The sequence below is a fragment of the Dermacentor variabilis genome, chromosome 3 (genome assembly GCF_050947875.1).
Source record: "Dermacentor variabilis isolate Ectoservices chromosome 3, ASM5094787v1, whole genome shotgun sequence".
Taxonomy (NCBI): Eukaryota; Metazoa; Arthropoda; class Arachnida; order Ixodida; family Ixodidae; genus Dermacentor; species Dermacentor variabilis.
In genome coordinates this window covers 13,269,016-13,341,104 of record NC_134570.1, presented here as the reverse complement: position 1 = coordinate 13,341,104, position 72,089 = coordinate 13,269,016, and the positions used below count along the sequence as shown (strand labels likewise).

Here is a 72,089-nt window from a genome sequence, read left to right as displayed (position 1 = left end):
TGGTGGCAACTGCCATCGCCCCGTTTCAAAGGGGACGCTCCTACCTTCCATCCATCCATCCACGTCGGCAGCGACGGCGGCTAGCAGCCGCAGTGCAGGGGCCCTGCGCGGAATGCGATCATCCGCGCGCGGTCAGGAATGCAATAACAAATAAGAGAGCTTCACACTACGTATATGCTCGCTCGTTCATGGCTGCAAATTGCTATATAGTAGCATAGCTCCTTACGAATCACAGGGCGCCAAGGTAACAATCCGATTGAGCGCACATCGATGGTAGAATGCACCTTGTTTTATCTGGTTATCGAACGCAAAGCAAGAAAATTCCCAGTGGTAACTCGGAAGCAAGCATTTTATTTTCAACACATTGCTTGCACAAACAACTCATATTTTGAAGAATTGCTTAGAATCTGTAGAAAGCAAACCATTCTCAGTCATCGACGATATTTTGATACGCAACACGCCAGAGCTGGTGCTCTTTTTTTTTCACGAGAACAACAACAAAAAAAAACATTTTGTTTAAATAGTTTACAAGCAGTTCAAACAGAACGTTGTCAGCCTCTGCTAAGTGACGCGCCTGAGCTTCTGGTGCTTCTTTTCACAGGAAAACGCGCTCTCTTTGTTGAGTGTCTTCGTGTAGAAATGTGCAAACGGGTGACCAAAATAAATTTCGTAACCTGGTCGGTGAATTTGGGGCCATGCTGTGCACAGCCTAGCATGGCGTCATTATTATTTTTTTTTTCTTTGCAGGCAGAAGACAAGCTTTTCCAAGAAGTCACTGTGCAGCTCGTTGTAACTGAACCACACCGAAAAAAGTAGTTTCAAGGGCGTCTACATATGAGAAGAGCTTCTCAGAAGGGTATATGAGGCCCCGCAGAACTTGATGAACATCGCCAGCTATTCTTTGGCTTCGTCGGCAAAAACAAGGAGCTCGTCAAAGCATTCCTTGCACGCAGTCTTCAGGATTGTCTCGTGTACAACATATACCCTGCCATGTAGAAGACTAGCCGCGGATCGCTCATCTTTTCAAGGTACTCATGGTATGGAAGCATTGCGAACTTCTTTATCACGTGAGAAGCTTCTTCTACCTTCCCGCTTTGGCTTGCATCCTAACCACTGAGGAGAAAGGTCAGATCGCTCCCTTCACAGTTGCCACTCCTGGGCGCTTTGACCAATTCGTAAAAACTTAAACAGTTCACAGAGAGCAAGAATTGGGCAGAAGAGGGATTGTCATTGCAACCAGAAAATCATCTAATGATACCAAACAATTTCTCTAGGCAGTCTTGCCTCAGCCGGCACGTCAGCAGCTACTTAAAGCCAAGTTTCTCACGAAGGTACTTCATTAAATCAAGCGTGGCCTGAAGGGTGACCCTTAGTCCCTTGGCAGTGCTTGCTGAAAGAAATCCTGCTGGTGACGTTCCCGCGTGAGCCTCCTATCGGTTTAAGCAGTCTCATACATCCTTGACGTGCCTTTCATGTTCAGAGTCAGGTTTCAATCCCTCAGGTGGAATCCGTGCTGTCATTGCTTTTACTAGCTTCCACATTAGCAGAACAAAGGCTTGACTTGGTGCGGGGACACTCCAGTGCTCCTTTAATTGCTTCTTGTAGAAAAACAGGCCCCGAAGCACCTGGGGAATGAAAAGGTGCAATGCCAGGTTTACCTTCATCTTTTCAAAGTTGTTAGGTCTCACGTCAGCAAGAGTGATCTTCGGCATCACTTTAAGGGTAAGTGGACACTTATCCTCTATGTGTGCTGCTCTGATGTGCTCAGTATAAACAGACCCTTCAGGCCTTTTGCACCTTGCTTTAAGAAGGCCATTTCGAACACATTTTATCACGCTCGGAAAATCCGAAATGAAGAGGCGTCTTGCGGTGTCAACAGGATATGGTGCAGATGATTTTATGGACGTCGAGGAGCCAGAAATCACAAAAAGCCACGACATTGAACGGTTCCATGAAGCTCCGTCCGCCGTGATATAATCTACCTTCAGCCCAGCCTTTTCTACGAGCTACACGGCTTCTGTTAATATCTTGCACAAAAGCAGCCTTCACATCTCCCCTGGAAGCGAAAACGCCGAATATCTGGTGCCAGCTAGGAACCACTGAAAGGTTGAAACATGATCACAAGACCGTGATTGCAGGGAAGATGTTTGTCATTTTCCAATGTGAATTTTCCCCAAGTCCACCACTCCTTCTACTTTCCCTCCTGCGCCAACATTCAAGAACTCTGACAGCTTCATTTCGTCCACAATCAGGCCACCATGGCACTTGAATTCCTCCATAGATTTGGTTTTTCTTTCAATGCCCGTGATAATAGCAGGGTTGAGGCCAAACCCATCCTTGTATTTCCGCATGTGCACCTTCAAACAGCTTCCGCTTGGGAGGATGAGTATGCCTTCCCGCCCGCATGCTCGTCGAGCCTCGAGTTTTTCATTAGCATTATCACGCAATCCAGCAACCAGTCCGGATTGTACTACATACCTTTCGTTGATTTTTGGCGAGCAGCTTGAAAGCATTGCATAACAGCAAGTCTTTGTTTCGGTGGAAGGGCGTGTAACCGGTCTGCGAGAACGCCCTTTTCAAGTTCTGCATTTTTGTCTCTTCAGTTTCTCAATAATTTCAGTGTAAAGTGACAGCTAGGCTTTGAGCCGGCAAGTGGCTTGTGCATGCGCTCTTCTACGTTTTTAAATTGCTGCAGCAGAAAAAGAAACGAGCACTACTTCCCAGAGGTCAGGGCGCGTGGCGTTGCTGAAGCAGCAGAGCCGGCGCAACTCGCACCGGGCGACGTGGATGGATGGATGGAAGGTAGGAGCGTCCCCTTTGAAACGAGGCGATGGCAGTTGCCACCATGCTCAGATTTTTATTTTGCCTTTTATTTTTATCTGTGTTGTGTGTTATTGAATTTCTCGATTTTCTTTAAATACGTCTTCCTACCCTTTTAACCTTATGTCACCTCTCCGCTTTTGAGCAATCGCCTTTTGCTAATTTCCACGGCATATTTATTTACATGACTATCATCTCTGAACCCTAGGGCCTCAGGAAGGGTGACTGTGGCCGCATCGACATCGGGATTGATACCATCACATTCTAGTATGAGGTGTTCCATCGTTTCTACATATTTACCACACACAGTACATGTGTCTTCTTCTTCGTTAAATTTCTTTTTATAGCTCCGCGTTCTAAGACATCCTGATCTAGCTTCAAAGAGTAGGGCACTGCCTCTTGAGTTATCATAAAACGCTTCCTTCCTGATCTGCTGTTTCCAGTATCGATATAGTTCCACACTATGCTTCTTTTCCATTGAATTTATCCAATTTTTACCTTCCGCATTTTTAACCTGTCGTTTAATCCTCTGTCCTTTTTCGTCCTCGTGTCTGGCATACTTACTGGTTAGCTTCCTAGTTCTTTTCCGCCATTGTGAGTCAACGCTCTTTCTGTATAGGTATTTAAACCCCTTAGCTGCCCACCTGTTATCATCCAATTTCCTCAAACGTTTTTCGTATAGGATTTTACTCTGAGCTTCCCGTGCTTCGAATGATGCCCAGCCCATATCTCCCTGTACTGCTTCGTTTGTGGTTTTCCCGTGGGCACCTAGTGCTAACCTTCCCACAGCTCTCTGATTTACTTCTAGTCTCGACTGAACCTCTGCCCTTAAACACAGGACCGCATTCCCGAAAGTAAGCCCCGGCACCATTACTCCCTTCCAAATGCCTCTCAGTACATCATACCTGTTGTAACCCCACAATGCCTGATGTTTCATTATCCCGGCATCTCTTCGCCCTTTTGCTATTAGAGACTGTTGGTGCTTTTCCGTGTACATCTGCCCTTTGTTTATCCATAGCCCGAGATACTTGTATTCGGCCACTCGGGGTATTTCGTGGCCTTGTATTGTAAGCTCCTGATCAGTTGTATCGTTGAAAAACATCCCACCGGACTTAGCTGCACTAAAACTGAAACCTAAACTGTCTCCTTCCTCCCCACAGTAATTAACCAGAGTTTGCAAATCTTCCTGGCTATCTGCTAACAGTACAATATCGTCCGCATACATTAAACCCGGTAGTCGTTGCTCAACAACCTTTTCGTCTAATCTGTACGACAGATTATACCCTAGATTGCTTCGTTGTAACCTTCTTTCCATGCTTATCATATAAAGCATGAACAGCAGCGGTGATAGAGGACAACCTTGCCTTAATCCTTTGTGAACCTCGACAGTTGTCATACTCTTGATTCCTTCCCATGTTATTTCAACATTATTTTCTCGATATAGTTCCTGTAGAAAATCAATTACCTCATTCCCGATACCTTCAGCTTTTAATATGTTCCACAGGAGTTCCCTGTTCACATTGTCGTATGCACCACTTATGTCCAGGAAGGCTAAATACAGAGGTCTATTTTCCGCCTTAGCTATTTCTATGCACTGGGTAAGCACGAACAGGCTATCATCTAAGCGCCTACCACTTCTGAACCCGTTCTGAAGTTCTCCAAGTATTCTATTACTTTCTACCCATGACTGCATTTTTAATTTCACCGCCTGCATCGCCAGCCTATATATAACTGATGTTATCGTAATTGGTCGGAAAGATTTTATGTTCTTCTTATCACCTTTCCCTTTATAAATCAAATTCATTTTACTCTGTTTCCAGCTGTGCGGAATTTGCTTATTTGTTATGACTGCCTCCAATGCTTTTATCAGCGTTTCCTTGCTTCTTGGGCCAAGTTCATTAATTAACTTGATTGGAATTTCGTCTATCCTCGCGGACGTGCATTTTGGAACATTTGCTTCCGCCTTTTTCCAGTTAAGATTGGTCAATTCTAAGCTGTTTTCTATTATGCTATTCTGTGTTGCTCCCTCACTTGGGGCGATTACCCTATCGTCTTTCCTAAATGACTCTGCTATAACTGAACCAATGTAGTTCACAGCGTCATCTCCCTCTAAACAATTTCCTTCGGCATCGTGAATCTGCTCCTCTTTTCTGTGATTAGCTTTACCCAGCCAGCTTATATGGTTCCAGAATTTTCTTGACCCCCCTTTAGTTGCATCGCGAACTTCAGCCAGCCAGCGGTCAGAGGACTGCTTTATTTTAGCATGGACGAGGACCTGCACTTGTTGTTTCTTTTGTCGATAATATTCCCATTTTTGGCCTATTTCCTCTTCAGATAACTGCGCCGTCTTTGCTTCTCTGTGTTCCCGAGATGCCCACCGTCGTTGTTCGATGGCCTCTCTAATTTCCTTATTCCACCAACTTCGTGGCTTCCCCTTTCCTCTCCAGCGGTTTACTCCTTTTACCTCTTTTATTTTTGTACTAATGAGTAGTTCTAACTGATTATAATCCCACCTTTCCATGGGATGTTTCTTTATTGCTTCCTCTATGCCAGCCGCTATTTGCGCTATTTGCGCGTCATTTAATTTTGCGTACTCTTTTTGGCTTCCCTGCATTTCTCTTTTGAGTAGGGCTCCCAACTGTAGACTAATCCGCTTATGATCACTTCCGAGGCTATGCTTCCCCTCTTCGCCTATTTCCATTTTTGCTAGCTTGCTATACAATCCCTGCGACATTAAGCAGTAGTCAATGGTCGTTTGTCTGTTACGGGACTCCCACGTGATTTGTCCCTCACACTTTGTTTCTCTATTTACTATAACAAGGTTGTGTCGTTCACAGAAGTCTAGCATCAACTTCCCATTACAATCTGTGTATCCATCCAGATCCTCGATGTGGCCATTCATGTCACCCAGCAGACAAATATCGGCACCTTCTCCAAACTGGTTTATATCGTCATCGAGACACTTCACTAGATCTTTGTTCTCTTGCCTGTATTTGTCCCCTGTCCCTAAATAAACTACTCCTAGCCATGCCTTTTTACCGGCAATTGTACCTGATACCCAGACATGTTCTTTGCAAGTTAACTTTATTCTTTGCCAATTTGTTCCTTGGTGTATGAGCATACCTACTCCTCCTCCCTTTCTCTCCGTTGTTGTTCTATTGCTCCCTTCCCAGACGTAGCCTTCTATAAGCGGTGGGTCTTCTAGATCCCTGAGGTGTGTTTTGCATAGCGCGTATACACCTACTTCTTCGTCCTTTAACTGCTGTCCTATTTCTAACCACCTCGCTCTCTTTCTACCGCCTTGCATGTTTATGTACCTGATCCTAGTGTTAAACTTATTTGTAGTTTTCTTCCTGGACCTCCTAGTGGCCATTTTATTGGCGTCAGCCTCAATTGTTGCACTTTCTACACTGTTTCTACCTACCCCTACGCCCTGAGGCGCAGTGGACCCCCTAGAAAAGCTACTGCCCGACCTGCCAGGCGCCAGCCGATCTCGGCTCCTAGCCTTCCATAGAAGTGGATGCCATCTCGTGTAAAGCCTCCGCCAAAGCCTGCTCTATGCACTTCTCTGTTTATGTCTGCCACTTCAAATCCTTTCTCCTGGCTTCGCTTTCTTATTTCACAATTTACAGCCACAACGTCCTTGGCAATTGCTCCGTTCCTTCCTTGCACCTCCGGCATTGTGCATACCACGATCTGGACTTGCTGTGCTATCGCCCTTAAATCGTCAACTCCCTCCGCTAATCTTTCCACTACTTTTGCAGCTTCACCATTCAACACATCATTTAGCCCCGCCGCTACCACTACCATATCGCGCTCTGCAACATTCTCAGAAAGCTCGCTTTTTGTTTCTCTCAGTACTGCGTCCATTGTCCTGCCTGGGAACGTCCCGACTGCTACCCGCTTATCACCCTTTGCACGCTCCATTATAGCTCTTTTGCACCTCCTCATATTTGAATCACCACCGATAAGTACTACGGCATTCTTTCCCTCCCTCCTAACTTCCAGGTTGTGCTTATCATTGACTATGAGCTCATTCCTTGGGGTTAGCTTGTTCCCCTCCTCTCCTCGCGCTCGCTGGCGCCCCTGTGGCTGCAGCGTCGCCTGCCGCGGGGCGTGTTGCGCTGCTTCGCTATCACTACGCCGATTCACCGGCGGCGAGCTGACTACCGCTTGCTCTGCCACCCTGCCCCCGACTTCGCATGTAGGGTCTACCCTACTTTCTGTGCTTTTGCCACCGGCTTGGTGTCCCGATCCATCATTCTCCGCTGCGCTCGTCTCAAGCGCATCGAGGCGCCTGTGCAGTTCTGCTCTCCTTTCCCTCTCTTCTCCAAGCTCGGCCACGGTTCTTACTAATTGCGCGGCCTGCACCGCTTCCACCTTGACCAACTCGGCGACTTTCGCCTGCAAAGCTAACCGCCTCTCCCGCTCCTCCCTCAGGTCTGCTTTCAGCTCCTCGAACTTGGCTGTCCAATTTCCTTCCAGTTTTTGGACTGCTTCCCTGACCCCTTCGCACAGCCTGCACGTAGAGCTAGACTCCTCCGCGTCTGCTAAGCTCTGGAAACTGGTCTCGTCGAGGGAGCACCAGCGCAGGCACTCGTCGCACTGCACTTGCTCCGCGTCCCCCGCGGCCTTCCCTTTCTTTGGTTTCATCGCTAGGCCTACGTCCTTAGGCTCAACGAGCACGTCCGCCAAATCACTTCGAAGAGCTAGCTGAGATAGTTAAATAGGCCTATCAAATAGGTCCCGCCTAGCACCTAGGCCTAACGAGGGAAACCGCCAGACCTAGGGCCGAATCTTATAACGGTTCGGTTGGGGAACCGTTCTTTTGGCCTCACCTGATTGGCCAAAATTTTGATTGCGTCACAGGTCGTCAGAGGCAGCGGGGCGGTATCGCAATTTTCGAATACGTCACGCATCTGTCAATCATCTTCAAAGCGAACCGGTCGTAGGAACCGGAGAAGGGGTAGTCCGCGTTGGGTTCTGTTGCTGTGGCTTGGCTGTTGGCTTGTGACCCTGGCCGCGCGCGCCGGTCGCGCGCCCCCGGAGACGCGCGGGCTTCGCGCGCGCGTGCGTTGGTTGCTTCAGAGGCTATTACTTGCCTTCGTCGTCTGCTTGGCGTTGCTCTTTCGGTGTCGACCACGGCTGGAAATGCGATACGCTTTCGAAGAAGTGACGGATAATGAGTTACGCCGCCTTTGCTGGCTTTCTAAGTAGACCTTTTGCAAGCTACGCTATCAAATGGAGGAGACTCGGGTGCAAGCGTACGAGTGGCCATTCGACGCAGAGGAAGGGATATTGCGCGCTGCGGTTCATCGCTGCAGGCCTGCAGCTCCAAGAGCTCAGTCGGACGCGAAGCATTAATCGGAATTGCCTAGATCTCTGCTGCCGGCATTGTCCACAAAGTTGCTCTCGCAATTACTGTGTTGGCCGGTTGAAGGGCTGGGTCAGCTTTGCCGTGATGATGATGATGATGTGTGGAGTTTTATGGCGCAAGGGCCAGGTGTGGCCAAAGAGCGCCATGTCTGTGGTAATGAGTTTGCGGTGTAATTATGATTGCTATGAAGTTGGTGTGAGGTAGCTGTAAAGAGGCCTTAAAATATACGCTCTAAAGTGCGTAAAATCTGTATGATAAAATTATGGCGATGACGTATGACTTGTACTATGAAAATTTAGATGCATATAAAAAGAATGATACGATAGGTAAAATATATCACGATTATAAGAAATGCCAGAGCACTACTGCCTCCTTAGAGCCCTTGAAGCACAAGGGCCTGGAGGCATGTGCTACGCAAAACAATTATCGCAGTGGCATCCTCTCGAGAGAGGAGGCGCTACGAATTCATGGGACTAATAACATGTAAGACGACATCTCTGAGGAAACCTAGGACACTGTTTGTATAAAAAAGCGGTTCTGGACCGAGAAACATTAGAGGATGAAGAGGGATGTGCCGGCGGTATGCTAAGGAAAAATATCTCTTTCTCTCAGATTCGGCTTCCCGACACTCCAGGAGGACGTGGAGTACGGTCAGCCTCTCCCCGCATCTACCACAGGTTGGAGGCTCACTTCCGGTGAGTAGAAAATTATGGGTGCCAAACGTGTGTCCTATTCTGAGACGACAGAATAGGACATCTGTTCGGCGCGATTTTGTAGTAGAGGGCCAGAATCCTAACTGTGGTTTTATCAGGTGGAGCTTATTATCCGTTTCCGCATCCCACATGTGTTGCCAGTGATCTCGCAGCCTCCTTCGCAAGAAAGGCCTCAGATCTGTGACAGGCACCGCAGCGGTAGGGTTAACAGCTTGCAATGTGATTGACGTGGCCATCTCGTCCGCCAGAACGTTATGTTCGATTCCCCTATGGCCAGGGACCCAGCATATGATATTCTGGTTAGATGAGTACGCTTTGCACAAGACCGAATATAGTTCATTAAATACGGGATTTTTATGTTTGCTGAGTGACATTAAGGCCTTCACGACGCTGAGAGAGTCTGTATAGATCGCTGCTTTTGGAAGTTTCGATTTTCTTATGTGCTTTACAGCAGAGAGTAATGCGTAGGCCTCGGCCGTAAAAATACTTGTTTCCGGATGCAGTACATCGGATTCCGAAAACGATGGGCCGACGGCTGCATAGGATACCCCGGCATTTGACTTCGAAGCGTCTGTGTAGAACTCTGCGCAGGAGTGCTTGTGCTGGAGTTCTAGGAAATGCATTCGGATTTCAGCCTCAGGAGCGTGCTTTGTAACTTTTATAAAGGATATGTCACATTGTATCACCTGACACTCCCAAGGAGGTAAGAGCTTGGTTAGGTGCATTAAGCGATGCTCGAGGAGTGGGACATGCATTTCATCGCTAAGCTCCTTCACACGCAGCGAGAAAGGCTGTCTTATGGAGGGACGATTGCTGAAAAGTGTAGCGCACGTCATATCAGTAACGGTATCAAAACATGGATGTTCAGGATTAGAGCGTACTTTAAGGAAATATGTAAAGCTAATGTATGATCTCTGTAGGTGGAGAGACCATTCATTTGATTCTACATATAGACTTTGTATGGGACTCGTTCTGAAAGCGCCAGTGGCCAGTCGGATTCCTATATGGTGGACAGGATCTAGGATCTTTAGTGCGCTCGGGGCGGCAGAGTTATATACTACAGCACCATAATCCAATCGAGACCGAATTAGGCTCTTGTATATGTTCATTAAACACTTCCTATCACTACCCCATGTAGTCTGGGATAGAAGTTTCATTAAGTTCATTGTTTTTAGACATTTTTCTTTCAGATATTTAATGTGTGGAATGAAAGTGAGTCTGTAGTCAAGTATGATTCCTAGGAATTTGTGCTGTTTGCTGATAGGTATTCGTTGTCCACACAGTTCTAAGGAAGGATTCGGAACCAGGCCTCTCTTTCTTGTAAAAAGAACACAAGAGCTTTTGTTAGGATTGATCTTAAATCCATTCTTGTCTGCCCACATTGAGACTTTGTTCAGGCCGTGCTGTACCTGTCTCTCGCACACTGCGAGGTTACAGGATTTGAAAGCTATTTGTATGTCGTCCACGTAGACAGAATAAAAGATTGCCGGTGGTAATGAAGCGCGAAGCGTGTTTATCTTCACGATGAAGAGTGTGCAGCTGAGCACGCCTCCTTGCGGTACACCCGTTTCTTGCGTAAAAGGACGCGAAAGTACATTTCCTACTTTTACCCGGAAGGTACGACTGGACAGATAACTTTCTATTAGGTTTAGCATATTACCATGGATGCCCATTTCTGACAAATCTCTTAAGATTCCGTAACGCCACGTCGTATCGTACGCCTTCTCCATATCGAGGAATATGGATAAGAAGAATTGTTTGTGTACAAATGCGTCCCGGATATTTGCTTCTACACGTACAAGATGGTCAGTTGTGGAGCGCCCTTCTCGGAAGCCGCACTGATAGGGATCAAGGATTTTGCTCAGTTCAAGGAAATGGATGAGTCGCCGATTAATCATTTTTTCAAACACCTTACAAATGCAACTTGTGAGGGCTATCGGGCGGCAACTTGCCACTGAGGAAGGGTCCTTGCCTTGTTTCAAAACAGGGACCACAATGGCTTCCTTCCATGCGGTTGGAAGGTACCCTGCATCCCAAATGGTGTTGAAAAGTGTGAGTAGTGTAACCTCCGTGTCATTGTGTAAGTTTTTGAGCATTTCATACATGATTCTATCAGATCCTGGTGCGGAGCTGTTGCATACGCTCAAGGCAGCTCTCAATTCAGCAATACAAAAAGGACGGTTGTAAGGCTCATTCTCTCGACCTTTTCTTGTTAATGGCTTACGTTCTTCTGTTTCTTTGTATTTGAGAAAGGACTGTGTGTAATTTGTTGGACTTAACACGCTCTCAAAATATTCCCCAAGTGAGTCTGCCTGGTCTTGCAGTGTATCGCCCTTTGTGTTTACCAGGGGGAGTGAATGTGTTTGCCGCCCTCTAATCCTATTTACTCTGTTCCAGGCTTTGGCCTCATCCCTAAACGAGTTAATACTCGATAGATACTTTTGCCAGCTTTCTCTTCTGGCCTGTCGGCGGGTTCTCCTACCTTGGGATTTTACTTTTTTAAAGTTGACAAGATTTTCTGCAGTGGGCGAAGCGCGTAGCAACCCCCACGCTTTGTTTTGATTCCTACGTGCGATTCTGCATTCATTGTTCCACCACGGGACATGCCGTTTGCATGCCGAGCCACTTAATTCACGTATGCATTTAGATGCGGCATCTATTACGAAGGCTGTGAAGTACTCCACAGCAGCATCGATTTCTAAAGAAGACATGTCATCCCATGATATACTAGTTAAGTTTCGGAACCTCTCCCAGTCTGCTGTGTCAATCTTCCACCTGGGAGCCTGTGGCGGATATTCGTTTTCTTTAAGTGTTCTTAATAGTATGGGGAAGTGGTCGCTTCCGTAAGGATTGTTCATAACTTCCCATTCGAGTTCAGGCAGAATGGACGAGGAAACTATGCTCAGGTCAATAGAAGAAAAGGTACTGTTTGCTAGGGAGTAATACGTGGGTTCCTTCTTATTCAGCAAGCACGCACCTGAAGAAAAAGGAACTGTTCAGCAAGACGACCTCGTGCGTCTGTACGAGAGTCGCCCCACAGGGAGCTGTGCGCATTGAAATCGCCAAGAACAACATAAGGTTCTGGCAATTCGTCTATAAATGACTGAAATTCATGTTTGTTTAATTTGAAGTGTGGGGGTACATAAAGCGAGCAAATGGTGACGAGTTTATTTAAAAGAACAGCTCGAACCGCCACTGCTTCAAGGGGCGTTTGTAGCTGTAAACGCTGACAGGAAATATTTTTATGAACCAAAATGGCAACACCGCCTGATGATACGACTGCATCATCGCGATCTTTGCGAAACTTGACACACGGTCGGAGAAAGTTTGTATGTTGTAGTTTTAGGTGTGTTTCCTGCAGACAAAGCACTGTTGGATTGTGTTTTTGGATAAGCTCTTGCATATCATCAAGGTTCCTTAGAAGACCTCTGATGTTCCACTGAATTATTTGTGTATCCATATTGGAGGTCAGTAGGTGCTGTGTGTACAGAAACAGAAGTAGTGATTATGAAAATAAGAGATTAAATTACAGAGCCCTTTCGAGGCCCTGTAACGGGAGTTTTGCCCTTTCTGGAGCGTTCGAGGGAGCATCGCCGCTCCTTAGGCGCTTGGTGCGCCTTGAGGATAGGTGTTGTGTCCATTGCCTCTAGTGAGGCTCCGGACACGTGCTCTTGCGAGCGAGACGTTTTCAGAGGGAGTCCCGCCTTGGAGGGCAAGACCCCTGCGCCCACCAGCCCGGAGGTCGATGGGGCTCCCTGAGGGATTTGACTGCGCCGGCTGTGGCCAGCGCTGGAAGGGGCCGGGGAGGTTGTGGCAGCCTCGGCTGCACCCAACTTCGGGGTCGATGGTCCCTTCTGCTCAGTTGGCGGAGCAGCGCTAGCTGCAACCACCGTGGGGGCAGATGGCGTAACCGCCGACTCACTGCGTGTGGGTCGGACAGCCACCGGAGGCCGTTGTGACGCTGCCCCCTGACGTGCCACTTCGGCAAAGCTTTTCTTTGGCAGGTATGCTACCCGCCTGCGTGCCTCTTTGAACGATATATTTTCCTTGACTTTGATTGTGACTATTTCTTTTTCTTTTTTCCATGATGGACAGGACCGCGAGTACGCGGCGTGTTCCCCATCACAGTTCACGCAGTGTGGAGCATTCTCGCAATTGTCAGATGGGTGTTCTTGGGCACTACATTTTGCGCAAGTCTGGCGGCCTCGGCAGTTCTGTGAACTGTGGCCAAATCTTTGACACTTAAAGCATCGGAGAGGATTGGGGATGTACGGTCTGACTCGGATCTTTATGTAGCCAGCCTCAATGGTCTCAGGTAGCATACTTGATGCAAAAGTTAAAATTAAGTGCTTTGTCTCAATCTCCTTGCCATCGCGCCTGATTTTTATTCTCTTGACATTGGTCACATTTTGATCGCTCCAGCCCCCCAGTAGTTCGGCTTCAGTCAGTTCCATGAGATCGGCATCGGAAACGACTCCGCGGGTGGTGTTCATTGTGCGGTGCGGTGTGACCGTCACTGGAAGATTCCCAAAGGATACTAGATTAGAGAGTTTCTCGTACTGTGTCTTATCACGCAGTTCTAAGAGGAGGTCGCCACTTGCCAACTTAGAGACTTTATAGCCTGGGCCAAAAGCTTCACTAAGTGTCTTCGCAACAAGAAAGGGTGAGATCATTCTCGCTGCCTTTTCTTTTTTCTCTGAATGTACTACATGAAATCTTGGAAAATTGTCATTATTTCGGCCAAAAAACTTGAAAACTTCTTCGGTGCGCCCTCGTTTATGAGGGCGATCAGGAAGGGTTGGAAAAGAACTTGCCATAGATATGTGTAAAAATTCGGCAGCGCCGCCAGCCACCCACCATGGAGCCCAACAAGGGGACGCTGCAGGACCGTGAAAAGACGGCCTGCACGCGCCAGCTGTACAACCAAATCTGTTATAACCAAGGTTGGCTATCCCACACAAGGTTAACCCTTGCCGCCGAGGAGAATGAAGTAAATGGAAGAGAGGAGAGGACAGGAAAGGTCAAAAAGTAAGAGATAAAGACGAAGATTCGAGAGGAAGAGACAGGAAAAGGCGACTGCCGATTTCCCCCGGGTGGGTCAGTCTGGGGGTGCCGTCTATGTGAAGCAGAGGCCAAAGGGGTGTGTTGCCTCAGCCGGGGGGCCTTAAAGGTCCAAACACCCAGCATCGGCTCAACCCCCAGGATCCCCTTTTCCCCAGACACGGCTAAGCCGCGCACGGCTACACGCGGGAGGGTCCAACCCTCGTGTGCTCGGGTACGTGGTGTCGCAACACACCAAACGCCTGCTTGCGCAGACGCCCCTGCGGGGAGCTTTGCCGTGACTTCAGCTTCAAAGTCAATGCCAAGGAGATATTTGCATGGTGAGATCGAATTCCCAGTGCTATCGCCAGTGTGAATAGCTCGCAGATCGCCGTTCAGCAGTCAGAAGGGTTCAACCTAGGCTGGTTCAGCGCTTCCTTCGTTCGGCTGATAAAACTATACAGTCAGGACGGGAAGGTATTGTGGAGCTCTCTTATTTGGCTTGCCTTTTTTCTCTAGTTCGGGAGTGCCATACTTTGTTTCTCAATTTCACGGCACAGCGCGCACTGTCAGCACCGCACTCTTCGATTTGACTTCGCGCAGGCAATGCAGGGCCCGTATACCGTAATGTTCGATTTAAGTTCCACTGCTTCTATCACGCGACGCGCCGTGGGGCAGATCGCAGGGATAGCGGCAGCGCGGCGGCGAGCGAGTCATGTCCGAGCCGATGACGAAGGGCGAAAAAAGAAGGAAAATTGATATAGTCGGCTAGTAAAGGTGTCCCTAAGAACCAGTTCACGGTTTTGTCGTGCTAGCTACTTGAGAAGTGCGTTCCTATTGCATGCATCGTGCGAGCTCCTGGTAGCAGACGACGTAGCCCTGCGCTCTGCCAACTCCGTGGCCAACTCATTTACGCTTACGATACCACCTGTGGGCTGAGAATGAAAAAGAATGACATTAATAAATTACTTCTGCATTGCGTAAACGCCTGACACCACAAGTTTATATTTCAAAACTTGGCGTATAATATTTAATTTATATTTTACCTTCATTTAGCAAGCAGAAACATTCTGCAATTCCTCGATTAGCTCGTCATATAATGACGTACACTTCAGAGGTGGCACCCTCTCATCTATTGGTCGCGTACTCCCCTTCTTCCACCGCCGGCTTGGGAGTGGCACATCTAATGACGTAAGCGGCGAAGCGGACGGTTCGTATTCCGAACCGTTATAAGATTCCGCCCCTAGACAAAGCCGGTACGTTTACCACGCTTACCACGAATTCAAAATTTGCGCTCCTGCTCCATGCAAAATAAAACACTTCAAAAACATCAGCTAATAAGAAGAAAAAAGAGTACTTAGCTACGAACGAAGTCGCTGAAGCCTCGACACAGGAGCGTCCGCACGCCCAATTACTATTTAAATGCAAAAAACCAGCAAATAAAAACAGAAGCAAGCTCAAAGCATGCACAAAAACTTATGATTTCGTCGTCGCCACGGAGCCCCGAAAAGCACGTCCATCCGCCACAAAATCCAAATCCTCGACCCGCGCGCTGACGTGTAAATCCACGCGCTGACGTGGATGGATGGATGGATGTTATGAGCGTCCCCTTTGGAACGGGGCGGTGGCTTGCGCCACCAAGCTCTTGCTACTATGCTGCCTAATATCCTACCTAGGTTAACCAATGAAAAAAAAAAAACACTATGAACTACCACGTCCAAATTTTCTGATACCCTATTGCGAACTGTGCTTTTGTACGTCTCCGTCTTTTGTCGTTTCCCTACTTTTCTTCCACCAATCCTCCAATCGCCTCTTAAGGCACGTTCACACCGAAGGCGGAGCGGACAAGCGGACAAGCGAATCCGGCCAAGCGGCCGCGGATTTTCCGCTTTGCGGAAAATACGCGGCCGCTTGGCCGGATCGCGCCCGGACCGATTTTTTCCGCGCGGATAAGTTGGCCGCTTTGGCCGCAGCCAATCAGAACCCGACACTAAGCGCTGGTGAATGAATGTAAACGAATGTCTTTCTCTGGGCTTTTCGCTTCTGTTATTCAAAAGCGTCAAAACGGCAAGTTGGGCCAGTTGGTTGGGATTCATAGTAAGGTTTGTTACAGCGCAACACAAGACAAGGACAAAAGAAGGTATAAAACGACGACACGGCGCCGTGTCGTCGCTTTATACATTCTGTTGTCCTTGTCTTGTATTGCGCTGTAACAAATCTTGAAAATCGACTAGACAAGTGGCGAGTAAAATGCCAACGATCTCGTCTTCTTCGTCTGAGCTCATTTTGCTGAAGTAGATAGCGGACGGGAGCGCGCCCACCCACGAAGAAAAAAATATAGAAGGTGCGCGCACAAACCCAAAGTGCCGCGAGATGGCGGCACGTCCTTGAAATTGCTAAAGAAATTGCGAGATGCCCCGCCTTCCCGCCGGCGCGGTAGCCAGACAACGCGGCCGGTCTGAACAGGCGCGGGCGCTTGCCGCCTCGCCGCTTTGAAAATCCGCTTGGCCGCTTAGACGCTCCGCTTTCGGTGTGAATGTCTATTGCGGACCTGTTTGCTTTACCCAAAGAGTTTCTCACTACATTACCTAGAGGGAAATCTGGCGCTGCTGCGCTGTGGTATGCACCAGCACCTATACCAGCACCAACACGTACCTATAAAGCGAGATATAAGAAGGAAGAAGAAGCATGTGCTTGCTGCGGTAAAGCTAGGGAAACGACGGAGCATATTTTATTAGAATGTGAAGACGTCTATCCAGCGGTCGATTTAGGCACCACTGGCCTCCTTGAAGCCCTTGGGTTCAGCGGGAGCAATGGTAAAGCAAACAGGTCCGCAATAGACATCAGTAAGAGGCGATCGGAGGATTGGTGGAAGAAAAGTAGGGAAACGACAAAAGACGGAGACGTACAAAAGCACAGTTCGCAATAGGGTATCAGAAAATTTGGACGTGGTAGTTCATAGTGTCTTTTTTTTGTTTCTCATTGGTTAACCTAGGTAGGATATTAGGCAGCATAGTAGCAAGAGCTTGGTGGCGCAAGCCACCGCCCCGTTCCAAAGGGGACGCTCATAACATCCATCCATCCATCCATCCATGCATGGGAATGCCGGTATATTGTGGATTCGGATTGGCATCGTTCTCGTGGAGACAGGACACCTTGAACATAGAGTTTCCTACAAAAATTTCTTGTAGGAAACTCTATGACCTTGAAGACGCGCTTGGCAAGTACCGTTCCGTCTGTCACAATGATTCATTTTCTACTAGAACAGCACGTGAAAAGCTGTTTTAGCTTTATTATTACGCGAAAACATGTTTTGTTTAACTATGAGAACTCGTTATTGTGTGTACGACTACATGTTACGTAAAAAGTATCAGCGGGCCGCTAAATTTGGAGGACAGACGACAAGGTTCGCGCTCGCTTTGAAACAGTTGGTCGTCTGTTCTTGCTTTTCTTCGCTTGGTCATGCATCGTGGGTGAGTAAAGATGTAATATGCGTGAATGGAAACATTTTATGAAGATTTTACTTTGAGAACGCGTTATTTGCGTAGCCATATCCACGTTTTAGACGAAGCCTCTTACAACACCAGCCAACACGAGCCTCGCAGACACATATACCCATAGAGTTTCCTCTATGCATATACCGTCTTTCCCATGACGGCACGGTGCCCCCATAAGAAACTCCCATAGACGGTGGCGCCAGATTTCCCTCTAAGTGTTATAGTGAGAAACTCTATAGCTGGAGTAGGGAGATCTGTGCAGGTCTGTAGTTCAGTAGGTCGTTCCGACCATAGAGTTTCCTACAAAAATTATTATATGGTTCCGACCACCGTTGTGTGTGTGTTCTGCTAACTCTATGTGTGTGTGGTTCCGACACCCTGCTAGCTGTTCTGTGACCCTGCCACAAACTTTCCCCTTCCCCATTGAAGTACATCATAGCATAGCCATGGTATAGCCTCCAAGACTAAAGATCACGCGCGTAGGTCGCTGTTTTGAACACTTTTCAAACATTTCTAGCACATTTTAATAAAGCCAATAAAGTCGTGAATAAAGTGTTTAAAGTAGCGCTAGGGACGACAGAGCTAGAGGCGCGGTGTTGGCTAGAAACGACAACGTTCCGTTCTCGTGAATGTGGATGAGCAAGCTGCAGTGTAAGTGGCATCACGAAAAGTCTGCGGAAATGAAAGAATGGCGACCGCCGTGTATTTGGAACACTATCTTGACAGTACGTGCTTTCTGGCTTCATAATATTTTCCAGAATTTACTTCGTCGAGTGTAGCTTGTATTTGGCGCCAAAGGTCGCTCATGTCCAGAATTTTCGTATGTGTATGTGGTTGTACGTTGTTTTTGTGGCGTGTAGTGGTGTGATAAAGCGTTTCGTTTCGCTTTGTTGTCTCTTGTATTTTACTATGGGCTTTTAACAATCATACAATGGTTGTATATGTTACGAACAGACAGAACATTGTACAGCTACATAGTCTTGCAAATGAATATGCGTATAGATATATAAGCGGAATAACGTCTATTGTAGAACCGCTGTTACCTGTACTTGCCTGCTTGATAGCAGAAATTTCAGTAACTTTTGCAGTAACTTTAGTGAAAATGCAGCAGCGTTTCTGTCAGTATTTTGTTGCACCTTATCCCTTCTTCCTGGTTGGGATCTAAGTACCTTGTAGAAACACTGAAGGTCAGGTCGTGCACGGCATTCATATTTGCTAACATTGCGACGTTTCTGATTAATGATGTGCCTTGAAGGCTTTACAGACCAGCTTCGCCACATGCTGCTTCATGTTACGAGGGTTCTAATTTCTGCGAAAGGATGAAACGTGCTCGTGTTATCTTCTACAATTGTTTCATGTCTCTGTTCCTGTCCCCTTTTTCTCCCTTGTTCTTCTCTGTTCAGTGCACCATTTTTTCTTTTATCTGTAGTCTTTCTGCATTGTCTTAAAAATATATCGAAAAGTGAGGATTGCTGCAGCGTTCTGCATAGGATGAAAGTTAATGTGGATTGTTTGTTCTTTCTTTTTAGGCTTGGAGACACTGCCGTCAGAACTTCAGAGAAACTTCAATTTGATGCGTGATCTTGACACGAGGGTGCAGGGACTTTCAAAGAACATTGAAAAGTTGTCACATGCATATATGACTAATGCTAAGAATTACACAGCAGCTGAAAGGGCAGAACATTTGGAAAATGTAAGAAAAATGTTTGAAAAAGCCAAAGAATATGGTGACGACAAAGTTCAGTTGGCCATGCAGACATACGAAATGGTAAGACACGCAGGGATTAGTTGATTAATAAAAAGTTGTTAGTTGCTTGGAATTGTTGCTTGGAAAGCAAAACAAATGTTACAGTGCACTTGCACACGGCATACTGAATGAGCAGTTTGGACATTGTGCATGTAGTATAGGGTTTTGCTTGTGTAAGGACTGCAACCTGGGCAAGTTGCCTGTGTACACTTGAACATCTGTAGATGCAAATTTTGACTTTTTTATTTTGGCAGGCAGGTCTGTGTTGCAGTTGCACATGGTGTTGTGTCATTGTGCTTTTTGCAGCTTTTCCTTTTAACACACTCCTAAATGAGAACACTGAACTGCACACTACATCTCTGTGTGCTCAGGCTTTCTATGAATTGCATTGATTTACACTTTCACGCTTTCCATTGTCTTCTATTTTGACTGGGCCCTAAATAACCACTGTCTCTCTTTATATTATGTTGTAGCAATGGTGAAGAACCAGAAACACTGCCATAAAGTGTGAGTTAAGAATTTATCTCTTTATTATGCAAACTTCTGCTCAGAATGGCAACCAGCATTCAACCCACAACGATAGCTACTAGCGCGGCCGTCAGCGATGGAATCTAAATTCACGGCTCATGTTAGTTTGGTCTAAAGCAAATGATAATGCTCTCATAGACTCCAGGATGTATAACATGTGCCACTCATGCAATCTGATTAAAATTAACACACCTTTAACATGCCTTCTCACCACTAAATTCGTGTAAATGTTAATGAGGTTTCAGAGGTAGAATGTGTGCCATCTGTGTGAGCAATAATTTATAACAGCAACAGTTTGAAGCAATGGTTTTAGGCAAAAAGTAAAACAATGCATCACTATGTGAACCTGCAAACGAGCTGACATTGGTATTGCTAAGTTGGGGGACCCTGGTTGAAATCCCTCCACCCAACACGTCACCTTTCTTTATTGAGGACGCCAGAAAGAGTGCATGTGCAAATTGGCTGGGAGAGGCGAAGAATGCCTTATGTTCAAAGCATTTGAGAGGCCCAATACTTCATTTCATACAGAGCAGGCAACACTGCGAAAGCTACACAAGTAATGCCACTATAGAAGTCTCGCTCCTCATGTTTTGCTGTGCAGCTCTTGGTCTGCAATGTCTTGTATAAAATAACTACTTCCTATATCTCGACTACAACTTTTGGACGCAGATGTATGTTGAATCACATATGAGTTTCATATATTGTGCTTCTAATAAGCGATGTACTATGTTTCTGTCGTGAGCACACATGATGAGCTATGGCCGCTGATCACAGAACCATGTTACTCCACTCATTTGGTGGTAAATAGATTTGGATCTTTGATGCCTTTCACATATTAAGTATGTAATATATTTTAAAGTATGAGACTTAATTCTGCATGTATTTATTTATTTATTTATTTACAAATACTGCAGCCCAGAAGGGCTATTGCAGGAGTGGGTGAATACAAAATGTGGAAAATACAAATCAGCATACAAAAGAAGCATATGTGAGTAACGTGGCTAAGGAGAGCACTCAATAGCATCCCCAAATTCTTTATGTGGTAAACAATGGATGGAACCAGGCAGGTCATTCCAGAGTTAAATTGTCCTAAGAAAAAAACTATTTAAAAGTGTTGGTGCGAGCAAAAAAGACAAATAAGTTTAAGTCATTGCTGTTTCTCGTGATTAGGGGCGTTGCACAGGTCAGATATGTGTTAGGTGAAGCATAATGTGGAGAGTTAAATAGAGAGCGTAGAAGTTTCAGAGAAGTAATGTGACGACGGTGGGAAAGAGGGGTTAAACCGAGCATATGCAGATGAGATGACGGTGAAAAGATTCTGTCATAACGGCGGTATATGAAACGAACCGCCTTTTTCTGAACAGATTCAATTTTGGGGATGTTCGAAATTTTGTAAGGGTTCCATATGGTAGCCGCATATTCAAGAATAGGTCTTACGAGTGTTTTATATGTAATGAGTTTAGTTTCTTTGGGGGCAGCACGTAGGGTTCGGGTTAGGTAACCAAGTTTTTTTAGTGCTTGGTTGCAAGATTTAAAATAGGTTCTGACCAGGATAACCTTGGAGTGAAAAAAAGGTCTAAATACTTATATTCATTTGCACGCTGCAGAAAAGTGGATTTATAAAGGTAATTGAAATATGAGCAATTAGCATGCTTGTGAAAGGACATGGCGACTGTTTTTTTAAAGTTAATGTTCATTTGCCAGAGTTTGCACCATTCACAAAAACTTATAAAAGATTGATTCAGAGTGTTATGATGATTAGGTGTAGAAATGACATTGTAGAGAACGCAGTCGTCAGCGTAAAGCCGCATTTTTACTGAAACAGAGTTTGGAATGTCGTTAATATAAAGCAAAAAAAGCAGTGGCCCTAAAATAGAACCTTGGGGTACTCCGGAAGATACTGATGCGTCAGGAGAGTTGAATGAATTAAAAGAAACATACTGTGAACGATCATAAAGAAAACTGCGGAGCCAGTCAACGAGAAGAGGGTTATTAAGGATAAGGCTTAGTTTATGTAATAGTTTAGGATGTTGTACAGTATCAAATGCTTTGGAGAAATCCATGACGAGCGCATCTACTTGATGACCTAAATCAAGAGCAAAACTGATGTCATATGTAAATTCAGTTAATTGAGTCACTGTGCTAAAACCACTACGAAATCCATGCTGAGCGCTGCATAAAATATTATTAGACTCGAGAAAAGTGATAATGTGTTTATAAATTATGTGTTCAAGGAGTTTGCATACATGAGAAGTTAAGGAAATGAGTCTGTAATTTAGAAGAGATTGTTTCTGCCCAGATTTGAACAATGAAATGACCCTAGCCCGTTTTTATTAACAAGGAACTGTACAAGTAGGCACTGATTTCTCAAAAAATCAATGTGAGATATTGACACATTTAATTATGTAATCGCGGGCACGGCGACCGCATTTCGAGGGGGGCGAAATGTTAAAACACCCGTGTACTTAGATCAAAGAACCCAGGTGGTCCAAATTATTCCAGAGCCCCCCACTACAGCATGCCTCATAATCAGATCGTGGTTCTGGCATGTAAAACCCCAAAATTGAATAAATTATGTGGCACATACCTAATGTCTTTAATATGTGACGCACAACTTTTTTGATTGTGGATGCGAACACTAACAGAAGTCTCTCTAGCCTTCGTAGCATTGCCTGCTATTTATGAAACTGAGTATAGCATTGCATAGAGGCAATAAACCCAGCCAGGTGCAAAGTTTGAGGAAGCAGGCAAAAAAAGCCACCACTTAAGACTGTGCAAAAACAAAATTCACAGTTCGAATCCTGTCAAATAGCATGCTAATCAATGGCTTCATGTGAAACATGGCATGGGCACCTTTCAGCACTGTTTTCTTTGGTGCACAATCCCATTGAACCCCATATGGAACCCCAGCACTGGGCTGGAAAGTTAAAATGCAATGAGCTTCTGCATGGAGAGCCACACATTTGTATGTGCTAGAATGAAATGGTTCTTGAGTTGACATCTTTTTTTGGAACACAGAAGTGATGCTCATCTTTGACGCTGGCGTATATTATGAAAGACTATGCTCAATGGAACAGCCATGTGTTGAGTGCTTCATATGCGGGCTTCCTTTTGCTCTCTTCACCCATCTTTGTTTTAGGTGACAGTAGCTATGAGCCAATGTAATGAGTCAGAGTAAAGTCAAAAGCACCTCACGACTCTGGTAGTACCTACAGCAGCAACTATCACTGTCATTTTGCTCTTGATTGCCTTCTATCAGTATGCCACATGGGAGCACAGGAAGTACAAAGTGAGGTTTTTTCAGTCTGCATTTTTAAAAAATTAAATGAGTGCAAAGCCCATGAAATGCAGTTTAGGGAATATCTATTAAAATTTTAGGACGTAAATGGACTATATACAAATTAATATGTTGTGCGCTTTAGATGAATATGTCCTCAAGAATGTGAGAAACATGAAAGGGTGTTCTCTAACTGCACTTTAAAACAAGTTTACACTCTTTGGGGCAAATCTTGTGCCCAAACAACAATTGTCATCTGCCTTGCTTGCATTTCCTTTCTTGAAAGCTCTGTGCTCGCTTCTTTCCCATAGAGAATGCTATGTTGCACTGATAACGCGCTTGCCATTTGTGACCTGGAAGTGCCGTGCGGAAGCCCGAGGGTGCAAGATCGAATCCTGGCCACGATGGCTGAATTTCGAAAGGGGTGAAATGCAAACATGCGCATGTATCGTGTATTGAGTGCAAGTTAAAGAAACCCAGGTGGTCAAGATTAATCCGGAGTCCCCCACTACGGCACGCCTCTTAATAATAAAAGCATGGTTGTTGTATGTAAAATCCCACAATTTAATTTTTAGTACAACGGGCACAGAGTTACAGAAACGAAAGGCAAGCAAACTTGATGACAATTATTGTTTGGGGATGAGATAAGTTCCAAAGAATAAAATATTTTTTTTTTACAATGCAGTATTTTTCGAGGAGCATACTGTTTTATGAGTGCAATGTTGTAAATAAAGAAAAAGGTGTGCTAAGCGTGAGTGTTGGCCATGGGCACTGGCTCTCTCGGTTGCTGCCAGATGACAAATCAATCAGATGTCCAGGTCTAATCCTAATCTTTTAGCTACATTTCAAGTGCTGCTGAAACCCGCCTTGTTGTCTGGCCCTCGATTTCCAACAATGGAACAACTCCTTATCAAGAGCGGCTTTGTCTGGAGGGCCATCATCAAGGCCATTTCTATGCTCGACGCTCTTCTAGCAGATCAGACTGCAGCTGTGTATGTGCTGCAACTGCACTGAGAACACTTCTTGGCAAAGCAAGGCAGAGCTCATCGAGTTCAGCTGCACAATTAAAGACATGCTCATGGATGCAGACATGGAGGTAGGCCTGACCACAGCCTTTGAATATGAGTTAAAGGTCAGTTTCACCAAGACAAGCGTGCACCTCGCCACCGAACTGCATCCGCTGGCCCTTCGAGTCTACCTAAACTCTGCTCCAAATACTACAGCACCGCTTGCAGTGACACCATAAACAGTTGCCCTTGTGCCTCACCTGGAGCTTCGGGTGTGTAGGTAGCATCCGAATCGTCCTGCCCAAGTTGCACATACCAAGCTCTTCTGGGGAGTGATGCAAGTGGCAAAGCATTTGGGACCAGTATCGGGCAAGCATTCAGGGCAATGACTCCATCCAAGATCAACACATCAATAAGATCAATGCCATCCATGGTCAACAAATTTTAATATCTGCTGACGTACGTGACCACATCAGATAAGATGGCAATTCAGGGATTCTACAGCACTGACGCAAACTGTTGACGTTGCCATCAAGGGTGCTGTCTGAGCATTTTGGTTATAGCAGCATGCTGGTTGATGCCCATCTGGACTACCTGCTAGCGATGGCACCTGTTCGTAGTTCACCAACATCAACAGGCTCTGAGATTTCTATGATGACATAATGTTCTGCACAAATGCACTGGAGGCCCTTGCCGTTTTCCCAGATGAATACTCCACTGTTCTGCACTGCGCGCTAATGAAAATCTTGCCACCTGACCTTGGTATCCTGTACCAGCAGCAGCTGAAGTAGGCTTCTTTGTCAAAACACGCTGACACAGCAGCATTTCCAGCAGACAAGGCTCGGCAAGTAAAAGACCTCATGACTTTCCTTCGAATTCAAATTGAGGTCAGGGAGGAAAGCTGCCTAGACCAAACCAGCTCATCTGCGAACCAGCTGCCTCATCAATGTGAATCCTGGCTTCTGTAGCTGTGACCACCTTTTGTCGCGGCTCCCTTAGTTGGAGTAAGATCGCTGTAGACACGGCCCTGCTTGCTGTTAGCATGTCAGACCACATGGTGAAAGTACGGATGTGCTTCCTACAAGTGTGGATGCGCTGCTTTTACTGCACCAATTGGAACCACCTAGCGAGTGTCTATTGGATAGCCAGAAATTTCCAGTCCGCCTGCTGTGCTGGTCACCATTTGACATCGCTGTGCGACAACCCCACTTCTGTGCAAGGCCAGCGAGGGGGTATGGACAACGCATTTCTGCCATTGACACATCAAGAATGCATGTCTGCTTGCATAAACATGCTACCTAGAGTCGCATCCATATCAGCGAACGGCACTGGACTCATGCCCATATTCCTTCAGACCAACAGAGCGTAGGCTATCGCACCAGCGAGACATAGGAAGCCAGTGTACTTTCGTTCAGCAGGACGTTGCAGGATTCCTCAAATGTCCTGTGCGTGGGGCATTGAACACATTAACCTATTAACCTTTGAGAGAACACAACGTCCTATGACAATTATGTATAAGCTCATTCCAGTCACAATCTGAAGCCAGCACAATAACTACCACAAATTTCGAAAATATATGCTGTGACTAGTCCACCAGCAGATAGTAAGATCAGCTCTGTGAAAGGGAAAGTTGGCATCCACCTGAATTGTTGCATGAAGCTTCAAAGGAAACCAATAGAGATTTTTCTTTTTCATGTACTCTTCTCCACCTTGTGGGCTTCCGCAGAACTGATTTGCCGTCATCTCCATGATGACATGCCATGGTCTTGTTCTCACCCATGCAAGCCCTCAGGCTGCAACTTTCTGAGAAAACGAGGTAAGCATCCTTGGCTCCAATATTTATTGGAATTTACAGGTAAGTTGAATGTTGGTGCAAGTTACAGCAGCGGGAACTCACTTTGGATGGATGGACCACGATTTCTCCCAAGGTTCACCTGTACGAAGCCTGTCTGGCACTGGAGAAGCTCCCACAGATGATGTGCCATTGAAAGTGGAGAGTTCTTCGATGGGGCACCTGAATGCAGTCAGTAGACGAGACGTGCCTGAATCTCAGGGACGAGACAATCGGGCAACAAGACCATTTGGCCATCACATTACTGAGGAGGGCAACCAGTACAAAGTTCTGCTTGTCATCAAATGACCAGGGACAGTGCCACAGCTTGTTCATTAGCCACCGAGTTTTCATGTGAGGCTGCTGCTGTCAAGGAAACAAGTCGCCACTATGCCCCAGAAGAAAGGCAAGTTCCCACCATGGTTGCTTAGTGGCTAGAGCACTGCTGAGCATGAGGTTGTGAGATCAAATCTTGGCTTCGGTGGCCATTTCTTCGGGGGCAAAATGCAAAGATGCCTGTGTACCGTGCACTGGGAGCACATTAAAGAACCCCCTGGTGGTCGAAGGTAATCCGTAGTCCTCCACTACAACGTGCCTCGTAATCATATTGTATTATTGTTGCGTAAAACCCCAGAATTTAATTTAGTGGACAAAGAGAACAAGGGAACGTCAAAGGACAAAAGAGGCATCCTCAAGAGCCCCAAGAGTAGTGTGGTTGCTGAAAAGGAAACGCAGCCTACAGCAACTGCCACATACATGCATAGGAAGCCAACTCCAATAGCAGCATTGCGGAAGGCAAGAAATGTTCAGCTCCTACGAGGCTGTGCAAGTATAGTAGACAAACGCTCAAGGCCATTGCCAATGATGGTTTGATTCGCTCGGAACGGTTATTCAACGACAAGTATGAGCACACCATTGTGCAACTACATTGAGACGCAGGTGTACAAGTGCCGCCCTTGTGGAAAGAATGTCGACGCACAACGTCTTAGCAAAGAAATTCAACACAAGTGACGATAAACATACTGCGCAAATGTGCTGCTGAGCCACTACAGTTCGTGCTTGCAGGACAAGGGTGACTGCGGTGGAAGGCCACTGCCCATACAGTAACAAGTCAAAATGCAAGCGAGTGTAATAAGACAGCATCAGGTTTATTACAATGCTCGTGACGTGCCCCGCAGCCAAAAGGAATCATATTATTAGCTCGAGGACCAAGACCTACCTCAAGCTAACACGGATCGCTGCTCAGGTCATCACCTCGATTGATCGTCAGATCAAATCACTGTTCAGGTGACCACTTAGGCTGCTGCTCCAGCTGTCAGTGTGACTCCCTCACTATGCTAGTTCAGCATGCTGCAGCTAGCGTCCGGTGTATGCATTGAGGCTGCGCAAAAGTGTTCTTTCTCGAGACTTTGTATATTTGTCGAGCCGGGAGTATGCTGGAAATAAAGAAGGTGCACTGAGCACGAGCAGCGTCCACGGGCACTGGCTTGTTCTGTTTCTGCCAGATTGCGAATCACTCAGATGTCTGGGTCTGAGCCTAATCTCTATTTTTAAGCTACACGCAGAAGCTTCAAGACATTTGGTGAATGTGGATTGAAAATGAATGAATTTTAATGTTGTCTTAAGTGTGAGTTTAATGTGGAGTCATATTTTACACTTCTCCTAAGTGTGTTGCAGTACTCTTTAAATATATGCCTTAGGAGTGTGTTATTTCAGATGGGTAATTGTATCGAGAAATCATTTTTCAACACTTGTATCATTGTATGTTTAAAATTTTGCATGATTGACCTACATTAATTAGCTAAAAAGTTAGGTTGTGGTGTCAGTATCCTGAAACTGCACTGTGGGCCTCGTTGATTGTCTGTCCCTGACAGTCCTGTGCTGCCAGAGGCGGCACTCTCACACAATGAGCATTGCGTATGCAGTGTCTCAGACAGTCCTGGACAGTTTGGGATCACAAATTGAAGAGGCCTAGTGAGTTATAAAGGATTGTGCTCTACAATAATGGTGTTCTTTAATGAGCACCTAAAGCGAGGAACACGAGGACCTTTGTATTGCATCCTCTTTGGAATCGGACCCAGGACTTCGTGCTCAGATGTGCAATGTCATGGCCACTGAACAACACACAGGGTCAAAGCATCACACAAACATATTAAATTGCTCAAAACAGCTTTCAGCACATGCCATACATCTCACCTGTCTGCAACATACGTCTTGTAATCTCATACTTAAGTACAATCTGTCTGGGACAACAGGTTGACATGAAATGTCTTGAAGGAGCTTTATTTTAACATTGTGGCATGCACTTTTAGAAGGCCCTAAACACATAAAGTTTGTGCTTTTGGAAAGGTTTTTTTTTTGTTGAAATGGTGGTTATTTGAGGCAGTAGATGTTGCTGGTGTTTTTACGAGTCTCAAATTTTTTCTTATTTAGTACTTCTGATCGTCAGTTTAACCACACCAGAAGTGTTTGCTATATATACAGGTGGATAAACACATCAGACGTCTTGATGCTGATCTAGCCCGTTTTGAGGCAGAGCTCAAAGACAAGGTTCTGAACGTCCAGGGGAGTGACTCTGAAGGTGCTACAAAAAGTAAGCTTTCTTGACTTCACCTGTCTCAGCATGGTGTGAATCATTGTCATATTCTATCAGCCGCACTGGTCACTCCACTTTATACTGCCATTTATACTGAAATTTATACTGCTAGCTATTGGTTCACTGCATCATCCGTTTTGTATTTCCATGTGCAGCCTATAGAAGGAAATGGCCAGTCAAATGCTTCTACAACAGCTGTCTTGCCTTTCTGTTTTGCATTTGGCATGAATTGAAACATCGACAATTCAAGCACTAATATAAATGCACTAATAAAGATTAGGTGAAATAATAAAAATGTTAATACATTTTTGTTAGTCTTCGGAAGTTCACTTATTAGCGGCAAAATATGTCTGCATTGCCCAGGAACTCGTCTGCAACAACACCACACTCACTGTGCTTATAGCCTTATAGAAGCTCTGTATTGTCTAAAAGAAGATCCTGTATATGAGAGAAAATTTTTTGAAGGTAGTCTTTCCCAGTGTTATGTATTTCCTCAGTAGTGGTGACAGGCAAGGCCTAGTCTGATCGCAGTTATTTTAGGGGGCATATTGGTTGCAATGACAAGGTGTTGAGCACTATTAAGAATTGTTGACTGCCTGTAGGAGTGGTTTAAAGGGACACTCACCAGGTCTGGCCATTTTGAGCTGACAAGCATCGTGCATACAATGTGCACTAATGATCGTGTCTGGTAAGTATTACATCGCTATGCGCCGCGGAAAGAACTGAAATTTCAAACCGAACACCCTTTGCCTTTCTCCTCAGGGGTGCCGCGCTCCCAGGCGGAAAGTCAACGCATGGCGCGCAAGTGTGCCTACCTATGTACATTACACTGCTGTGACGTCGCTCGTAACAAATGACTTTGAGAATTATTCAAAGCAACATCTGTAATTTGTGTAATCTGTTGCTTCAATAGACAAATTCAAGTTTAGAGAAATAACAAAACGCACAAGCCGAATGTCAGCGTGTTCTTGTTTTAATTTGCACTGCAGCAAGAGAGATGTACTTCCATTTCGTCTGCTTGTTCCCACATTGTGCAGTCGCATACGCAAACAACAAAAGTATGTAATTTTCTACCGTTTTCCAGGGCGCAATCATGCTCTGTGAATCCCTTATGTCTGCCTCAGTATTCGTGTAGCACTGACTTATACCACTAGTCAGGTGTCCTTGTGCACAGCGTGCAAAATCGTGTGCTGTGTGTAATGAGACAAACGCAACAGCTCGTGCACAACGCTCTCAGCAGAAGTTCACTGCACAGCAAACAAGCGATGAAAAAAAAAAAATGATGATGGGGCCGGTGACGTATGCATCATGCGATCCTCGAGCTCCGGTATGGGAGAACTTACGGAAGGAATTTTGCTTGCGGAGGCTAGACGGCGCAAGTGTAGAGAGCGTCTGTCTTGTCAGTGGCCCTTACCTCCTGAAATCGTGGGTCAGCGGCACTGAAATATTTATATCTCTGCTATTAATGGAACCAATTTGAAAAATTCTTGCGGCAAAATGCTCCCTAAAGGGCACATAAAAACTTCCAGCGTATAACCAAAATTTGCTATATGGCCTGGGAGGAGCCATTTAAGCCGCAAATGGGACGCTTGGGCATTTTTCTTTGGGCAACTCTTTTAGTATCTGCAAGATCACTTTTTGCCAAGTAGTAGTCAGATTTAGCCTGTTTTTCTGCAAAAACTGCTCATTGTCCAAAAGTGGGGTAAAATTGGGTTTTACCTCAAACTGAAGGGAAGTGTGTGCAAGACATTGGCATGGTTTATTATAGGTATAGAGTTCAACAGCTACAGCAGGTTTAGATATGTGTTGATAGGTAATGCTAAGTAATGCTTAGCCTCTCGTTTCCCCTTCTTGTTTATTCATTGCTAGGGTCTTGAATCCGGCATCCTTGATGTCACTAGGTAGCATGCGAGAGTTTATTAGCCACGTGTCTGCTCTCCTAAGATCACATGTTATGTGACGCCATCGGACAAAAAAAGGTGTTCCGCATCCCCCCGCAATGGCTCTCAGTGGCGCTGGCTAACACTTCTAGGGCTAGATTTAGTAAACATGAATACCAAAGTTAGTGGACGAATTGATCGCCGTCGCCATAGTGCAATGCATGCGTAATGCAGAGGCTGTGGGTTTGGTTCCCACCTGCGACAAGTAATCATTTCGTCCACTTTTATTTCCCTTCATAATTTTTCTACCTTTCAGATTCAGCCACAGTTAATTTACCCGATGCTTTCCTTGGCTCCATTGTCTGTTGGCTTTATGGGGTCAAGTAATGGTTTATGTGGTCAAGTAATGCTGTGTCACACTTATAGAGGGTCCCCGAAATGGTTTTTGTCATACGCCGAGACACAGTGGTACCACTCAAGGAATGCTTCTTTAGAATTTCGTCTCAGCGGGCTATAATAATGCAAATATGAGTGGTTAAACATTACCCTCTCCTCAAGCTGTGGCGTTCCCCCTAAACTTCGTGCCTCCTTCGTACGGTGCTGCAAGAACTGTGTACTTTTGATTGATTTGAACCAAGTGTGCTCCCTTGTCTCTTTCCTACACAGTTTTTCTTCTTAAGCTTGGTCTACATGAAGCAAAATTTCAAGACAATCTTCATGCAGCGAATGGAGACCCAGCGGCACTATGTGCAATGTTCTCTTGCCTGCACTACATGAAATGAAAGGAGACAGATGCCACTACAGACGTTTGCCACGTTGCTGCAAGTGTATATGCAGTGTACAAACTACAAAGTGGCTGTTTCTGCTATTTCAATTTTATAATCACCTGATGACATGTACTATAGGCCAAAAAAGTAAACGGACCACGGCTCAAGTGGCCGGAGCGGCTGCGGGGCCACACCGGGGCGTTGCTGTCGCGCTCCGCGCGCTGATGGCGAGAGTGCCCTGAGTGACGCCAGACTTCGCCCTCACTCTCACGCAGGGTCTCGTCACGCTTGATAAATTTCTAGTGCACCATTCGGTTGCTCTGCTGCTGACGGTCGCGACGAAGGGGACCATGCGTTGCCGGTAGTTCAGCACATGGTGCTGTCGTGCAGTAGCGGGCGGCCGCAGCGCATCGAAGCGCGGGACTCAGAAGGAATGAAGACCCGTTCTGATTGTTGTTTTGCTTATGTTCACCTTGTGTTTCATATTAGTGCATGTCGCCGGCGTCCACCGCTGCTCCATTTTAGGCTGCATAACACAAGTAGCAGCAACGGTGGTGATAGTGATGCACGCTTTTTCACGCCAGCCCGATAAGTTACAGGCGCAAAGCTTTACTGAGGGTACGGCTTTTCTGTCAAGGTTACTTTTCCGGCAGTGTCTCCAGCAGTGGCTTTACTATTTACATGAGTGACGCCCCTGAAAACTGCTTTAGTTAGCTACTACAATGCGTAGGCCGTTATGAAACTTTACAAAAGTACGGCCAGGAAAAGATAATTGGGAAGACGAATCGGAGAAACTAGTTAGTCGTGAAAGTTTATTCACGGAAGCATTCCATGGCTTGCAGGGATCCTCAGTGCGATGAAAAGTTGCCATCGACCGCGATGACTTGGCTTACTCGCCTTGGCATCGAGTCGTAGAGCGCCGCCACTATAGCTTCGGACGTCTGCGCAGCGCTTCCCACTATCTAACTTATTGCGCGGACGTGAAAGAGCGCGCGTCACTGTAGCCGTCGTTGCGGCTACCTGCGTTATGCTGCCTAAAATCGAGCAGCGGTGGAGGCCGGCGACATGCAATAATATGAAACACAAGGTGAATATAAGCAAATCAACAATCACAACGGGTCTTCGTTCCTTCTAAGTGACGCGCTCTGATGCGCTGTGGCTGCCCGCCACTGCACGGCAGCGCCATGTGCTGGACTACCGGCGACGCACGGTCCCCTTCGTTGCGACCGTCAGCAGCAGAGCAACCGAACGGTGCACTAGAAATTTATCAAGCATGACGAAGCCCCGCGTGAGAGTGAGGGCGAAGTCTGGCGTCACTCGAAGCACTCTCGTCGTCAGCGCGCGGAGCGCGATAGCAGCGCCCCGGTGTGGCCCCGCAGCCGCTCCGGCCACTTGAGCCGTGGTCCGTTTACTTTTTTGGCTGATAGTACATGTCTAATAATACATACGTTTACAATTGCTAAGATTTCATCGTAGCTGTCAGTGGGAAAAACGTAAGCACTAGCGCTTACTTGTAAATGTCATGAAATGGGCTATTTGTAATGTTTGTTTTACTCCAGAATTAAAGAAGTCGCAGTTTCACCCAAAATGCGAATGACCGATTGTGATAGCAAATTTGTAGATAGCTATACGAAGTAAGGATAGTAATTTTATCGGCTGTATAAACTTGTAAACATTCACTTACTAACTAAATTAACAAGCACGGTGCTGTGCCCGCTCAGGTAAACGTGAACGTATATCACTCAATGACTGTGGAAACTCGCTGTCAAAATGCCGGAGTGAGGAATCGTTGCAGCAGCAGCAAGCGAATTGACCTTCGTGCATCTCGCTTCAATGTGAACAAAATGTTGAAAGCACAGTGCATACGAAGCTACCGGTACTACATGCACTCTGCAAACATTGCAGATCGCTTTGAAAATGAGGTCCATGCGGATGCGCGCTTTGGCCATGTCGCAGATCGCTTTCAAGATGCTGCGCCTGCACGGCTTTCTTTGGCTCTGTTCCCTCATTTTTGTGGTCGGTGGCTGGACTTTCTCTCCTCCTAGAATGAGGGGAAACCAGTGAAGTAGGGAGGAGGAAAGGTTTGCCACATAGGCAGAGCCAGCGGACAGAAAGTACATCACTGTGGAAGAGGCACAGGAGCCAGTATTTCCAGACCTCTCTGGTCGGTCAGAGAGGTACCAATGTGATGTCAAAGGTTGGTGAGCTTTGTGGCTCAGCGAAGTGGCAGCTTGTGTGCTGCTGCAATGACTGTGTAACAAGAAACATTCTAGTTGTAAAGACAATGTGACGCTCAGTGTCAATGGGAGGTTGCCATGACCGCTAAAGAACGAGAAGAGATGTAGTACCAACAGACACGAGGCTCTGCAATGGCATGCAGATGCCATGACTGCAGAGCAGTGGGAAGAAACGTTGCACCAGCAACCTTCACAGATACCTTAGTGGATTCAGAAAGCTATTCACTTTGACAGTCATCTTCTGTGGTTTTTGTATAATTTTGATTTTATCATTTGCGTTTCAATTTTTGCTGGTAGTACCATACCGTGTCTATATTTGTTGTATATGAAGAAATAAGCAGTTTAGCAGAAATCATTCAGGGTGTCTGCCAACCGGGAAAACCGGGAATTCTCAGGGAATTTGAATAGTCTGGAAATACTCAGGGAAAACTCAGAAAATTTGTGCTTCTATCAGGGAAAATTAGCTGTAACTTTATTGAAAGGGACCGAAAGTCGTGTTAATACTGGCTCCAGTAACAGAGGAATCGCGACGAATAGTCATTGACGCCGTGTCATCGGCACGAGGTATTGCCAGAGTAGTTAACGACCGATTTTCCAGATGCCGGATTTTTTTTTTTTATGGGATTTTACGTGCCAAAACCATTTTCTGATTATGAGGCACGCCATAGTGGAGGACTCCGGAGATTTCGACCACCTGGGGTTCATTAACGTGCAGTTAAATCTAAGGACACGTGTGTTTTCGCATTTTCCCCCCATCGAAATGCGACCGCCGTGGCCGGGATTCGATCCCGCGGCCCCGTGCTCAGCAGCCCAACACCATAACCACTGAGCAACCACGGCGGGTACCCGATTTTTCGGAGATGCCCGATAATTCGCACGGCTTTGCGGCACCACCACGTACTCCATATAGTTAATGTATATTGTCCTGACTGTAGGTCTGAAATGGCATTAATCAAAGCCACCACCGCCGCCATTTTGATCATCTCGGCGCCTCGAACCGGAACTCTTGCACACAGATCCGCTGGCAGCAGTAGCCACTACCGCGGCAACGTTAGGCCTAGCTGCTTCTGCGTTTGCTTTTAAGCTCCTTGCCGTGCGGTGCCGTGTTTTTCATTGAAAGAATTTGCCGCTGTCAGCAATGGCATCGACTCCGCCTTTGTAAACCTCGCGATCGGCTTCGAAGCTGGCAGAGCACAACGCGTTGCGTAATGCCAGTCTCCGAAAGTTAGCTTTGCCCCAGTACAGCAGTGTTACGCGGTGAAGCACAACAAGCGCGGAAAGGGGCAATTGTCACGGGACACCATATGTATTCTGTATTCCTTAATTATACACGCGTGTGCCCCCGTCTTCTGTCACAATACGAGCACCGATATACCTAATAAGTGTACTGGAAGGTTTTAAGAGTTTTTTTTTCGGACGTGCCTGTGGTAATTTTAGCCCTTAATGGCAGTTAAAGACATGCATTCATTTTTGTCGCAATTCCCGTTTTTTGGGATGTTATTGCGGCCCCGAGGGAGTCCGAAAAATTGGACGTTGACTGTACAACTGACCAATAGGATGTTTCAAATAATCCATGGAGTGAACGCGTGGCAGAAGGAGGATGAGAACAGAAAAGACCAACGCACTAAGGAATTAACCGGAAAGGAAGCGTGCCACCACCGCTTTGAAGGAGCTTGAGCTCAAGAAACAAAGTGTTGGCTGAGGCCAAGATGCAGATATCCCTCATCCAAACCAAAATAAACTCTTTAAAGCAGTGAAACCCAACACTGAGATGATGTGTACGGGGTAAGAGTATGTCAGGACAGTTGAGGTTGACTTCCCAGCTGCTGAAAGAGAATCTTAGTTGTGACAAAGTTCAGGCCTTATACCGATGAGCTTGCTATCAGTTGATAGAAATAGTGCATATTCAAAAATATTTACCTATGTATGCATCTCCTTTTCTTTCGTATTTGAAAATGTTCGACTCAATTTGGAATCGGTTTTGCCATTTCTTTCGCTGTGCATTTTACTAACACCTTCCTTCTGTTTTCTTTTTAAGTAAAATAGATATTTCTCCTTAATATTCAAACTGGATTAAGTAATTTTTTGTTTCAACATGCTTACTAGAGAGTGACAGCATAGGGCAACGTGGTGTCAGCCTGTCTTGACATAAAACAATGTTCTGGCTCATTCAGGGAATTTTGCAAAGGTGCTCAGGGAAAACCTGGAAAGCTCAGGGAATTTGGAAATGTCAACTTGGTAGACATCGTGTCATTACATCAGACAGCTTGAGGATTTGTTCTGTTAAGCAATAATTCAGTTATGTGTTTCTGAGCACTGTCTGTATAGTCATGTGATTTTCTATGGTACTCTTTCAGAACGTGGAAGAAAAACACAAGACAAAGCAGAGAAAAAAAAGAGTAAGCGTGGGCGCTCAATGTCCTCGGATGATGAAGTCCCAAAGCCCTCGCGCAAGAAGCTCAAGGGTCAGGCCTCGCAGTAAGTGCAATTTTTTTCTTCAACCAGCACTGTTGAATTTGGTATGTGTTTTGTATTATGTGTAGGGGCTTTGTGTTTTTGGATTAACCCCTATCGTACCTTGGATGAGCTGGGTTCATCTACATGTTTCTGGCAAAAACCGCCAAAGACGAGCTCATCTCTTCAGCAGTACTTTGCATTTTCTAGCAATGTCATGGATGAGCATATTTTTGTCTCAGTGCTTAGTTGTGGTCTTGGTAGATGGCAGCACACAATTCATGGGACAGCACAAACAGAAGTGAATCGATTCTTTTTGAGGAGGTAAAACCTATTGGCAACTGGAGTGTTTAAAAATCATTTGGCCATTTTCAATTCAGGATAATAGTATGGCAGGGGTTAACCTGATAAAGTCAGAGACTCGCCGGTAAAAAATGCCTTGACTAGGTACACGAGTTGCAGAAACTGTGAGAAGCTTAAGCTACTTGACCTGTAAAGAAATGCCTCACACAGTCTGCTTTGAAGTTTCTAAAGAACCTCAGAGAAAGTTTTTTTTTTAGTCTTGTAGCGCAGCTCAGAACGAGCAAAAAGGAATGTGGCAGGGGTAATGAAAAGGAACGGAGAACAGGGTGAGCGCTTACCCTGTTCTCCGCTCCATTTCGTTACCCCTGCCACCTTCCCTTTTGCTCGTTCTGAGTTGCGCTACAAGCCTAAAAAAGTCATCACATACGAACTCGCCCAAACTGCTGTGCTTTTGACCTTCACCTCAGAGCGAGGTTCCTAATGGAAAATTCAAACCAACTGGTCTCGGTAATTAAGGAACTAGATGCCGAGTCTAGTGTTATGCATGTGTATGGTCACCTTTTTCTGCGTCTGCAGGTGCCACTGAGTTGATTGAGTGACAAATCCGCGACAATGTTTGTGTGGGCGTCAACTACATGCTTAACATTTAAATCAGAAGAACCACTGTGATATCGTTAACAGCTTGTGGGAATACTGCACTCCTATTATACAAAAAGTGGAGTTATGTTGTGGTGTAAAACCTTACTTACCGTTCACAGTACATTGTTGAATCATTCTGGTGCTCTGATTGTGAACCCTAACATGAAAGCAGCACTATTGGGAGCATTTAACACGTATGGCCGTGCTTTTCTACTGTTTTACCACCAGGGCATGACACTACCTTGCTAGCAAAGAAGTTCTCGTGTATTAGGTGTATGTTGTAAGAAATTGTTGAGGTCCGAGTTTTCTTGAGGATGCATGCATGACACTGTCCTGTTTTTCCACATACTGTGCTGGATCTATTGGCTTTTCCTGTATCCCCTGCAAACATTATAACGGCATTCTGAATGTTTAATTTATTCAGTTTTAAAGACAATACCGCAATTACCAATGTCAACATTGGTAAATATGCATGTATATGTATATGTTACGGTAAATTGTAACGGCAATAAACACTATAGTAAATGGTGACTGTAAGTAAATAAGTTTCTGTGGCTGTACTGCCTTTATATTATCTTCTATTGGGATAGCAATTATGTGGACGTCTTGGTAAATTTTTGCCATTGTTATGTAGAACATGTCAGGAATGTGTTGTGAGATTTTGGTGGAAAGGAAAAGACACTGATTTATTGCTATACAGTTGAATATGCTGTCTGCTGTTTAAACAGGTAATACTTTCAATTGGTGTCGCAACGCAAATGTTGCAATGCTTTGCGGTGACACTTCGGTACTAGGGCTGGATTCCCACCACTTGACCGCAGGTCACTGTATGTAAGTTGACTGTTATTAAGGGCACCACATGTATTGTTTCAAATTGCATTCTTTATATTGTTCAGGCATTTGCACTTTATGCTATACATATTATGATATAAGAAAGTTCACAGTATAGAAGCAACGCTGCCTCCATGGGGAATGGTGCAGCACAACTGTGGCGTCCCTCATTGCATGGCAGCACACATTGTGCTCTCTTTGAATGCTAGTTTTTGTGGATGTAAGTTCTAATCGCCACTTTCAGGCTAAAATTCTTCCAGCTCGCTCAGGTTTTCAGAAGACGACATGCTTCTGAATAGAAACCACTGAACTGCGTATCACATATAAAAGTACAGTTCACTGTAGTAAAAATGTTGTTTTGTTTTCAAAAACTTGTCTTGGATGAAAGGAGATTGGGTTGGCTTGCATGTGTCCAAAGCAGTTCAACAAGAAACCACGAAAACCTGACCGCAAATTTCTTTTGCAAATATCTCATCTTGTACACTTATAGCGGGTACAATAGACCTCTGTTGATTCGACTGCGGCTAATTCAATTTTTCACTTAACTCGATCTCAACGGAGTCTAGACTGGCGCCTATACATTTCTATGGCCCCAAACTTTCATTATTTTTATCCTGAGATTGGCCATCGTCAGATAATTTGGACTTGTCTGCATGCAAGCGGCTTACCCAAATGGTGACCTTAATCTAGACCCTGATAGCGTCAGCATCAGTTTTAGGTGCTTGGGGGACAGTGAATGCATTGAAGACACATTCTCATGTTGGAAATAAGGATTTTCAGCCTGTTTTTGGCAGATTTCAATGTAAAAATGGCAGCGCTCACAATGAATGGTTACCTGTTATTATCCGACTCTAATGTGTGCTTTTTTTTTTCAAGAAAAGTAGTCCATAAATTCTCTATGTGTCACAATCACATATGAAACTGCATTCGCGGAATGCAGCAGCCTACTTTTAGAGCCAGCGTCATCGTTATTGTCATCGCAAGATGGTAGAACTAGTTTTCGTATAGGATGACGATGTGCCGCGTGTTGGCTTTAATTACAAAGGCTTATTCAAAAGATAAGTTGTTTTACATACTAAGCTAGCAGCAACAAAGCCACATCTTTTTGACACTGCGGAGACTTTCGAACGTCGCGTGACAAACTGCTGAAGCGGTTAGTCTAGATGTAAGCCACCATCCTGTTCATGATGGTTGCAGAGTTGTTCAGGAATTGTGGATTGTTGAGCACAGTGGACCACATGGATAACATATTGCAGTTCATGTACAGTATTAAAAAGCTTTTTGAGATTGAATACAATGGACATCAAGTGTAAATAAGTTTCTATTTTGTCAAGTTAAACTTGACAAGTTTAAAAAAGGCAGCATGACAGGCATGCTGCTTTTTTATGTGTTATGAAGTATGGTATGGTATGAAATTTGATATGAAATACAATATGATTTGGGTGTGCATTGTTTGTACTATTAAACTATAAAAACTGGGCATGCATTTGATTTGGGGGTGTTCTCGAATTGAGCAAAGGCTGCTAAATGGAGTGTTTGGATGTTTTTTTACACCTCCTCTTTTAATTCAGCTCACCAGGTAATTTGATCAGTTCTGTAGGTACTGTCAAGTTCGAATTATCAGAAGCCGACTGCGTGAAATATGGCAAAGTTATTTTCGTGTCTGATGCAACCTAATTGTTACAAGGTACAACTGTTGTGCGACACAGGGCCATTATGTAGTAGGAGTATGCGAATAGTGATTTTTGATACCAAATCAAATACGAATTGAATAATGAATAGCCATTATCACAACTAATATAAAACAATGTTCACATTCCAGTATTCTTAAAGTTGGCCAGTTTCTGTCATTACATAGTACGTTATGAAGCATTGTTTATTAAAAGCAAAAATGGATAATTAGGAACAAACAGGTAGTTTCTTTGTATGCACAGGGCTCTTCAGGGAGTGTGAATGATTGCTGTACAGCCTGTAATGTATGGCTACGCAAGTTCTTATGTTTCATTTCTATACCACTATGTCCCTGGGAGTGAAAATTTACCATACTTTTGCTCAAATGTTACATTTATTTCGGCGCAGTTGACATTTAGAAATATCTGAAAAGTGTATGAAAAATATTGGAATTTATGAATAGTGACTATTCCATTCAAACACCGAATCGAATGGGGCACTACAGTTGAACCTTGACATCACGAAGTTGTACTTGCAGTGCAGAACTTCGTAAAATTGCAAATTAATTCAACGTTTTAAAGTTTCAACATTAAAAAGAATGTGACAACTCCCTAGAGCATTCCTGGTGGATAGTATCATGTTAGTTAGCAGTTATAAACAAATTGGAAGAAGGTCGGACCATAATAGCATCGTTATGAGCGCCAGCACATGCAGTGTTGATTGCGCTTAGAGCAATGCATCGATGTGACTTGCAGCATTTGAGATTGGTGTGTGTTGCATCGTGTAGTACCGTAAATCTCGGACGCCATAGCTGATCATGCTTAGGGGCCCACAGCCGGCACCCACAAATAAAAAAGAGCTTAAGAAGGTGTGGATATTTGTCCTGAGCAAAAAAAGAAAAAGGAATCCCAGAAAAGTTGCAGTTTTGCCAGAAACGCAGAGAATTGATGGCAATAGCAAAGAGATAACTGCACGAAGTAACATTCATAGTTTTATTGGTGTCATGCACGCTCAAGCAAACATTAACAGATCTCACTGGATGACCATGAACTCGCAGTCACAATGTGAGTGAGCATTTCGCACTGTCTTGGAAACTTGAGATGACGCGACCACCAACACTAGACGCATGGGAACAACACAATGTGCGGGAAGGCACCAACGATTTCAGCTTGGGCTTTGCACTTGCCGCGGAGAGATTACCTCCATAATATGGCGTGTGGCCAGGGCATGGACGCACACAAGAAGGATATGGCAGATAGATGCATGTTTGAGGACTCGACTTTCCCATCCCTCCCCATTCCCTTGTGCAGAAGGAATTGTAGCTTTCATGTTTTTCCGAGCGCTGTGAGCTGCGGCGCATCCCGCAGCCTCTGCAAGTTGTTTACCGACGCGACAAATGGCACAGCGGTGTTTCCTTCCTATCACATCCCGGCAGTTTTGCCACTCAAGCTTTACATCCAGAAGGTCGCTTGAAATAACATTTTCTTTGGCGAGCATTTTTATAGTTTTCTTGCAAGATTTACTAACCATATGGGCTCCAAGTGTATATGCGTGAAATAGCCAAAAGCTTCGTTAAATCAAAATCGTGTCATGAAGTTACTTATTAATATACACTCGCCTAGCATAGTCAAATAAACTTGTTTTCTGTTTTGGAAGCTTCAAAGAACTCTGCAAAGTAAACCTGACAATGTTTTGGTGCAATGTTTGCAGGCCAACAGACGTTCCTCTGCTGCAGTCCATCAGTATATCACATCCATCTGATGTGCTTGACATGCCTGTGGACCCAAATGAGCCTACCTATTGCCTTTGCCATCAGGTCTCCTATGGCGAGATGATTGGGTGTGACAATCCTGATGTAAGTTGTGCATCTCTATCTGTTCTTCCTTATGCATTTTGCTGAGCTCGTTCCGGATGTGCTGTTGGTTTAGTGGATTGAAGTTAGCCGGGCATTTTATTTTTCTTAGAGGCATGAGATTGCAAAATCCCTGGTGCCTTTGTGCCTTTATTGCACATAACGCATATTATGCATAAAACACAATACTTAACCACAAGCTTCCTGACGAGTTATATATATCGCAGCCTCCATCCCATTCTACTTCATTTCTACACCAAAAGTTGTGAACAAAAGCGTGAAAGGGGGGTCGAGGAGGTGGCAGGCTGGCACAATTTAATTTGGCCAGCACAAACAGCATCGCGGGAGATAAGTTATGTTCAGGTTATGTGTAATTGCAATAATATGTGACATAGAATGACACATTACCTAGACCTAAGGGTCTATTCTGCCATCTGCCATCACAAGTTAAAGAAAAGGGTATCATTTGCTGTTTTTTAGAATGACTTTGATTGACAGGCCTTGATGACAATAGAAGTGGCAGGGAGCAGAAGTGTTTTACCTGTGGTTCACTTGCTATTGCAGCTGTCAGTTGACGCTGCTTGATGTCTACTGGTTATTTAGAAGTTAAGCATACTTGGTCTTTACCTGGCTTTGCAGATGGTCAATATTCATAGGTCATGGTGGATGTTGGGTGCATTCAGTAGCAGTGTCATCGAAATCCTGCTTCTTTGTTCCCCATGTGGGAAAATGCGCACGGCAAAAGCTTCCATGTCTTGCATGATCGAGGAAAAAGAATATTCCAGCTGTATATTGAAAAAAGGCAGAAGCACGCTATTCCAATCATGCTATCTTGCACCAATCTATCAATGGACATAAAACATTATGCAGTAATTATGAATGAACTCATTAATTAAACTTCATTCGAATTTAGTTTGCTCTAAGGTATCTGTTGCAGTTGCCGAGTTCTGCACTTAAGGTTACGTCCACTTAGCACAAATCCAGAGGCATGTATCTGTCTCTAAACATTCTGTGAAACAGGTGGATGTGGCACTTTATGGTTTCCCACAAGGATTTTCTTGCAAACTGTGGGACAAAGCTAATGTTGAATTCCTATGGTAGATCCAGCTCAAGTTTTTTTGCTCCGTATGGAGCAATCCTATTTCGATGGCTGAATGAGAGCATAAGTTTTGTGTTACAATGGCAGATTGGGACCAGCCGCCGATTCCGGATCACTGTGTGAGCAAACATATTTGCACCACTGAAATCAGCAGATTTGACTGGAAGTCCGTGTGACATATTTCCTCAGAGGCTTACTGTCACGGTCTGCTATTTCTGGTTGCGGGCAGCTGTGAATGATATGGAACACATGGACGCTACGTCGCACCATGTGCTTTTGTTCCTGCTCCTGGATAGTGAGAGCTCCAACTCAAGACACCATAAGTTCAACCTCCAGGGATGATTCTTCCAACACGGAAGAAAAACTAACGCAAGGGATGTTTGAATGATCCAGATGGTGGTGGTGATGGTGGTGAGGCCTACCCGATCCACGTCTAGTCTAGCGCCCTCTCGCTTAATTTTCCTGTACTAAGTGCCCACGCGGAAGCGCACGCATTCCATTAGCAGATTTGGTGAGAGCGATGTCAGTCAGAGCAACACGCTTTTTTCGTGATCCGGCTGAGCGCTTGCAATCTGCCATTGGAATTCAACATTAGTGAAAACTGAGGAGCAAACTTTCGATGGGTGCAAATACCATTTCGAAACTTGACGCTAGTCTCTGGATTCACACTAAGTGGCCATGCTTTTAGAATTGACTACCCTTGCAATTATATTGTGTGATTATATTGAGTTAATTTCTGCCTGTTGCATGGGCACAAACTGCATGCAGCTTGTGGTCATTGTGCAATTTGTTTGCAAATGGTTTCTTGGATCACACAGTAGTAGAATTTTTTCACAAGAGATAATCTTAATAAGAAGCACTCGGACAGATATGATAGTGCACTGGAACTATCCGTTAACCTTTACATACTGGCCAACTCTCCCGATTTGTCCGGAGGACCCCCGAATTCCAAACAGACTCCCGAAAAACTGCCCCTAACTGATTGCAAATAAAAAAATAAAACATTCATAAAATAATAACAGAAATGCGTCACGCAGCCACAACCGCGTCATTGGCTTTATGTGCAAGGTAGCTAGCCGAAGTCAGATTTACATCCAAGTTTTTTGTGCACAGCCAGTGTAGGACTAACTCAGTTCACTATATCTAAGTATGCATTGAGGAGTGCGCATCTAGCAAAGGTTGAATATGTATTGCCTAATGACCTAGTTTTTTAAGTCAGCTTAGCCATAGTACAGCAGTGTTATGCAGTGAAGCATGGTAACAGTGCTAATGGGCCACTGGCCACATATGGTATGTGTTTCTTAATTATACACGTGCGCACACACCGTCTCTTGTCACAGTACAATTTGCGAGATGACTTATAACTTTAATAGCAGCCATTCAGAGTTTTCTCTGACGTTGGTGTGACCCAAAACAAAAGAAAGCGAAGATGTTTTTTGTCGTCGGCAGTTCTTTCCCCTTCTCCTTCGAAGTGAGATCAGGACGCTTTAGAATGCGTGGTTATAAAGCGAGGTACACCAAGGAAAAAGAAGCATATGCTTGTGGTAAATTAAGCTAGGGAATCAATAGAACATGCTTTATTAGGATGTGAAGATATCTTCTCAGATGTTGGTTTAGGCTCCACTGGCCTCCTTGAAGCCCTTGGATACAGGGAAAGGAGGGGGAAAGTAAACACATCCGCAGTACAGATTAGTAAAAGCGGCATGGAGGTTTGGTGGCAGAAAAGTAGGGAGAGCACAAGCAACGGAGGCGTACAAAAACAAATTTTAGTTCTCAATAATGGTTCAAAATGTTTGATGCTGGGAATTATTTGTCTACTTAAAGAAAAGATAGGTAAGGCATTATGCAAAATAAGAAAGAGAGCTTTGTGGCGCAGCACATCGGCCTGTTTCAAAGGGGATGCTCATAGCATCCTTCCACCCATCCAAAGTGCAAGAGAGGTGCCCGGTTGCCGCATGATGCGTTTCTCAGTGTTAGCACGCATTAGTGTGCCATGCATTTCGGAGAATGTGCAGAATTCATGGCGGCGGCACTTAATGGCGCCTAGGAACTTCTTAGGGAAGCACAAAAGAGGAGGCCTGCTACAGTACACGCGTCATACAAGCATCATACGTACCGTATTTACTCGCATAATGATTGCACTCGCATAATGATCGCACCCCTGAATTTTGTCATCAAAATTCGATCTTTTTTCTTTCCCATGTAATGATCGCACCCTGAACTTGTCGCACTGATATGTCGTGTGCCAAATCTAGCTAATAATGATCGCGCTTACCATTTGTCGAATGCTGTCAAATGCTGCGTGAACGACTCTTGAAGACATGCCAAGCGGTCTGCAAGCACCAAACATTCTTAAGCAGATGCCCCATTTCATTCCTTTCATCACTTTCCGCACTTCCATGAAAAAAAAAAAAAGCTACAACCAAACTTGCCTTGGCTTTATTACTTGTAGGCATAATGGTTTTGACCAACAACAGCGACAAAAAAGGTGCCTTTCGATTCTTCTTGTCTGCACTCATGGGCACGCAACACATCGCGAGCGGCCATGATAGTGGCTACGTTTACACTGATACGTTAGCAGTGTACCCTATTCATATGCCGACGCTTGTAACACAGCTAAGACATTCGCCCACCCTTAGCGGAAACGTGCCGTATTAGGATAGTAGTGAAGACAAATGCCGCAGTTTCCGCAGCATGCCTGCCATGTGTTTCTATGTCACTGGCAGCTAAGTGCGCCCATCTCTGTTTCTGTCCCTTCAAAATGGACATGGCTATGTTATTGTCGCAAACTTGCCGATATTAACGATAGTACTCATTACTGATACGGAAGAAACTTGCAGGGCGCGTAATGTACTCACGAAAAGAAAAATAATTGCGTTCGGCGCGTTCGGCTTGCTCTGCCGGCCGCCATTTTTTTTTGTGTCCTGCACTAGTACAGTGCAATTGTACAGTGGCAGCTGCCTGCTTGACCTGTTGTCATCTTGCAGCAAATGTGGGATGAAAAAAAAATTTATTGCGTGAAATTTAACCTGTGCAATGATTGCACGCTTGAATTTACGTCAATTTTTTTGGACAAATAAGTGGTATCCTTATGCGAGTATATACGGTAACTCATTTCGATGATGGCAATATATTGTGTCGCTATATTGATTCAGTGGTAACGAATTACCGTCGACAGTCACTGTGAGATGGGTTCTGCCGGAACTTTTTACTCTGTTGAGCATTACACAGGTAGGTACTATGGGGTCTAATGTTCCGACAAATTCCATTGATGCGAGATTGCAGCTTAGTGTCATTTGGTTGTTTGGAGATATGAAATGGGAATAATCAATCCTATGTGTTCTGCCGAGAATTTCGTTGTCTTGGGCTTTCGTTATCGCGGAGTTCAACTGTACTACATGTAAAACTCAGAAATGTTTTTTTGAGACAACAGCATCGTACCCGTATACTATTTAGATTAGAGCACCAGACCTAAAGCTTCCTCTTAAGCGCAAATGCAATGTAATGGCGACAACGTAGAGGAGCCAATGTTTCTCATACATTTAAATCATAGGGAAAGACATTCTGCAAGAGCAGACACTCTCATAGATACCACGAGCCAAATTAACTGTAACGCACCAAGCTGCGGGCATTAAAACCTGAACCACACTTCTGATTTCAGTTTCAGACGTGCACGTTGTGAACGCTAGCTGGTATGCCAGCTGCGCTGATTGGCACAGCATTTATTTTTTTGTTTCTACTGCTCAACTGCACATTGTGTTGGTACTGAATTGTCTTATTATTTAGTAAAAATTATTGCAAACAGAAATTTTACAAATCTCCTTCGAATCTGTGTGATGTGCAATTTCATAAAGTAGACACAATGCGCCTTGTGAAATGAGGAAATGTTTATTCTGCTTGTAGTATGAGGATTTATTATAAGGCACTAGGCACGGTCTAGTTGCACTGGTAGTACACGAATGCTGATTGTGTGGACAGCAGACATAAGAGCGTTTTCTTCATCCTCTTCACTACCAGGAAAGAAGATGAGCCATCCTGGCGACTTACGGCGTAGGTAGGATGAGGGGGTCATAGTACGGCTTAAATCGGTTTACACGAACCGTGTCACGCCCGCGATGCCTAAGGTCGGGTGATGGCGTCACAGGTTCTACAACGTAGGTGGCAGCGGAGGTACGGTCTATGACGCGGTAGGGGCCATCATAGCGTGCAAGAAGTTTGATTGAAAGGCCAGGGCTGTGAGGCGGGACCCACAACCAAACAAGAGAACCATTCAGGAAAAGTGGTGTAAGCACGCCATGTTAGATACGGACCCTTTTCCTGGCATCACTCGAGTTCCCCGACCACATCCAATCGCCATCGCATTCCAATTAGGGTGCGCAGGAGCATGTCTAACACTTTCCCGAACTTGTCAGACAAGTTGGCGACCCCCACCTGAGGTGCCCCCGCCGAGCTAGTGTCTCCACTCCTGCTTGACTCTTCCCGAAAGTGCAACGGGAGCCTGGCACGGTTCCAGGTAATCTTGGTTCTGAGCAAAGCTGTTTTGTAGCTCTGAAAGCTTGTTCAAGAACAACCCATCTCCTCCAGCTGAGCTCTTTCAGACTTGGAGGCAATACCGGTTGTAAGTCACCTGTAAGTCACCCGTAAGTAAGTCACAGTGGAGCCCTCGGAGCCACCCCATTTGCCGAATGTGCCTGCGCTTGCATGGCCGCCTACCATTGGAGGAAAATGACGACACCTGAGCAGGCTCGATGAGTGGCCGAAAATGATGTGACCTCGAGAGACCGAAGAAGTCAGGGAGAAGAGAGATGCACTCCTTCATACATTCATTTTTTTCGTTCTTCTTGCCACGGGCTGCAGCGTCTGATTTGCTGCCGGCCATCAATGACTTTGTGTTATTACTGTAAATAATGTAAATAAAGCTTGTTTCATTTCAAAATCCTCCTCAACGTTGGCCAACTCCCGCACTCAACGGCAAGATCCAACAGCCACTGTCACAACGCAGCTTTTGACGACCTTGAGCGGCGGTCGTAAGTGTTCGCGTGAGCCGCCTACAGTCCTCGGCATATTTGGCGGCTTCAGACACAGCCGTGCATTCGGAAGCGTTGGGTCGGTATGGGTGCAGTGTGTCCATAGTACACGAGGGCTCTTGTCCATACAGCAGAAGAAAGGGCGAAAAGCCTGTGGTAGCTTGCGTGGCCGTATTTAGGCATACGTTATGAACGGCAAAACAGTGTCCCAGTTACGGTGGTCCGAGGTGACGTACATACTCAACGCGTCATCGAGTGTGCGGTTGAACCTCTCTGTCAAGCCATTCATTTGCAGGTGGTAGGCTGTAGACTTGCAGTGAACGACGCTGCATGCAGTGAGAAGGGCTTGGATTACTTCGGCGAGGAAGACACACCCTCTGTTGCTGAGCAGTTCGCGTGGTGCGCAGTGTCAAAGAACGTAGTTCCGCAAAATGAAAATGCAACTTTGCGCTCAGAGGCTGCCGGGAGTGTGGCAATCTCAGCGTAGCGTGTCAAGTGGTCAACACCTACAATTATCCATCGGTTACCTGAGGAACTGCAAGGAAGGGGCCCATATAGGTCTATGCCGATGCTATCAAAGGGCCTAGCCGGACAGGGCAGTGGTCGTAGCTCACCAGGAGGGTGCTGTGGAATTTTACGCCGTTGGCACAGCGTGCAAGCGCGTACGTACTGGCGCATGAAGTGATACATGCTGTGACAGTGCAAACGCTGCCTTAGCCGAGTATACATCTTCAGAACACCGGCATGACCATTATGAGGAGCAGCATGAAAATAAGCGCATATGTCAGAACGCATGTGTCGTGGTATCACAAGGAGCCATTTGCGACCATCAGGCAAATAATTTCTGTGGTAAAGGACAGTGTCACATACAGCAAAGTGAGTGGCTTGGTGACGAAGTGTTTGAGAAGAGGGTGTGACAGATGGATCGTGGAAGAAATTCAGCATAGTTGAAAGCAGGGGATCCTTACGCTGCTCGGCCGGCATATCAGGTATGTTGATGGGTGACATGGATCGATGCGAAGGGTGCAGACACTGAAGCCACATCGCCACAGGTATTGGCGATCCAGAAAGCGCATCAGCGTCAGAATGCTTTGTGCCCGATTGGTAGACAACGCAAATGTCATATTCTTGTAAGTGAACTGCCCATTGGCCTACGTGACCTGACGAATCCTTCAACGAGAACAGCCAGCAAAGGGAGTGGTGGTTGGTCACAATGTCAAAAGGGCGACCATATAGGGATGGACGAAATTTGACGAGAGCCCAAATAATGGCCAAGCACTCCTTTTTTGTTACAGAGTAGTCGGCTTCTGCCTTCTTTAAAGTGTGGCTTGCATACGTGACAACATACTTGTCATAGCTGTCTTTCCGTTGTGCGAGGACTGCACCAAGTCCGATGCCGCTGGCATCTGTGTGCACCTCTATAGGCACTGTGGGATTGTATTGTCGAAGAATTGGTGGCGAAGTAAGTAGGCGACGTAGTTGCTTGAAGGCTTCATTACAGGAAGTTGACCACGCGGAGATGCTGTTGGTAGCGGTAAGCAAATTGGTCAGTGGTGCGATGATAGTTGCAAAATTGTGCACAAAAGGCCAAATGTAAGAGCAGAGCCTTATAAAGCTGGGGAGCACCTTAAGAATAGCGGCCATCGCAAACTCTGCGACTGCGCAAAGCTTGGCTGGGTCACGAAGCACACTGTCCTTCGATACAATGTGCCCTAATATTGTTAACGTGTGGGTAGCAAAGCGGCACTTTTTGATGTTGAGTTGGAGGCCAGCAGACATGAGGCAGGTCAGTATCTCACGCAAGCGAACGAGGTGCATCAGGAAATCTGGCGAAAACACCACGATGTCATCAAGGTAGCACATACATGTTTTCCATGGTAATTACGAAGGATGGTGTCCATCATACACTCGAAAGTAGCGGGCACGTTGCAGAGCCCGAATGGCATTATGATAAATTTGTACAAGCCGTCGGGTGTCACGAAAGCTGTCTTCTCACAGTCATCTACTGCCATCGGTACTTGCCAATAGCCGGAGCGAAGATCCAAAGATGGCAAGTACTCCGCGCCTTGTAAGGCGTCGAGGGCGTCATCTATCCGAGGCAGCAGATAGACATATTTTATCATCATAATAACAATAATCATCATCAGCCATGCTATGCTCACTGCAGGGCAAAGGCCTCTCCCATACTTCTCCAACTACCTCGGTCATGTGCTAATTGTGGCCATGTTGTCCCTGCAAACTTCTTAATCTCATCTGTTCACCTAACTTTCTGCTGCCCCCTGCTACGCTTCCTTCCTCTTGAAATCCAGTCTGTAACCCTTAATGACCATCGATTGTCTTCCCTCCTCATTACATGCCCTGCCCATGTTCATCTCTTTTTCCTGATTTCAGCTGTCATTAACTCACGTTTGTTCCCTCACCCAATCTACTCTCTTCTTATGCCTTAACGTTACACCCACCATCCTTTTTTCTATAGCTCATTGCGTCGTCCTCAATTTAAGTAGAATCCTTTTCGTAAGCCTCCAGGTTTCTGCCCCATAAGTGAGTACTGGCAAGACATAGCTGTTATACACTTTTCTTTTGAGGGATAATGGCACCCTGCTGTTCATGATCTGAGAATGCCTGCCAAATGCACCCCAGTCCATTCTTATTCTTCTTATTATTTCAGTCTCATGATCTGGATTCGTGGTCACTAACTGCCCTAAGTAGATGTATTCCCTTACCAATTTCAGTGCCTTGCTACCTATCACACACTGCTGTTCTCTTCCGAGACTGTTAAACATTACTTTAGTTTTCTGCAGATTAATCTTTAGACCCACCTTCTGCTTGGCCTGTCCAGGTCAGTGAGCATGCATTGCATTTGGTCCCCTCAGTTACTAAGCAAGGCAATATCATCAGTGAATCGCAAGTTACTAAGGTATTCTCCATTAACTCTGATCCATAATTCTTCCCAATCCAGGTCTTTGAATACTTCGTGTAAACATGCTGTGAATAGCATTGGAGAGATCATATCTCCCTGCCTGATGTCCTTCTTTATTGGGATTTTGTTGCTTTCTTAATGGAGGACTATGGTGACTGTGAAGCCACTGTAGATATCTTTCATTATTTTCACATATGGCTCGTCTACACCCTGATTTTGTAATGCCTGCATGACTGCTAAGGTTTCGACTGAATCAGATGCTTTCTCGTAATCAATGAAAGCTATAGTCATCTTCCCTCATTTTCTTGTGAAGACATCAGCAGTGTCGAAACTTGCTTGATGCGTGCACTGTAGGGAACAGCAGTGTTGTAACATACAAAAATCTTTCGCACAAGATTGGGGTTGCTCAATGCCGTGATTCTCACATCTGAGTCCTTTGTGAAGTGCAGCACTTCATTGTTTGCTGGGGCTCAGTGAAGACGCTTTAGGTAAAACCAATGCAGAGCTGAAAAAATTGTTCGTAGGTGATGTCCTACAGGGTGTCTACCAACCGGGAAAACCGGAAATTCTCAGGGATTTTGAGTAGTCTGAAAAAACTCAGGGAAAACTCACAGAATTTGTGCCTCTATCAGGGAAAATTGGCTGTAATTTTATTGAAAGGGTCGAAAGTCGCGGTAATGCTGGCTCGAGTAACAGACAGGAATCATAATGAATCGTCTTTGACGCCCCGTCGTCGGCTGGAGGAGTTGCCAGTGTACAGTCAACAACCGACTTTCCGGATTCCCGATAACTTGGACGGCTTCGCGGCACCATCGCGTACCCCATAGAGTCAATGTATCAGAACATCTGAAATTTCGGATGCAAGAACTCTTCGTCGTCCGATTTTCCGGACGTTTTGCCGTGACCGCAGGTCCGAAACGGCATTAATCAAAGCCACCACCGCTGCCATTTTGATTACCTCACAGCCTCGAACCGGCGCTCTCGCACGCAGATCCACTGGCAGCCGTAGTCACCACTGCGGCAGTGCTAGGCCTAGCTGCTTCGACGTTCGCTATGAAGCTTCTTGCTGTTGGGTGCCGTGCTTTTTATTGAAATAATTCGCTGCTTTCATTAATGGCACGGACTCCGCCTTTGTGGTCCTCGCGATTGGCTTGGAAGCTTGGAAAGCACAGTGCGTTGCATAATGCCGGTTCCCGAAAGTCAGCTTCGCCTTTGCACAGAAATGATACTTGGTGAAGCATACGCAAAAGTATTGCAGTGAAGCATAACAGCGTGGGAAGGAGCTGTTATCACGGGACACAGTGTGTATTCTTTAATTATACATGCGTGCACCCGGTATTTCCTGTCACAGTACGAGCACCGATATGCCTAATTAGTGTACCTACAGGCCTTCAGAGCGTTTTCGAATGTGCCTGTGGCAGTTTGAGCTCTTAAGGGCAGTAAATGACTTGCATTTATTTTTTCTAACTGGCTGATTTTTCGGACGTTTTCGCGGCCCCTAGGGAGTTCGAAATATCGGACGTGGACTGTGCCACTGGCCAAGAAGATGCTTCAAATGATCTGTGAGGGGAACGAGTGGCGGAAGGAGGACAAGAACAGAAAGGACCTACGCATTGAGGAATGAATGGGAAAGGAAGCTTGCTGCCGCCGTTTTGAAGGAGCTTGAGCTCAAAAAACAGTGTTGGCTGATGCTGAGATGCAGGTGTCCCTCATCCAAACCAAAATAAACTCTTTAAAGCAGTGAAACACAATGCTGAGGCGTCGTGCGCCGGCTGAGAGTATGTCAGGACAGTTGAGATTGACTTACAAGTTGTTGAGAGAGAATCTCAACTGTGACAAAGTTCGGGCCTCAGACCACTGAGCTTGCTATCAGTTGATAGAAATAGCTCATATTCGAAAATATTTGCTTCTGTATGCATCTCCTTTTTATTTGTATTTGAGAATGTCCGACTCGATTTGCAATTTTTTTCGAGGACATTTTATTTGCTGTGCATTTTACTAACCCCTCCCTTCTATTCTCTTTTTGAATATCATAAACACTACCCCTTAGTATTCAGATTAGATTAAGTCGTTTGTTAAAAAAATTTTTTCATATGCTTACTAGAGAGTGACAGCATCGGGCGACATGGTTTCAGCTCGTCTGGACATAAAACATAGTTCTGCATCACTCAGGGAATTTTGCAAATGCACTCAGGGAAAACCTGGAAAACTCAGGGAATTTGGAAATGTCAACTTGGTAGGCACCCTGGTCTAAGCGTCAACATCCAAGTGGGCTTTATTATGGAGCCTTTGCAGTTCCGCCGCAATTCGTCAACCGACATCTAGTGGAGCATTGAGATAAGTAAACAAATGCTGAACTCTTGGATTAGGTCGTCTTAACTTGTATAATATTGACAAGGCTGCTGCATGGCATGACTTCAAGCATTCCGCTGTAGTCCTTGCCAAATTGAGGTGCTCGAAGCTGCATGCCTTCTTACAGCTTGTCTCATTAATAAAGTAACTGCTCACATGCGTTTGGTTACTGTCATGCCCTGCCCCAGAATCGTACCCAGACCCCCCCCCCCCCCCCGAAATTAAGTGGCATGCTCCCCCACCCCTATCCGCCCAAGGCACCACTCCTCACACACATTCCTAAAGCATCGACAAATCAATCTACTCGGCGGTCAACATTTTGCTGCCTTTTACAGTGAAAGCAGTGTATGACTAACTTCCGTAGTAGTTTTTGGCCTCTGTCGACAGAAAAAAATCATCATATGGGCCGATCCTGGTGATAGTGCAAATAGGGTCCAAGATCAATGGCACATACCCCTGTGGACTCTGGATTCTATAACGCGCCCTTCGGAATTTTCGGGATCAGCTTATGTGTGGGGAGTTCTTAATGCCTGCTTCACCTCCGCCGTAGGTGGGCCTGATATTGCAGTATCTTCGGGATCAGCCTACAAATATGGAATTCTTAATGACTGTTTCACCTCCACCGCGGGTGGGCCCGGTATTGCAGTATCTTCGGGATTGGCCTAAGTATTGGCAGTTCTTAATGCCTGCTTCACCTCCACTGCGGGTGGGCCCGGTATTGCAATATCTTCGGGATCCGCCTGCGTATGGGGAGTTCTTAATGCCTGCTTCACCTCCGCTGCGGGTGGGCCCGGTATTGCAATATCTTCGGTATCCGCCTGCTTATGGGGAGTTCGTAATGCCTCCTTCACCTCCACCGCGGGTGGGCCCGGTATTGCAATATCTTCGGGATCTGCCTGTGTATGGGGAGTTCTTAATGCCTACTTCACCTCCGCCGTGGGTGGGCCTGGTATTGCAATAACTTCGGGATCCGCCTGCGTATGGGGAGTTCTTAATGCTCGCTACACCTCCGCCGTGGGTGGGCCCGGTATTGCAATATCTTCGGGATCGGCCTACGTATTGGGAGATGATTAACGTCTGCTTCACCTCCGCTGCGAGTCGACCAAATATTGCTTGCACTATATCTATTTTAGTCCGACTCGCAGCGGAGGTCAAACACCTTGCTTTTCGTTTGAGAGCTTTGACTATCGTCAGCTTTCGCTGCCATTCGATCTTAAAAGAGCAGAATGGTTGTCAATTTTTTCACTCCTTTTGGATGGCGGTAGTTATCGGTATCTTCTGTGGTGTGGAAGCCAGTTTTCTCATCGATTTCATGCCCGCGCGATTAACTCAAGATGAATTCATTTGTCACCATCTATTGCAGCAGGCAGGGCGTAGTTTATAGTTTTAATTATCATATTTTATTTTATTTATAATGCCCAACACACTTTTTATGTCACCATGTATTCAACAACCATGCGCATCTCTGTTGCTTTGTTAGTTCAACCTTCTTTGTTTAGACTGTTCCAGGGGCTAGGAAAAGGATTTGGCTCATAGTCGGCTGGTCTGTGTGCTCGTGGAACTAGTTGTGATCGGAGAAAACGCCATTTGCATTTAACTTTTCTTTTTGCTTCATTATTTCCTCAAGTGGTGGTGGCTCACTGCCATGCTGGCAGATCCTTGGAACCATATATCCGTGATATGGGTTAGATAAGGTGGAAAAAAAATATTGTGAAACAGCATCCATCATCAGACCCTGCAATAACCGTTCAACCCATAAACAATGACTGTCACCCGTTATCTTGCCTAGTTTTTCCCTTATTGTACAGCACTTTTTGTGCAAAATTGAAGCTTGAAACAAGAGTCGCAGGGAGATGAGAAATTAAGTGATCTACTAAGGGAGAAAGCGAAGGCAAAAGCTGAATAGGGAGGAAAAGCGAGAATTGTTAGTGAGAATATTTATGGATCAACACCTTTTTATTGAAAAGGAAGTAGAGAAAACACCGCTGGAAGTGGAGAATAATTCTGTGTGAATTGAATGACGCTTCTACAGTTATCAATTGAGCCGCATGGCATAGCCACTTCCCAGCTGTGCTAATGGAGGGGGTTTCTAACTTTCTGCGGTGGGCGCAGTACGTCTAGAACCGCAGTGTCCTGCGCTCTATGTGGTTGTATGAGACTAGTTACCACGCATTGTTACGCAACTTCCCAAATAGCAACTCGAGTCAGTTTTGCTACTTGGTAGAGGAGTAAACGTGGGATCCAAAAGAACTGTGATTATTCCGCAAATATACATTTCTCTATAATTCTTCCAGACCTAATTGAAAAAACGCTACTAGAAATCTTTATTTTGCACTTTCGCTTGTTGACTTGTTCTTGGCAAGGATCTTCCTGCGCATGTTTCATGTGCAAGTCCATTTGATGTGGTTCTTTGTTTGCCAAGTAAATAGAAGGTCTATCTCACAGGCGTACCTGTGAGTTAAATGTTATTTCTATTCTATTTTGCGGCTTTACGCGTCTTTATGGCAAATGGTGGGGATTATTCACATATGTACTAGAAAAGTACCCTCCCCCTCATTCGCATAGAAAAGTTACCTTGGGTTGGGCCCCCCTCCCCCCCCGAAAAAAGAAGAACAATTCTATTTAAGTGCCTGCCCTGCCCTTAAGGCCTGCCGTCCTACTACAGCATCTTGGCAAAGACTTGCAGGCTTCCACTTGATGCTTCCATCTACGACCCCTTAACAGCCTCCAAGTTCTGAATCACAATTTTTTTTTCAGTTCTGCGGTCGACTTGTGCGGGGTGCACATGTGATGATGTCATCGAGGAATGACAGGAATTCAAAGCAGATATGGGCATTTGCATATTCGAGAACAGAAAAAGCATTTGGCTGGAACAACAGAGCGAGATCATAAAACAAAGGAAGAGATCGGAATGCACGACAGGAAAAACAATATAATGCAAGAGCTTAGAAATACACACTGCACGAGAAAGAAAGAAAGAAGACGAAATATCTCACGAGATTGAAGACAATAAATGGCATGTATGACAAAGAAAAAATGTGGCCCTATGGAAGTCCAATAACCATATGGGGTAGCCGGAATAGGCCTACGCACGGTGCGATGCAGCGCATGCTATTCTAGTTGAAATTATACATGAAAAATTCAAGGAAGAAGTTCTGTATGGACCAACAAATTTTCCATCCACTGGTTCTTGTGTACAGGAGCTGACTCGATGTTGAAGGTGGACTGGTGACTTGGGTCAATGACGATGATAAGCCTACAAAATGGGTGATTGCACTCCTTACGGATACCCTGCTACGACCTGGATATGACCTGCTACTGTCGCCGCCACAAACACGCATAGTCCTTCAATGACCACACCGATTGAGGTCCGAAAGTTTACTGCCGGCACAACCAAAAAGTTCCTTCACCCTTCTGTACTGACGTCAGCCACCAGCACCCCATCGTATTCTCCAGGCGCAAGAAAATAGAAATGCCTTGATAGCGCCAGTGTTGCAGAGGGGGGTAGAAAGGTATTCTGTGCAGACATGCTAAGAAAGAGGCTGTAGGGCAGGTTCTTGACCCAAACGTCTCCATTGTGGGATGGAAGGCACATAGGGATGTCAGCCGTTTGTGACAGTTCCTGAAAAAGTAATTGAATTACAGAGCATTATCAAGTAAAAAGTAATAGGTCAATTACTAAACCACCTGAAAATGTAATTGATTACGAGTAATTGCCTGTTGTTCATTACGTGAAATTTTGTTGTGAGTGAGTTCAATTCCCACTTGTATTTGAAAAATGCATGCTGACCTTGGGTGTATTATGGCCTGTACAATCTGGCCAGGCGGATGAGGAGGGTAGTCAATGAAGCGGTAAAATATCGCCATAGAGCATCAGTGGCCTTGGCTGGTGCCACGTTTCTCTCACATAATTGTGTGGAGAATGGCACCTCTCCTGGACTCAAGAAAGTTTTTTTTATATGTTTTCTGAAAACAACACATTCAATTTTGGTATTGTCTACATCTAATGAATAACAATTTGAACACCACTTGTAAGTGCTTTTTAGTGTGCAGGTGTTGCACTTGATTTCAAAGAATAATTATTGAATGCCTTAGAAGTGAAGTTCGTAGATTGTTTTTAGAACATTATCATGAAAATTTCCATCGAAAGAAGTACCACTTGGCCGCACAAGCATCTCAATACTGTTGCAGTGGCCAATGAAATGCTCAGTATAGCAGGGAATTTGAGCAAGGGTAACTACAGGTCAGTAAAATAATGTAATTTTTTTTAAACAGCAAGGATAGGGGAACTGTTAAAAGTGAGTAAATGTAGCCTGGAAAAAATATAATTTACTGTGAAACATTCAGAAATGCCTATCAAACCAGTTGAGGACGGTTGCTTTATTTTGTTTCGAACTCTCCCAGACTTGTTTGCAGACCAGCTTGAAATGATTCTAGTCTTTGTTCCAATTGGGGGGGGAGTGTCATCTGCAAAATAGTGACAGACATATCAACTTGGGTTCAGTTGCAGTTCAACAGGAATAAGTAGTTCAGTTACAGTTACAGTTCAGCTTTGGTTATGATTTGACATCCTGTGCGGGGCAACTGATTTCAATCAGTCCAGCAGCCATGAATGTGCTGCGAAAAAGTGTGCCTTATGGGGAATGGTGCGTATGTCATTTGATATGCAGAGTCCGTTTACTTTGACCAAATGTATTAAATATCAGAAGTGATGACAAAGCATGTCACATTGTTCTGCAACACTTTCAATATATTATGTGCGGAAACACACACTTGTACGACTTTGGCTTTTTCAACTTGCTGTCATATTCATGTTCATTTTATTTCTTCTAGTGTCCAATTGAGTGGTTCCACTTCACTTGTGTTGGACTCGCGAGCAAGCCCAAGGGAAAGTGGTTCTGCCCAAAATGTTCCAGTGAGCGAAAGAAGAAGTGATTGCTGGTACAAGTGCTGCAGTGTCTAGAAGTTATTGCATAGTAGAGCACTTTGATTTGCATTGGGGACAACGTGTGTGGATAGTGACTTATGCATGTGTACATATTTGTGTGAGTTTTTGTGCTAAATACAAGGGGCACTCAATAAGTTCCAAGCCCAAGCAAGAACTTTGTGAACAAGTGCATGCTATTATTTATTCAACCCAGACTTCCCACTTGGAACGTTACACTTCAGACATCGCTTTCCGAGCTCATTCCTGACAAAAAAAGTGCTTGTGCTATGCCCATGGAAGTTGAGCTCTTTGAGTTCACCAACTTTGTGAAATCATTGTCTTTAGAAGGTAGTCCTTCAGTTGTCTGAAAAAAGTCACTAGCGGCAAAATTCGGCTAATAGGCTCGGTATTTGGTGGTATTGAACATGTGTTGCCATGTAGATTCTTCTGCAACCTAGGGCACTGTTATGAAGAAACAAAAATTGTCTTGCTCTGTGGAGCATTTGGGCACAACAGGCACCTGTTGTCACACATTTGGATGGTGGGTAATCAATCGAAGAACACCATCCTTGTCTCCTCAAAAATGTTGCCATGACTTTTCTAGAAGCTATCTTGAATTTTATGGGTAGAAAAACATTTTTGTACTTGCAGCCCAAGCTTTCTGGCTTGCTGGAGGCATCCCGATAGTAGAGCCAGTCTTCCTCTTTTCGCCAACTGCCTGTTAAACTGCTCTTGTCAGGGTTGAGCACTCTTCTTTGATGCCATTGGCACTCGGATGTTGCCATTTATTGGCTCCATTTTTTTGAAAACTTACATGCTGCAAGCTACAGCATTCATTATGGATAACAATTCCCCGGAACATTCCACTCTTTTGGTCATTTCAAGCAGCATTTTTGGCACTGAGTGTGAGCAGACCTTCTTCATGCACAGATGTTTGTGCATGATTGCTTCTAAGAATACAGTACCAACGTCAGGCTCTGTAGCAGCATGGGTAGCTGCCACCTGCCTGTTACTGATAACAATTGATTTCCAGCATATCTTGAGTGACTACTTCAACTGGGAACTGGCCAATGGGACGTCTTCTAGAGGCTTCTTGCTGTAGTTAAAAATGCCTTTTTATCATCATGCATGACAGTGAACAGCCCATGCAGAAAGTGTTTGTGTGCTCATGAATATACAGGGTGTCCCACATAACTTGAGCCAAGCATTCAAGATATGCCAATTTCATGTAGCTGGACATAACCAAGGTAATGTTATTTGCCGTTGCTTGGATATACTCAGACTTTTTTTCATTCTGCCTAATTAGACAGTCTTAATTAACAAATTAAGTAAATTCTCAAATATTATAATTCTATGAAAAGTGTTAAGGAAAAAATTGTAGCCACCTGAAAAACTCCCAATAGAGCTTTCTATTGCTCAATATGTGCTACATAAAAATATTTTTCCGAGCGTGAAAGCAATCTGCAAACACACGCAAAATTGCCGCACGACTGGCCGCTCGGGTCACTTTTCATGCATTCGCGGGCTTCTTTCATGCTCGGAAAACACTTTTATGTAGCATGTATTGAGCAACAGAAAGCTGTATCAGGAGTCTTTCGTGTTGCTCTACAATTTTTTCATTGATACTTTTCATCTAATCATATTTGAGAAATTGATTAATTACATAAGGTTAATTATCTAATTAGGTGTAATTAAAAAAGAATAATCTGAGTTTCCCCAAGTGATGCAAACAACATTACCTTGGTTCTGTCCAGCTACGTGGCATTCGCATATTTTTAATGTTTGGCTCAAGTTATGCCAGACACCCTGTACATATGCTAGTGCTTTGCTGTCCTTCATGAGAAATTTGGTCATGGCATGATGATTGATGCTGTAACATGACACAGCTTTATTGCCAACTAGTTGCTCTCAGTGAGGTGTGACGTTGAATAGGCTGAAAGAAGTGTAGTGCTGTACTAATGTAAAATTGCAGTACCTTCAGCTCGTTTTAACATGTGTGGGCTAGAACATATTGAACACCTCTCATATTGCACAGCAGCATTTGGGCCGCTAAGTTTACTAGCCTCTCACTGTGTGAGTTAGCATGTGGTGTGATAAGAAGTATGAAGGTCATACCAGTGAATGGTGTATTAGCATATAAATGGCTGTGGAATCACAGTATTAAAATGCACATTGATACATTCATTGCATAAAGCGTGTACTGCTCTATATACAGTGGCATGTGATCTGTGGTTGGCATGATGTATAATGAGCCTTCACACAGCATGCTTGGTTTCGTGCTGTATGCGCTATCTGTGAATAGTGTACGTACTGAAGCAGTAGACTTGTCAAAATTGCATGCCTACCTTTCTTGAAAATATAGACAGGTGATTTTATTGCAAACAGTGTGTAGCAGTGACTATTTCTTTTCCCTCCTTGGCTGCAATTTATTCTGTGCCTTGCAGTCTGTATTTATGTCTTCGATGTTGTTATGCAGCAATTCATACTACAAGAAAAAGTGCCTATGGTTTTTAATGGTAAAAATGTTTACAGAAGAAATTAGGCAGGAAGGATGCTGGTCCTGTCAGTCTGATTTCTTCTTTAAAACTTTTTTTACTGCTGGAATTTATAGTATGTTACTCCATCAGCCACCTAGCCTACCTTAAGTGAGATGAGGTCATACCTTTATAGTCAGGTGCAAGTGTTACTGCAGATTCACTTTTGGGTATTTAGTGCACTTATCAAATGACATCAAGCTTTGTGTTTCATGCTGTGTCTGTCCAAATTGATACTAGGAATTGGCCTGAATAATAAATTTTGCTTTGCCTTTGCCATACTCTGCGCTAACCCTGGCATCATACAAGATGTGGACGTGCTCGGCAAGGTGCGCTGCAGTGACCACAGGATGGTAAGAACTCGAATTAGCCTAGACCTGAGGAGGGAACGGAAGAAACTGGTACATAAGAAGCCGATAAATGAGTTAGCGGTAAGAGGGAAAATAGAGGAATTCCAGATCAAGCTACAGAACAGGTATTCAGCTTTAACTCAGGAAGAGGACCTTAGTGTTGAAGCAATAAACGACAATCTTGTGGGCATCATTAAGGAGTGTGCAATGGAAGTCGGTGGTAACTCCGTTAGGCAGGATACCAGCAAACTATCGCAGGAGACGAAAGATCTGATCAAGAAACGCCAATGTATGAAAGCATCTAACCCTACAGCTAGAATAGAACTTGCAGAACTTTCGAAGTTAATCAACAAGCGTAAGACAGCTGACATAAGGAAGTATAATATGGATAGAATTGAACATGCTCTCAGGAACGGAGGAAGCCTAAAAACAGTGAAGAAGGAACTAGGAATTGGCAAGAATCAGATGTATGCGTTAAGAGACAAAGCCGGCAATATCATTAATAATATGGATGAGATAGTTCAAGTGGCTGAGGAGTTCTATAGAGATTTATACAGTACCAGTGGCATCTACGACGATAATGGAAGAGAAAATAGTCTAGAGGAATTCGAAATCCCGAAGGTAACGCCGGAAGAAGTAAAGAAAGCCTTAGGAGATATGCAAAGGGGGAAGGCAGCTGGGGAGGATCAGGTAACAGCAGATTTGTTGAAGGATGGTGGACAGATTGTTCTAGAGAAACTGGCCACCCTGTATACGCAATGCCTCATGACCTCGAGCGTACCGGAATCTTGGAAGAATGCTAACATAATCCTAATCCATAAGAAAGGCGACGCCAAAGACTTGAAAAATTATAGACCGATCAGCTTACTGTCCGTTGCCTACAAAGTATTTACTAAGGTGATTGCAAATAGAATCAGGAACACCTTAGACTTCTGTCAACCAAAGGACCAGGCAGGATTCCGTAAAGGCTACTCAACAATAGACCATATTCACACTATCAATCAAGTGATAGAGAAATGTGCAGAATATAACCAACCCTTATATATAGCTTTCATTGATTACGCGAAAGCGTTTGATTCAGTCGAAACCTCAGCAGTCATGGAGGCATTACGGAATCGGGGTGTAGATGAGCCATATGTAAAAATACTGGAAGATATCTATAGCGGCTCCACAGCCACCGTAGTCCTCCATAAAGCAAGCAACAAAATCCCAATAAAGAAAGGCGTCAGGCAAGGAGATACGATATCTCCAATGCTATTCACAGCGTGTTTACAGGAGGTATTCAGAGACCTGGATTGGGAAGAATTGGGGATAAAAGTTAATGGAGAATACCTTAGTAACTTGCGATTCGCTGATGATATTGCCTTGCTTAGTAACTCAGGGGACCAATTGCAATGCATGCTCACTGACCTGGAGAGGCAAAGCAGAAGAGTGGGTCTAAAAATTAATCTGCAGAAAACTAAAGTAATGCTTAACAGTCTCGGAAGGGAACAGCAGTTTACAATAGGCAGCGAGGCACTGGAAGTCGTAAGGGAATACATCTACTTAGGGCAGGTAGTGACCGCGGATCCGGATCATGAGACGGAAATAATCAGAAGAATAAGAATGGGCTGGGGTGCGTTTGGCAGGCATTCCCAAATCATGAACAGCAGGTTGCCATTATCCCTCAAGAGAAAAGTATATAATAGCGTGTCTTACCAGTACTCACCTACGGGGCAGAAACCTGGAGGCTTACGAGGGTTCTACTCAAATTAAGGACGACGCAACGAGCTATGGAAAGAAGAATGATAGGTGTAACGTTAAGGGATAAGAAAAGAGCAGATTGGGTGAGGGAACAAACGCGAGTTAATGACATCTTAGTTGAAATCAAGAAAAAGAAATGGGCATGGGCAGGACATGTAATGAGGAGGGAAGATAACCGATGGTCATTAAGGGTTACGGACTGGATCCCAAGGGAAGGGAAGCGTAGCAGGGGGCGGCAGAAAGTTAGGTGGGCGGATGAGATTAAGAAGTTTGCAGGGACGGCATGGCCACAATTAGTACATGACCGGGGTTGTTGGAGACGTATGGGAGAGGCCTTTGCCCTGCAGTGGGCGTAACCAGGCTGATGATGATGATGATGATGATGCCTAAGGACCTGGAAGAAGCTAGGGTATGGCTGATCCTGATTAAAAATTCATTTTGCTTAGCCTCTGAGGATGCTTTCTTTTGTATTTCTTGTATGATTAGTAATATTGTCACATTGTTTCTAGTTTTAGTTACCTAATGCCTTGATCAGTGTTATGAATACAATAGCAATTAGGTAATGTGACTTCTGTGCCAATGCTGTAAACCAGCTACATTTTGGCAAAATTTAAGTAAATTGTAGTCAGTGTAAGGAAAGGTTTGCTTTTTACCATTTTTGAAGAACTATTACAGCAATAGTATGTCATTTATCCTGTGGTGGGTTTAGAACTGGGGAAACACCGTCACATTGCATAAGCCGACCATGGCGGACTATGATCTTGGGAATTAGAAAAATAGCATGACGACGCATTGGTGGGCCGGGTGTAGCTCACATGTCAGCCCAAGCAGGCCTGGTAGATAAACTGCTGTAGTCTTCACAACACTCCATGTGTTATGATAACCAGGGCGTTTTTCCTAGTAAAATATTCCTTGGAAGTGTGTGATGCTGTGCTGCCAATTATGAAAACCGTGCACGTCGTCATTCTTCCAGAGGCGACTCAGGTGGCATGATGGCACTCAATAGTTGGCAGTACACTACTGTTCAACGCCAGATAGGATGTCTGAAGACACGGTGCTACAGTAGTAGCGTAGCCAGAAATACATATCAGGGGGGAGGGGGGTCTTCCGTTGACAACTACCACTCCTCCCCCTCCTTCACCTCTCTCTCTCTCTCTCTCTTTATAATATTGTTACGGTTAATGTTAAACCGGCTTTATTCAAGGGACGAGATGGATGGTAAAGTCAAGATGGCGTCCTGAGGCTGCACCAGCTCACTTCTTCTTCCTCTTCTTCTCGCCCGGCTCATGCCGTAGCAATCCCCGGTTGCCAGACGAAGCCCGCTGGGCAAGTCCAAATCACTCGGAAAGCGTAGGGTGAAACCGCTTAAGACGGGCAACATGTACTAACTGGGTCCGGCTAGACCGACGACCAGTCGACGTCAAGCGTGCCACTACGTACGTCAAGTCACTCAAGCGATCTACGATGACGAATGGGCCCGTGTACTGAGGTAAAAACTTTTCGCATAAGCCACGTTTACGTTGAGGAGTCCACAACCACACAAAGTCTCCTTTGGCGTACGAGACAGACTGGTGTCGGCTGTCATAGCGCTCTTTCGATCGGTCTTGCGATGCCACAGTACGAAGACGAGCGATACGCCGGGCTTCTTCGGCAAGACAAAGCGTCTTGGCAACAGAGTACTCGCTGTGAAAGTCAAACGGTAGTATAGTGTCAATGCAGCTTAGCGGTGAACGTGCGTAAAGGAGATAAAAAGGACTGTAATCGGTCGTCTCATGCTTTGCAGTATTATACGCATAGGTGATGAAGGGGAGTACGTCATCCCAGTCCTTGTGATCGGAAGATACGTACATGGCCAGCATGTTAGTTAGAGTTCTGTTCGTACGTTCTACAAGTCCATTTGTCTGAGGGTGATAAGGCGTTGAATGACGGAATTGCGAACTGCAGAGACGAAGCAGTTCTTCTACGGCGTCCGCAACGAACTGACGACCGCGATCGCTAATGATCACACGGGGGGGACCATGTCGAAGAATAATGAATCGAAGCAAAAACGTTGCAACGGACGCAGCTGTTGAAGATGGCACGGCCGCCGTTTCCGCGTAACGGGTCAGATGGTCGACACATACGATCACCCATCGGTTGTCGTTAGATGATCGGGGAAATGGGCCCAGAAGATCGATACCCACTTGTTCAAATGGCAGGCGAGGCGGCGGCAGAGGTTGGAGAAGACCTGGCGGAGCGGTGGTAGGGCGCTTGTAGCGTTGACATTGTTCGCAACTGGCGACGTAGTGCTTGACCGTGTCCCGCATTCTGGGCCAGTAAAAACGCTCCTGTGTCCGGTTCAAAGTTCTTATGAATCCTAGATGGCCAGAGGTCACATCGTTGTGCATGGCTCTCAGTATGTCCGTTCGCAGACTCTGCGGCACCACCAGAAGGAAGCGTGCGCCTTTAACCGAATAATTGGTCTTGTAAAGCAGACCGTCACGGACACAAAATCGACCGGTGGCTCCAGGACGCGATGCGGCCACAAATAGAGGTTCCAAACCAATATCATTTTCCTGCTCTGCTTTGAAAGTCATCGAGTCTGGGAATGTAGAAGAAATGGTAGCAAAACAGTCATCAAAATTGTCTTCGTCACACTCCGTCGTCGTCAGAGGAAGGCGGGAGAGACAGTCCGCATCTGCGTGGCGACGCCCGGACTTGTAGGAAATAACGAAGTCGTACTCCTGCAGTCGAAGAGCCCAACGTGCCAGTCGTCCACTCGGGTCACGGAGATTCACCAACCAGCACAACGCGTGGTGGTCAGTAATGATAGTGAACGGGCGTCCGTAGATATAAGGTCGAAATTTGTGGACAGCGAAAACAGCTGCCAAGCATTCTTGCTCGGTCACAGTGTAATTGCGTTCCGCCTTAGTCAAAGAGCGACTAGCATAAGCCACAACGTGTTCAGCTCCTTGATGACGTTGCACAAGTACGGCGCCGATGCCGATGCCACTGGCATCAGCGTGCACTTCCGTAGGTGCGCATGCATCGAAGTGACGCAATATGGGCCCTGATGTTAGGAGAAATTTTAGCTGACGGAACGCGTCGTCGCAAGCCGATGTCCAGTTGAAAGGGACGGCTTTTTGGAGAAGACATGTTAGGGGGTACACCACGGCGGCGAATCTTGGGACGAAGCGCCGAAAATACGAGCACAGGCCCAAGAAACTCCTCAACTCCCGCACTGACTTCGGTGCTTCGAAGGAGCTGACTGCCTCAATCTTCCGTGGATCTGGCCTCACACCGTTTTTGTCGACCAGATGCCCAAGTACTAACGTCTCGGTTTCTCCAAAACGACATTTCTTGGAATTTAGGATCAAGCCGGCTTGTTTGACACAATCCAGAACAAGATTGAGACGGCTGTTATGTTCACTCAATGTGCTGCCAAAAATAACCACATCATCGAGGTAGCACAAACAAATTTCCCATTTAAGTCCTCGGAGGATAGTATCCATGAATCGTTCGAATGTTGCTGGCGCATTACAAAGGCCGAACGGCATAACGTTAAATTCATAAAGACCGTCTGGTGTCACGAAGGCCGTTTTCTCCTTATCGTCTGGGTGCATGGGTATCTGCCAATACCCCGATCGCAAATCCAGTGATGAAAAGTAGGCAGCGGAATGTAGACAGTCGATGACATCATCAATTCTAGGAAGCGGATACACATCCTTTTTGGTGACCGCATTCAGTTTCCTGTAATCAACGCAAAACCGCCACGATCCATCCTTCTGCTTTACTAAGATTACTGGTGCTGCCCACGGACTAGAAGACTCTTGGACAACACTTTTACGCAGCATGTCTTTCACCTGTTCAGCAATAACTGTCCTCTCTGCTGAAGAAACGCGGTAAGGCTTTTGCCGAATGGGGTGCGCAGATCCGGTGTCAATTCTGTGGCGAGCACGAGAACGCGGGAGTGAAGCCTGCTTGTCGCCTTGTGTGAAATCGAACACAGAAAGATGTGCCCACAAAACTTGTGCGAGAGCGCGGCGCTCATGTGAGGGCAGTGCCTTGTTGATCATTCGTAGGATCTGCTCTTCAGAAATGCTTCTTTGGGGATCGCTAGTATGAGACTGCTCCTCCTCGCTTAGAACTGTAATGGAGCTGTAAGTAATCTCGTCAAATTCAGCAAGCTTCATATCACGCGGGAGAACGGCAGGGACGCAAGAACAATTGAAAGCCCATAAATTGGAGGCGCCATTCACTACTCTCACGACAGAGCGTGGTACAAGTACATCTTTCTTTGCGCAGCTCGACGTAAGTGGCTGGACTTGCGCGTCAAACGATGAAAGGTCGGCAGCAGCGAAATTGACAGGGACACGTGACAGCGACCAAGGCGGTAGCAGCAAATCGTTCGAAACAACACAATAGTTTTTCACTGGTAAGGATGTGTCGGCAAGGGTGGCGAGAAGCGCGCTATTCAAAGTAATTTCGCCTGTGCCACAGTTAACGGATGCACCACAATCCTGAAGAAAGTCAATCCCGAGAATCACATCATGAGTGCATCGCGGTAGTACGAGAAATTCTGTTTTAAGATCTTCTCCTCCGAATAAAACACTTGCAACACAAATACCAAGGGGAACTAGGCACTCGCCGCTGACACCACGAAACGTCACACCATCATTCCACGGGAACATAACTTTCCTACCCAGCCTCTCTTTGAAAGTCACACTCATGACGGAAACGGTAGCACCAGTATCCACTAATGCTGTTGCAGGTATACTATCAATTAACACACGCACTTTGTTCTTCACCATCATAATAGGCAGAGGAGTATTTCGCAGATACACAGACTGTCCGGCGACCTTACCTCCATCGGCCGCGCCGGCTAGTTTCCCGACGGCGGTGGAGACGTAGCACGTCGCCGTGGTGACGGTGAACGGCGTTGGCGACTGGTTGGGGGCGTCAGGCTGCGGTCAGAAGCTGGCGAGCCACTCCTTCTACTATACTGACGGAAGGTATTCCGAGGTGGCGCGCCTGTGGTGTTTGCAGGGTCTATCGGCCAACGGTCGTCATAACTATCACGTCCAAAATTAGGCCAAGTTGGTGGTGGGCCATATGTTGTTGTCTGTCGGCGCCGGCGACAAAAACGAGCAATGTGTCCTGAGGCGCCACAGCTGTAACATACAGGAGATGCGCGACCGACATTGTATGCCTCGGAGTCAACCCTGGGACGCTGCGAATAATAAACGCGATCTTCCGAATTCCGATTCGTGGTGGTAGCTCGACGAGTTCGTTGATCGTGCGTCATGTCGTCGGGAAAGGTACGTCGGTGCTGTCGCAGCTGATCACCTCGACAGTCTGCAACGCCTGGCATGACAGACAATGCTGACACAGCAGATGCATGTTCTTGAGGTTGGTTGGAAGCGCAAGCAAGCTGTTCGACATCCGCCCCTTTGGTGTGTCGTTCAAGTTCTTCGCGGACAATTTGCCTTATAGTTGCCGCAAGGTCAAATTGAAAGCTGTAGTTGTCGTTTTCGTCAACGCTTGCCACCGTTGTGACATTTGCTAGCCTGCCAAACTTTGGCGTGATACGGCGCAGCTTCAAGGCCTCAAATGTGCGGCAATGCTTGATGAGGTCGGCGACCGAGGCGAGACTCTCCTTTCCGATTAAATAATTGTAAACATCCTCGGCTATGCCTTTGAGAAGGTGTCCAACCTTGTCCTCTTCGGACATTCGAGGATTGACAGTCTTGCAAAGCTTCAGGATCGCCTCTATGTACGTAGTACAGGTCTCACCTGGGACTTGAGCGCGCTGAAGCAATGTCTGCTCCGCCCGCTTCCGTTTCGTGGTGGAATCGCCAAAGCACTCTGTGAGGTGAGTAACGAAGCTGTCCCACGTTGTGAACGTATCTTCATGGTTCTCGAACCACACTAGCGCCGTGTCTGTGAGGAACAGAACCACATTGTCGAGCTGAGTCGTGGAGTTCCAGCCGTTGTACTTGCTCACACGCTTGTAGTGGGTGAGCCATTCCTCCACGTCTTCGCCGAATTTTCCAGAGAAAGGGCGGGGCTCCATCTGATGCATCCAGGCGCCGGTTGTTCGCACTGGAGCTGCCAGAGAAGGCTGTTCGTCGCTGCTGTGGGACATCGGGATCTCAAGCGGTGTTGGAGGCAGTCGAGCGAGGCGTCGGCTCCGGCGTGGCACTTGCTGCAGCAGCTCCGTCGTCTTGGTCGAAGTACCCAGCACCTCCACCACAAAACTGTTACGGTTAATGTTAAACCGGCTTTATTCAAGGGACGAGATGGATGGTAAAGTCAAGATGGCGTCCTGAGGCTGCACCAGCTCACTTCTTCTTCCTCTTCTTCTCGCCCGGCTCATGCCGTAGCAATATATATATGAATAAAGGGAAAATCAGACATCCACCCTGATTTTGTCCGATTTTCCCTTTATTCATTACTTCTCTCCACCTTGCGGGTTTCCGCAGAACTACTACGTCATAATATATATATATTGTTACGGGAAGGAAGAAGCGTGCGTCTATTTACAGATGGCTTTTAATGGCTGAGCCAGCAATCGTAGAGCAGCGATAATGCTACACTCTTCTTCGTCGTCTCCAAGGCCACCATCATCGTCCTCCTTTTCCTTACCGACTGTGACAATATGTGTGTGTGTGTGTGTGTGTGTGTGTGTGTGTGTGTGTGTGTGTGTGTGTGTGTGTGTGTGTGTGTGTGTGGAGAAATTCCTGGCCCTCTCCGTACAAGAATGCTTTAACAAAGAGGATGAGTGAGTGAGTGAAGCAACTTTGTTGTGAACGCCTGCAGAACGGTTAGCCTTCCCCTGTTAGGGAGGCGTTACCGTGACGCGGCCATGACGTCTTCGCGGCGTGTGGCGCCTCTACTTCTGCCGCGGCCGCACTACTCCCTTTGGTCGACCGCGCCTGCCCCTCTTTTGGGATGGCAGACTTCCTCCGGTTTCGCTCGGTCGTTGCCTTTCGAGGGCCGCCGAGATCTGCTGGACGGCCTGGGTTTGGACATCTTGGTCATAGCACCTCGCGCTCGTGAACTACTCGGGCCTTCGTCGTCATCCAATTCCACAGCTGGCTCCGATGCCGCTCACCATGACAGTGTTCCCATACTGCCTCTCGCGTTCGTGCACTGCTCGTGCCTTCGTCGTCGTCCGATTACACAGCTGGCTCCGATGCCACTCACCATGTCAGCGTTCCCATACTGCCCGTCGCGTTCGTGCACTACTCGCGCCTTCGTCGTCGCACAAATCCACAGCCGGCTCCGATGCGGCTCACCATGCCAGCGTTCCCATACTCCCCTCGCGCTCGTGCACTACTCGCGCCTTCGTCGTCATCCAATTCCACAGCTGGCTCCGATGCCGCTCACCATGACAGTGTTCCCATACTGCCTCTCGCGTTCGTGCACTGCTCGTGCCTTCGTCGTCGTCCGCTTACACAGCTGGCTCCGATGCCACTCACCATGTCAGCGTTCCCATACTGCCCGTCGCGTTCGTGCACTACTCGCGCCTTCGTCGTCGCACAAATCCACAGCCGGCTCCGATGCGGCTCACCATGCCAGCGTTCCCATACTCCCCTCGCGCTAGTGCACTACTCGCGCCTTCGTCGTCGTCCAATTCCACAGCTGGCTCCGATGCCGCTCACCATGACAGCGTTCTCATACTGCCCCTCGCGTTCGTGCACTGCTTGCGCATTCGTCGTCGTCCACTTACACAGGTGGCTCGGATGCCACTCACCATGCCAGCGTTCCCATACTGCCCTTCGCGTTCGTGCAGTGCTCGCGCCTTCGTCGTCTCCTGCTTACACAGCTGGCTCCGATGCGACTCGCCATGCCAGCGCTCCCATACTGCCCCTCGTGTTCGTGCACTGCTCGCGTCTTCGTTGTGCTCTTCCAGAGCTGGCTCCGACGCCGCTCAGCATGCCGGCGTTCTCATACTGTCCCTCGCGTTCGTGCACTGCTCGCACCTTCGTCGTCGCCCAATTCCACAGCTGGCTCCGATGTCGCTCACCGTGCCAGCGTTCCCATACTGCCCCTCGCCTTTGTGCATTGCTCGCGCCTTCGTCGTGGATCGTCCACTTCCACAGCTGGTTCCGATGCGGCTCACCATGCCAGCGTTCCCATGCTGCCCCTGGCGTTCTTACACTGCTCGCACCTTCCTCGTCGTCCATTTCCACAGCGGGCTCCGATGCCGCTCATCATGCCAGCGTTCACATACTGCCCTTTGCGCTCGTGCACTACTCGCGCCTTCGTCGTCGTCCACTTCCACCGCTGGCTCCGATGCCGCTCACCAAGCCAGTGTTCCCATACCGCCCCTCGGCTCGTGCAGTGCTCGCGCCTTCGTCATCATCCATTTCCAGAGCTTGCTCCGATGTCGCTCCCCATGCCAGCGTTCCAATACTGCCCCTCGCCTTTGTGCATTGCTTGCGCCTTCGTCGTCGTCCCCTTCCAGAGCTAGCTCCGATGCCGTTCACCATGACAGCGTTCCCATTCTGCCCCTCGCGTTCGTGCACTGCTCGCGCCTTCGCCGTCGTCCGCTTACACAGCTGGCTCCGATGCCACTCAACATGCCAGCGTTCCCATAATGCCCCTCGCGTTCGTGCACTGCTCGCGCCTTCGTCGTCGCCCAATTCCAAAGCTGGCTCCCATGCGGCTCACCATGCCAGCGTTCCCATACTGCGCGCCCCTCGTGGTCACGCACTACTCGCGCCTTCGTCATCGTTAAATTCAACAGCTGGCTCCGATACCGCTCACCATGACAGCGTTCCCATACTGCCTCTCGCGTTCGTGCACTGCTCGCATCTTCCTCGTCGTCCACTTCCACAGCTAGCTCCGATGCAGCTCAGCATGCCAGCGTTCCCATACTGCCCCTCGCGCTCGTGCACTACTCGCGCCTTCGTCTTCGTTCACTTCCACCGCTGGCTCCGATGCCGCCACCAAGCCAGGGTTCCCGTACTGTCCCTCGCCTTCGTGCATTGCTCGCGCCTTCGTCGTCGATCGTCCACTTCCACAGCTGGCTCCGATGCGGCTCACCATGCCAGCGTTTTCATACTGCCCCTCGCCTTCGTGCATTGCTCGCGCTTTCGTCGTCGTCCACTTCCAGAGCTCCGATGCCGCTCATCATGCCAGCGTTCCCATACGGCCCCTTGCGTACGTCCACTGCTCGCGCCTTCGTCATCGTCGACTTCCACGGCTGGCTCCGATGCCGCTCACCATGCCAGCGTTCCCACACTCCCCTAGCGTTGGTGCACTGCTCGCGCCTTCGTCGTCGTCCACTTCCACGGCTGGCTCCGAAGCCGCTCACCATGCCAGCGTTCCCATACTGCCCCTCGCGCCTTCGTCGTCGCCCAATTCCATAGCTGGCTCCGATGCGGCTCATAATGCCAGCGGTCCCATACTGCCCCTCGCTCTCGTGCACTACTCGCGCTTTCGTCGTCGTCCAATTCCACAGCTGGCTCCGATGCCGCTCACCATGACAGCGTTCCCATACTGCCCTTCGCTATCGTGCACTGCTCGCGCCTTCGTCGTGGCTTGCTTACACAGCTGGCTCCGATGCCGCTCACCATGCCGGCGTTAACATACTGCCCCTCACGCTCGTTCACTACTCGCACCTTCGTCGTCGCCCAATTACACAGCTGGCTGCGATGCCGCTCACCAAGCCAGCGTTCCCATACTGCCCCTCGTGCTCGTGCACTACTCGCGCCTTCGTCGTCGTCCAATTCCACAGCTGGCTCCGATGCCGCTCACCATGACAGCGTTCCCATACTGCCCCTCGCGTTCGTGCACTGCTCGCCCCTTCCTCGTCGTCGACTTCCACGGCTGGCTCCGATGCCGCTCACCATGCCAGCGTTCCCACACTCCCCTAGCGTTGGTGCACTGCTCGCGCCTTCGTCGTCGTCCACTTCCACGGCTGGCTCCGATGCCGCTCACCATGCCAGCGTTCCCATACTGCCCCTCGCGCCTTCGTCGTCGCCCAATTCCATAGCTGGCTCCGATGCGGCTCATAATGCCAGCGTTCCCATACTGCCCTTCGCTATCGTGCACTGCTCGCGCCTTCGTCGTGGTCTGCTTAC

General features: G+C 46.3%; 1 protein-coding gene across 2 annotated transcripts; it reads left to right on the top strand.

Annotated features, from left to right (window-relative positions):
- The first annotated feature begins 17,929 nt into the window (after window positions 1-17,929).
- On the top strand, window positions 17,930-60,203 carry Ing5 (inhibitor of growth protein 5). 2 transcript variants are annotated; one of them, XM_075684215.1, is made up of 6 exons: window positions 17,930-18,172; window positions 18,977-19,215; window positions 28,322-28,430; window positions 35,675-35,795; window positions 40,926-41,070; window positions 55,666-56,431. In XM_075684215.1, the coding sequence occupies exons 1-6, from the start codon at window positions 18,136-18,138 to the stop codon at window positions 55,681-55,683; spliced, it is 669 nt and encodes a 222-aa protein (XP_075540330.1). In that variant the 5' UTR covers window positions 17,930-18,135; the 3' UTR covers window positions 55,684-56,431. The 2 variants fall into 2 exon arrangements, with proteins under 2 accessions (XP_075540330.1, XP_075540329.1); XM_075684214.1 differs by lacking the exon at window positions 55,666-56,431 and adding an exon at window positions 57,299-60,203 and having other exon boundaries at window positions 17,953-18,172.
- The last annotated feature ends 11,886 nt before the right edge of the window (window positions 60,204-72,089 follow it).

What these genes read in the sequence shown, in the direction of transcription:
- Ing5 (XM_075684214.1), top strand. Translation starts at nt 18,136, where the DNA reads ATGGCGACCGCCGTGTATTTGGAACACTATCTTGACA. An exon ending in CTCAAGGGTCAGGCCTCGCA is followed by an intron (nt 35,796 to 40,925) that starts GTAAGTGCAATT and finishes CAATGTTTGCAG; the next exon opens with GCCAACAGACGTTCCTCTGC. An exon ending in TTGGGTGTGACAATCCTGAT is followed by an intron (nt 41,071 to 57,298) that starts GTAAGTTGTGCA and finishes TATTTCTTCTAG; the next exon opens with TGTCCAATTGAGTGGTTCCA.